The 72,089-nt window shown below is 36.4% G+C and overlaps 2 protein-coding genes across 3 annotated transcripts; both read left to right on the plus strand.

Annotated features, from left to right (window-relative positions):
* Window positions 1–1,048: 1,048 nt before the first annotated feature.
* On the plus strand, window positions 1,049–9,135 carry LOC149836877 (cinnamoyl-CoA reductase-like SNL6). The gene is made up of 5 exons (XM_090005637.1): window positions 1,049–1,380; window positions 1,686–1,858; window positions 5,743–5,937; window positions 7,585–7,738; window positions 8,762–9,135. Exons 1-5 carry the CDS (start codon window positions 1,146–1,148, stop codon window positions 9,061–9,063), a joined length of 1,059 nt encoding a protein of 352 aa, XP_089861763.1. The 5' UTR covers window positions 1,049–1,145; the 3' UTR covers window positions 9,064–9,135.
* Window positions 9,136–24,288: 15,153 nt separating this feature from the next.
* Window positions 24,289–40,304, plus strand: LOC149836878 (transportin MOS14-like). Of its 2 annotated transcripts, XR_016432070.1 has the most exons (11): window positions 24,289–24,499; window positions 24,734–24,811; window positions 24,912–24,974; window positions 25,656–25,703; window positions 25,800–25,946; window positions 28,254–28,385; window positions 28,895–28,935; window positions 29,434–29,525; window positions 38,140–38,282; window positions 38,438–38,640; window positions 40,285–40,304. XR_016432070.1 is itself a non-coding variant. In XM_090007170.1 (9 exons), the coding sequence occupies exons 1-9, from the start codon at window positions 24,359–24,361 to the stop codon at window positions 35,675–35,677; spliced, it is 810 nt and encodes a 269-aa protein (XP_089863296.1). In that variant the 5' UTR covers window positions 24,289–24,358; the 3' UTR covers window positions 35,678–35,689. The 2 variants fall into 2 exon arrangements, 1 of the variants encoding a protein (XP_089863296.1); XM_090007170.1 differs by lacking the exons at window positions 38,140–38,282; window positions 38,438–38,640; window positions 40,285–40,304 and adding an exon at window positions 35,610–35,689.
* The last annotated feature ends 31,785 nt before the right edge of the window (window positions 40,305–72,089 follow it).

Below are 72,089 nucleotides of genomic sequence, written 5' to 3' on the forward strand. Positions count from 1 at the left end.
CACGGCCGTTGCTATTAGTTATAATTAATTATGGTTTTACCATGGGGAAAATATTCACTGCCTCGTGGGTTCCAAACCCTCTAGTAGAAATTCATAGAGGAAGGTTGTTTTGACCTAACCTGACCCATTGATGTATTTATGATGGTAAAAAATAGTATGAATCAACCTTTGGTTCGTATTTTTTGACGTGAAAATATGATTTTATAAGGGTTGAAATTGGGTACATCCAAACACACCTGAAGGGCCAGATGTGAAAATTAAATTAATTAGAGATTTTCACTAACGAGTTTGTAACCCATGAATGTAGCAAACATTTTTTCTTTACCAACGCATGGCTATCACCATTTATGAATTCTTTATAATGGGGTAATGTTTGCTACCTTCGTGGGCAAGGAACCCCTAGTGAGAATTTGTATTTTTTTAACATGTCTGACTCTCCAATCATAATGTACCTATTTGGTTTAGCGTTTACATTATATGCAGCAACCTGCTTGATAGTCACTCATGTTGGCATTTAACAAGATGGGGTAGGTATCCATCTCAAGATTTTTTTAGATGGATGGTGATCAGCAGCAGAGCTGCGCCGCTGCATCTTTTGTTTAATAGAAACAGACTTAAATAATGTTTTTTTTTACATGTATGTAGGATTTTCTGAAAGTCAAAAAATCAACGGCCTACAATATACCAAATTTTTAACTCTTAAAGAATTATTTTTTAAGAGTTGATTCTTATTATTTTAACCGTGTTGAACGCGTCCATGAGGTCATATTTGGTCAAAACCACCTCCCCCTGTAGCCTATAGGTTCCTTATCCAGGGGGTGGCAAACACTTTCCCCTTTATAATTGTGGTGTTTCCCATGGAAGGCTGCCACTATTTATGAATTCTTCGGAAAACTGAATTTCTAGGAAAGTACAAGCCCGGTGCTATATATGTCGAGAATCTCTCTCTCGCAATACTTTTCTTTCTGGTGGAATTTTCATAGGGATGCAAAGGCTATAACGCCATTGCTGAAGAAGAAGCCATCTGCGTAACTCTTTCCATGGGACTGAGCAGCCTCTTTGTTTAACTCCTAGGCCATTGGCAGAAACTTATCGGCTGAGAAAGGTGGTAACAGAGCAAGTTGGTGTTAAGGAAGGAAGGAAGCATGGGGATCATCAGGAAAATGAAGAGCCTAAAGGCCGAGATGGAAGAGATCAAGCTCATGATGACGCGTAGCATCCAAAGGAAGCCTGCTGAACAAGATCTGATAGCTACTCAAGCCGTCGAGTCCAGGGAGAAGGTGGTGTGCGTAACAAGTGGCATCTCCTATTTGGGTCTATCGATTGCTGAAGAGCTTCTTCTGCAAGGCTACCACGTGCGTCTTGGTGTGGACAATGAAGGTATCATATCATCCCTTTAACAAAGTACTCGGGCCACACAAAACACAGAAAATCGCTAGTGTGTATCGATCTTCTGTGAAACAACACAAACACAGAAATCGGGCAGCGATTTTCTGTATTTTGTGTGGCCCGACGATCACTGGATCTGCTCTCGAGAATATGTTTACAAACATTGTTTAATTAGTTAGTTTAAGTTCTCTGTTGCTCCTAGAGCCTGTGTTCAAATTCATGCTTCTCTCTCTCTCTCTCTCTCTCTCTCTCTCTCTGTAACACTTAACACTCACTAATGATTGATTCTCATATAGAGCATCTGGAGAAACTTAGTGAAATGGAGGTGTTCGCTACGGCAAGGAACAGAGTGCAGATAGTGGTGGCAAAGGTGATGGAGGTAGAGAGCCTGTGTGAAGCCTTCGATGGATGTCATGGGGTCTTTCACACCTCTGCCTTTGTTGATGCAGCGGGCATCTCAGGATACACAGTATGTCTCTCTCTTTTTTCTCCTATGCTTTCAAGCTCAAGGATATAAAAGTTATGAGAAAGTGTTTCATGCATCCATCATTTGAAGGGTCCTTTCTTGCGAGAGTGATGATGGGCTGCTCTCTTGAGGCTTAGAGGCCAGATTTGCACAAAAGGAATGTGCCACTGCACCTGAGAGCCCTTCATCTGCTGTTGTACAGCCTATGGAAGGCGCACAGGTGCAGCGGCGTATTGATGGAGGGCACTCAGGAGCAGCGGCATATTGCTTTTGTACAATGTGATTGCACATGATCCGAACTCTCTCATGAGGCTCCCATATTAGAACTTGAACCAGTATTGTCTTTTTAGCCTTCTGACCACATGCTTGTATGGAAAACCACTAATGGCTAAGTTTTCCCACAAATAAGACCCAATGAGGCCGCTAAACCTGGGGAACATTTTTACAACCCCTCTGTGTATAAGGGAGCAGATCAGGTCATACATGTAAGTGATTCTTGGATATATACAGTCCATGTTTGCTTTGGTCACAGGTGGCAATGAATGATCACAGTTGAGAAAGTAAAAGATGTGATGGTTGGTTACCAACTTTTACAATATTGAAAGCAAAAACAATCACAGTTGACAATCACAATCATAACTTTATAATTTTCACATGTTTCAATAACTTTGAGAAAGTATTGTGGTTGCGATTTACAGTCTCAAGATCTTGAGAAAATCCAAGAAATTATAGTCCATGGTTGTGATTTACAATCACAAGATCTTGAGAAAATTCAAGAATCATAGGAAGGATGTGTGTGAACCCCTCCCTCATGGTTTTCAAGTGGGATGTGCAGTAAAGATTGAATATAGGCCACTTCACCATTGGTTGTAACTTATATAGAATATGACCCTATCTGTCCTTGCTATGACCAATGTCATTATTGTAGTTTTATGTAGAAAAGCAAGAGTTGACATCCAATGATCTTATGTCTTGATGACAGTCGCATGGTCCTGTTTTAAGTGAGGCCTGCATTCAATTGCCATAGTGCCATGAACTTAAAAAATACATGAGATTAGTCACAAGGAGCCAAGCTAGGGGACATGATATCATTTGATCCCATCTCCAAGAGTTGGTTAAGGCCGGCCCCAATATGCCCCCTCCCTAGCTACTCGACATACAGGGAGCAGGACACCGAGGGAATCGGATGCGCAATGTGATTGCACACCTTTAGTTTGTTGCACCTGATCACCCACTGTCTTTGGGGTACAGTGTGTCAGTTGTGGGGCTCAACGGCAGATGGTCCGTGATTGGGTGATGCACACCTAAGTGTGCACCTGATCTCAATTCCATCGAGTAAGTGGTCATTTTATCTTTGTGTGCAGCCTATCAAAAAAAAATCTACTATCCTCTTTTGGTCACATGACTTTTGTCATCTCTCATAAGGAATCTTTCATTGTCGTTGAAATAATTTTATTTAGAAACCCAATTTTTTCCCAATATTTCAAAAAGAGTCTCGTGTTTTGTGAAGAGATATTTCATAACCCATCTTTTCTGGTTTCTAAAACTAGTTTTCACACCAGCATAGGCTCTTTGGGGTGAGGGTCCTAGCCTCAGACTTTTACCTCCTCAAGAGCCAATCTAAGATCTACCTGCTACGGGCGCCTGGGTTTCTCCATATAATAAATAAATAAATAAAGGAGTTTTCACATCATGCTCATTATCTCAGGACCACCCAACCAACAATACTACCACCACATTATATGGATGGCTTAGAATTGACAGCTAGGACCACATTTACAGACGTGTGCAAGGTTGTTAAATGTGCTGAGGCAGCGAAGCGTTGAGCATGTTATGAAGTGAGGCGTTGGAGCGTAAGCTTCATGATCCCCGGGTTCAGATATATATTTCACAATATTATATTGCTAACAAAATCTAAATGTGCAGATATGAAAAAATGGATCTCAAATCCTAGCTGGTAATCAAACATATAATATTATATCACAGGTCGAGCTTTACTTTAAGACTCAAAGCCAGGACTATCTAAAAAGACAAATGCCAGTGGACTTTCATCAAATGGACATCTTTCCTCAAATTTGGAAAAGGTGCTCCAGGAAAAACCTTGATCTTGATCTGCCTAATGAATCCATGTGAAACATCACTGAATCATAGATCACCAAGGTAATTAAAGGATACCAAAATTTACTTGTTATGCATGATATCTCTTAATTGTAGCTAAAAAAACCTACTTCAGACTATTTTAATTTCCGTTAATGTATTGTCATCACTTAAAGAATAAGATACCTGTCAAAATCTATTTCAAAGCCACCACCCTAGGCATAAAAAAATCATAGAATCAGAGATACAGTACCAATCCCGAGAAGGAAGACTCCAGGCCGCACACAACTCTCTCTCTCTCTCTCTCTCTGTCTTCGGCACCGTCCGCTCCCTCGCCCAGTTCTGCCTCACCGGCTCCCAGAAGGACTTCGACTGCAGCAGCATCCTCGAGTACAACAAGAAGCGCAACGCCTTCGACAAGGTCCACCAGGAGACCTTTGGCAACTTCGGTTGCTGCCGAATCATCCCAGGTATGTTCCTCGCCGTCGACCCCAGGGGTCGCGCTGTCATGATCGGCGCCTGCGAGAAGCAGAAGCTCGTCTACGCCCTCAACCGCGACACTGCTGCCCGCCTCCCCATCTCCACCCCTCTCGAGGCTCACAAGTCCCACACCCTCGTCTAATCCATCGTTGTCGTCGACTGCAACAACTTCATCTTTGCCACCATCAAGCTCGACTACTCCGAAGCCAACCAGGACCCCTCCGGCCATGCTGCCATCGACGCTCAGAAGCATCTCACCTTCTACGAACTTGACATCGGCTCTCCCCCAAGTGGTTCGAGCCCATTGACAATGGCGTCAACCTGCTCGTCACTGTCTTCGGTGGCGGATTGTGGCAGGAAAGGGGCGGTTTGTAGGGACTACACAAATGCGTACGCTTTAGAAGCGAAGCGCATTTCGACTTGAGGCATGCGCTTCACATGAGTGAAGCGTGCGTTTCAAGCTTGAAACGCCTCAATACCTTGAGTGTGCGCTTCGCCTATGAGGCGTACGCTTCAGGTATTGAGGCGTACGCCTCTCACAACACTGGACGTGTGAGAATGTGATGGCCACAATGTTGTTAAAATCAGTTTACTAGGTGAATCGATTTTCTTTAAAAAAAATGAATTGAATTGATCTTGAATCAGCCCCTTTTTACCATCGGATTACATAGATGACACGTCATTACAAAATAAAAAATGCTTAAAATATTATAAATTTGAATTTGAATCGACCTTGAATCAGCCCCTTTTGAATAGTCTTTGGGCAGATCCAAGCCAATTTTGACAACAGGGGATGGCCAGGATGCATTCCGTTGGATGGCTAATATGGATAGGATCAATTTTCACGTTACTTTTTTCTATACTTTTGGCTAGGCCCATGGAATACACCCAACCAAATCACAGACTACACATTGGTAGTCCTCTATGGTCAATATGACCCTCGCACAAAGGAGTACTGGGGCAGAGCCCAAATGTGTGGTTTTCAGTTTACCATTGTATTGAGTCTGTTTTCCATATTTTGCCTAGAGAAACCGCATCCAAGACTGCAGACATTGTCGCCATCCTGACGGCATAAAACTTCAGGGCTAAGGCCCTCACTTCCAGGGCCTATGTTGAGCTTCGGTGTGTGCAAGGGGGTAGCACCCGAGGCATGCTCCAACTAAGCTAAACCCCTTTGGGGTTTACCTTTTTATTGTTTTTTTTTTATTATTATTATCAAGCTCGGAGAAAAGGCTCTTATCCTTGGTCCCACAGCAGATTAGTGTTAATTGCATTATTGTATTGAGTTGATTGTACAAAAATGAACGCAGAAACATTTGGCGGAGATGGAGGCGAAGGGTGCTGAGAACGTGATCGAGGCCTGCTCCAGGACGTCATCTGTGAGAAAATGCGTGTGTACGTCTTCATTGTTGGCCTGCATATGGAAGCCCACCACCGACCCAGACTTTGGACCCATCGTAGATGAGAGTTGTTGGAGCCAAGAAAGTCTATGCAGGCAAAAGAAGGTACGCTTTTACTTTTTTTTTTATTTACGGGTGAGCCAAGAACATGAAAACAATTCTTTTTGCCAAGGAAAGGAGTGCTTATTCTTTGGGAGGGAAATCACACACTTTTAGTGTGCCGCTGCACCTGATCATCCTGTCAGTTATGGGGCAAAGAAATTATGGAGGGTGCTCAGGTGCCACCAGAGGTACACGTTGCACCTGATCATTCCCTCCACTCATATTTTGCTACTCATTCCATTATCCAGCCTTATTGCTGTGGGTTTTAACTCTTGCAACTCACTGTTTGTCGCAATGAGCTAACTTCTACAAACCACCACCACCACCCTCCCCAAATTGTCCTTTTTGTGCCTCACATATGTATATGAATATCTATAGTAATAGATAACTCATCAGCAGTTTATGTTCTGAAAAACATAGTTGCACATGTTTATTGCTTATTCTTATTCATCATTGTTTATTCACTAAAACTATACTTTGGATCAGATTGGTTTGATGAGAAACTTTGATTTCTATTTCACCAGTGTTGGTACAATATGAGAGTTAATTTTTTCTCCCTCTAAATACACATGTAAACATGAAAATACTTAATATAATGCATGTTTTCTACTAAGCCAAAAAGTACATCTATAACTTTGGATTAATCAAGTACCCGAAATTTTATTCCTTTGATGACAATTTAGGAACTACTCGTGTATATATACAGGAGAATGAAAACCTCCCCAATGGAAATTGTTTGGTGTTTTTTTCAAAATTCTGATAGTACATCAGTGATTTACTATAAATCAACACTTGGATCATGAATTTTGGATAAAAAATGATATTTGAAGCCTAAAAATTTATAAAAATTATACACCCTTGACTTTGAAACTTATAAAAAACTATCATCGGAATCAAATGCTCCAAGAATTGGTTCCTATAAAAACAAGCATATAGATCACATATGTATGGTCAAATTTTTGAAAAAAACACCAAAAATCTAATAAAATGTCTATTGAAGAGGTTTGGGAGGGTTTTTCATTGAAGAGGTTTTCATTTTCCTATATATATATATATATATATATATATAAGCATTCTTACGGTCTTACCTCCTAAACTGTCTATGGCGGCTTCAAAGGGTGTTTCAGGTATGTTTGGATTAGGTACTTTTTATGTTCAGATATGTTTTTATAGCTATAAAAAATAACTTATATTGTGCTACAATTTAATGAAATAAAAAACAAAATTACTAATTAAATTGATTCAACACAAAGTAAGATTTTTCATCAATAGGCAATTATAAATATATCTGTGTTTGAATTAATCAAAGAAGCGTTTGTAACTTTGCTTTTTAGAAGTGTTCAGAATGTTGAGGACATAAACATTTAAGATCAATTAATGTATATGTGGCTGGAGATAATATTAAAGCACCTTCCATCTTAGCAGATCTGCTCTTCCATCATGATATTTCGAATTGTCAATTCAGTCTGATAAATTTTAGTGACAAATGCTTTCTTAACAGTGAATCCAAATCTTCCAATTCAAGCAATTTGCTAGCCAGTGAACTGTTCAAATAAATACCTTGGCACTTTAAGTTGGTGCTCAAATCAAGTCTTTCTTTTTTCTTTTTTAATCTTTTTGGTGCTTACATTATCATGATGAATGTGGCAGCTTTGGCTTGCACTAGGTAAGACCATGGCAGAGAAGAGTGCTTGGAGGAAAGCTCATGAAATGAATGTGAATCTAGTCACCATTTGCCCAGCACTTATTACAGGGCCAGGCTTTTATGACAGTAATTCCACCGGATCCATTGCATATCTCAAAGGTACTAACCCTATATTACCTTTTGTTCATTTTCATTTCATTTCCTGGAATATCTTGTTCATAGTGAAATATCCAATTGTTGGGCATTCTTAAGAATTGGTACATTTTTTTTTATGACGAGGAACTTGCTTAGGAATGGAGGTCACCCCTCTCCCTCCCCCTAGATAGTAAACCCCAAGTGAGTGCCCTAGCCCACAAAGGACACCCACAGGGCAAGCCACCCGTATGATCCCAAGGGCAAATGATTAGTGTCATTTTAAAGAGTTAGATGGACTTGCTAAAGTTATTTATTTAAACTTCACTACAATACAACTACCAAAAATGACATTCAGTCATTTGAGAAGAAGGAATGATAGAAATGTCACTTCAATAAGCCAACTGAGGGCAAATGATAAAAAAAATAGCCTACTGCAGTCATATGAGCAATATGATAAAAACGCAGGTTAAACATAATTTTGTCATCTCCCTTATATTTTTTACCAAAGCACATGGTAAAAAAAACTTTGGCAAAAGCAGAACATGGCAAGTTCATGAACTCACAAATTTTTACTCTCAGGATCGAATGACATAGCTGGATGGTAAGGACACGATCATAACCAAAGGGGTCTTGTGTTCAAACCGGGGTTATCCTCCATCTAGATTATGTCAGATATGGACTAAATGTATCATATCCACGTTTTTAATCAAAGCCAATTTTGTGTTTAGGCACCACATGAAGCATGGCCAAGTTTGGGCCTTGGTTCTAGTTCCCATAGTTGCTGTACCGTAACTAGACAAGAAAAATCTCACATATATGCCCATTTTATGACCTAAAATACAGCATAGTTTACCACACAAACCATGATCTGTTTGGCTACTGAACCAAATGCCATAATTGGACCAACAATTCCAAATTTGGCACCAATAACTCAAAAACTAGATAGCAAGAGAAACAGCATTGCCCTGGGCCACTAAGTATCTGCATTCAAACATGTCATAATTCATCTCAAGAGCATGCAAGCATCTGATCTCATGTCATATGCAGGTGCCCAAGAAATGTTCACATGTGGATTGTTGGCTACTGCTAGTGTTAGCAAAGTGGCGAAGGTGCAAGTCATTGTCTATGAGGACATGCATAGAGGTGCAGGAGGTCGTTATGTATGCTTTGACCATGTGATCAAGACAGTGGAAGATGCAATAGAACTCCAGGAAAAGATGAAAATGCCACACAGGATAACTCAATCCACACATGATCCCCTTCCCCTCTATGATCTGAGGAACACTAAGCTCTTAAGATTAATGTCAGCAAATGGACGATGCTTGAATACCATATACTTGGATTCATGATGTTGTTGACATAATGGCATCAATGTGTATGAAAGTAGTGATAGTTTTGTATAAATGAGCCATAATGAGCCATCAATATGCTTGTCCATGCATTTGTAGCCATCCCAAACATGTCTTTCTTTCCCCTTTTCTTTAATCACCTCTCTGCACACACACACACACACACACACACACACACACACACACACACACATATATATATATATATATATATATGTGTGTGTGTGTGTGTGTGTGTGTGTGAGAGAAGAGATTTTCCATGTTCTCCTTAAACCTGACCATACAGATGCATTCTACATGCTTGATTTTATAGGAATCGACTCTTGGATCATCTGATTCCGATAAGTAGATAGGTTTTTATAAGGTTTAAAAAATCAAGTCTAAGATTTTCCTAAATATTCAAGGCTTAAAAGATTATGTTTTTTCATATGAAAAACATGATCCAAGTGTCATTTCCCGGTTAACAGATAAAAAAGTTAGCAGCTACCACCTTTGAAAGCCTGGTTAGCTAGAAAAATGATCCCAGCTATATATATATAATGTGTGTGTGTGTGTGCTTCAAAATGAATAGAACAAAGTTATCTTTGTTGGCCTGAGAAATTCAACATTGAAAGGAACCAACATTAGTGATAGCATTGCCCAACTGAAGCAAAGGAAGATTGCAAATCACAAACATTTAAGTCCAAATGATGGAAGACAATTTGGAGATGTGTAGATGGTCCAACCAGGCCAGGTTTGGGCTGATCTTTTCAAGCTGAGCCAGATTGACTAAGCTTATGCATGTCTATTACAGACTTGGCCACTATAGATCCTATCCGAGTATGGCTCTTGTTCGGTTGTTCCCACCACTACCATAAACACCTTGTAATATTATAGAGTTCTACATAACTGAACCACACTGTGCATTGGTTTAATTGAATAAAAGAAAATGAATGGTTTTGAAGAAGAAAAAAATGAAAAGTGAGAATTTATCACTAAAAACATGAAAAAAACAAGCAAAAAGTGAGATCACTAAAAAAACATGGTAAAGATATTAATATATAGATGAAAAAAGCAAAATCCAAAAATTGCAAAAAAGGCATAAGGCATAAAAGATACAAAAACAAAGCCAGAACATTGGGAACAAACATATTGATCAGATTGTTGTTTATCTCTACTCAAAGAGCAGCCCAAACAAGCAGCTCTCATATGAGATGTGTTACAAGAAGCATTCATCTCATCATCTTCACCAAAATAGAGGTAAAGTATGTTAAAAAATGCTTTAAGAAATTAATGAAAACACCAAAGAATAGCTGACAATAAATACTCATGCAGTACAAATTGTTTCTGACCAATTAAGCAAGTCCTTTGAGCACTTGCTCTCCAATTCCTGGATGGGGCTGAACTAAAGATTGCTACCATATACTGTTCAATGCACCAGGAAGTTTCATGCAGTAATATTATTTTGAATAAAAGCTTCTTGTGGTTAAGTATACATTAAGTATTATTGTTGCATGGATAAAACCTCTTCAGATTGCTAATATACAACTAGAGCGTCCCAACCATTTAGCATTTTAAAAGCTAAATACACCATAGTTAGCATTTCTCCATTTTAAGCTAGTAAGCTACCTTTTTCAGCAGTCAGTTTTCTTAAAAGCAATTTAAACTATTTTCTTATCAATTTATTGGCAAGAGCTCAAGTTCATCAAAGTAAAAATATAAAACTCAACATACTCGTTTTTATAGACAAGGACTATTTATAAGTGTTTTCTTTCTTCGATCATTTATTTAAAGATTCAGATCATTCTTGGAACAGAGCTGGATTAATCAACCTGAAGAAGAATTATAATGAACCAGAATTTGAACTTTGGCTATTTTTTGGTCAAGCTAATTTCAAGCTGACTTTTGAAGACATTAGACCAAAATCTTGTTGATCTTTTGGGATTAGGTTTAAGCAATTCCTTTAGCCTGGGCTGATCATAACCAAAGAGCTCTTGGTTGAAAAGCTATGTCACATGGACACTACAGCTTACCCTAGTGTCGTGTCCGCTTCTATATTACCCTTCATGAAAAATGCACAAAATGATGTATCATGTGTCCTTTTTACCGTGTCCTTGTGACATAGTTAAAAAGTTGCAGATTCGCCACCATCTACCACTTCAAACCAAGCATTTGTTTTAGTTTTAAAGAACTACAGCTTTTGTTTGTCAGTGTTTCTCATGGTCTACTTTGCCCCCTTTTTCTCAATTAAAATCTTTTCAAACTCTTTTTTCTTTCAAATTTTTGTTGTGCTTGACTTACTATCTCTCTTGCAGGCTGAACCCCACGATAGAGCTTGTTCCCCCAAACATTAAGGGCACATTTGGTTGCATCTCATGTGATTTGGAATCACATGATATTTAGGAAGTGAATCTCATTTGAAAAGGACCCGCAAAACAACTAAACATACATTTTTTACACAGAACCTCAAATGCAAGCCTCATAAAAAGTAAATTAGAAGATTTAGAAAGCAAATCTCATTTGTGTTAGATTTACTTTCGCATGAGGTCTCATGTCGCATGAAATTTTGAAAGTGAATCTCTTTTGAACAGTATTTTCACTTCTTAAGGGTATGTTTAATTTTGTTTGGTTTTGTTTTTTAAAAGTGAAAATAATGTTCAAAAGATATTCACGATCAAAATTTCATGAGACCTCATGAGAAAGTGAATGTCACATAAATGAGATTAACTTTCTAAATCTCACTTTTGGGGTTTGTGCCAATATGAGACTTGTTTTTGGGGTTCTGTGCCAAAAAAGTTTTATGTTTAGTTGTTTTGGGGGTACTGTTTAAATGAGATTCAATTTCTAAAGTATATTAAGAAGTGAATCTCATGTGATAAAACCAAAAGTACCCTAAGGGCACATTTGGAAGAGAGAAATTCTCATAGGAAAAGAAAGTTTTTCGCTTGTTTGTCTAGCATGAGAAAAACAGAGTGGGAAAGTGTGAAAAAAATGAAAGAGAGGAGGATGAGGGTGGTGATGATGGTGGTGGTGATGGTGAGATGGTGGGTGGTGGTGGTAGTGGTGAGATGGGTGGTGGAGAGCGTAAAAATAAATTTTGTCTTGGTAGGGAGGAATGTTTTCTGTCAAAAAGTGTACTTTTTAGAAAAACGCTCTTAGAGAAAAAGTCTCCCGTTTAGAACGGTTGGAAATTCCGTACTTACTTTCCATTTTGCATCACTTTTCGTACATCTTTCTCGTTTTCAAACGTGCCTTAAAAGAGATAAAAGGAAAAGGAAAATTAAAATGAGCAGGAGGAGATATTACATCTTATACTAGTGGTGAATTCCAGGTTGAACTTAGGGAACAGGTTAAAACTTTGTACTCCAAACAAAACACAGTCTTTATTGCCTCAAAAATAAACTAATACGCAATTAATCTTATTACAAATGTTTGAGCAAAAATAAAAATTAATAAAAGCTAAAATAAATAATTGGCCTAATACCCCAAAAAAAAAATTTTAAATAGTCTGCTCGCGATCTAGCTTTTGTTGTCCTCTTATGTATAGCCTTGATATATCTACCACAGTCGCGTTTCACCTAAAATCAGTAAGCTCACGTCCCACCTGTAAAACTCAAAACCAACACAAAAACAAAGGCAAACTAGACTATTTATTCTAGTTAAGGTTAGTCCCACTAAAACAATAATTGAAATGAATCTAAATATAACAGATTGCTAGGACTACATTAAAACGTGTCAGAAGAAGCATTGATCATTATGGCCATTAAAAAAATGCAAAAGGAGACAAACTTAGAAAGATGTCACAAGAGAAGCAGGAAATCATGTGGGGGAGAAAAATAAACCAAAGAAAAATAGGAAATGGATCCGAAGTTGCTTATCTCTGCTCAATGGACGATTCATAGATTAGGTGCCAAAAGAAGCATTTCATCAACTAGTTGAGTGAAATACTAAGCAACTATTTGCATAACATATAATACACTAAAACAAAAGAAAGAGAGAGAGAAAAAACATTTGCAAAAAATACAATAAACAAAAACACAACCAATAAAAAATGGGATAATGGATTGAAGTCAAGCACATAACTAAGCTTACCACCATGAGCTACCAAAAGTGGCACCAAGAGATCTCAGTGTCGATTTTAGTGCACCAAACAACCAGAACTGAGGGTGGTTTTCTGGGGAGTGAGTGAGATACTTGGGCAATCCAACCAGTGTCGACTATGTTGAAAATAGACCATAAGAAGGTGGTGAAATTGGACGATTGGTCTGAAAAAGCAAACCATAAAGAAACTTCCTCACAAATGACCCATCTTTGAATCCCTTATCTCATAATCTGCAGCACCCAAGAAAATAAAGGAGCCAGATTGCTGATCCAACATGCTTGGTTGGTTCACTTTCAGCAGGCAATGATCTTTCGAACGAGCATTGGTCAACTTAACGATCTAAACGGGTTTGAAATACCTGATGGTGCCATAAAGGATCTCAGCCCACTCATCGCTTGATCTGTAAGCAGCGTGCCACTAAACGAAGATGTGCGTTTTATTGAAGCATTTCAACAAACGTTTGGAGAGCACCCAGGACGACGGCACTGGATTAAGCAGGGCAGACATCCTGATCTCTCTCGATTTCGGCAGACCCCGCTGCGGCCTTTTTTAAATGGACAAGAAACCCCAAATCCCTAATTGCATGACATGGTTTCAACCTTTGAGGTATGTCAGGGAGGATCCAAATGGGTAAGGTAGAACCGACCCAACCCAACCTGTGGTGGAGGGACCCGTAGATAATGTAGACAATACCAGATCCGACTAATCGGATGTTGGCTAAACGTATTCGAATTTGAATGGTGAAAAGTGCGTACCGCATCCGGGTTTTTTACATGGAATCATGTCCAGATATCCATCAGATTCAGTGGCAAAAAATGAAAACCGTACATGAATTAAATTATAATGGGACATGGCCTTGTTTTATGCCAACACTGAGAACCGGGTCACTTTACGTGCCCCAACCATGATAAAACAATGGCAGCCCTCATGCGTCAGCTTGATTTGATCCTAGGCCTGGAGCTTGACACATTGGTAACTACCACGGTGGTTAATAGGAGCTGCCACGTACATAGGCACACTCAAAGTGTGCCATGTGATGGCACCTGGCTCTAAGATATGGCTTTGGCTTAACAAATCCAACCAAATGGAATCAATTTTGGTCGGGTGTCCTATTAAAAATAATATATACTACTGTCTCAAAGGGTTGGATTTGTATTTGATATCCGATGATTCGAACCTAAATATTCAAGTATGGGCCTAAAAAGTGTCGACCTAAATGTTATTCTAAATCTTTATGATTAACAGCTTGAACCCGACCTAAACAACGTTCTAGTAGGGTTTTGGCTATGATTTTTGTCGGATATCAAACTTGTCCAGATGACCCGAGCGGTTTATTTATATTTTTCGAAGGAAATTTTTTCCCTAATTCCTAAAATGCATGAATTACACTTTTTTGAAATTTCACATACGCGTCATATTTTTCATGAAAATTATGGTTGGTAAATGAGCCGACCTGAACAGGCTATGTTTGGGCTCCAACTTATTTACTAGTGGATTGAGCTCATGACTTGGCTAGCATTTATGTTTAAACAATCCAATATCAAATTTGGCTCGTCCCATAATGAGATGAGTCCAACAAAAGTTGGCTAGTTGGAAAACATTTCATGTTATTTATACATGGAATATACAAACAACAACAACAACAACTATCCCTTTATCCCCAAACAATTGGGGTCGACGATATGAACCAACAAAGAAAATCATTCTGGGTCTTTCACATGAATCCTTCTCCTCCAATCTTTTTATCCAATGTCATGTCCTCGGTGAGGTTCAAAGCATTCATATCATTTCCTATCATCTTCATCCAAGTCTTCCTAGGCCTACCCTGACCTGTTTTAACTAATATATTTTTCCATTTCTGCATCTTTCTAACCGGAGCATCATTAGGCATTCACCGAATATGTCCAAACCACCGTAAATGATTCTCTCTCATCTTATTTTCAATGGGTGCAACGCCTACCTTCTTACGTATCTCCTCGTTCTGAAACTTATCTTTTATTGTATTTTCACACATCCATCTAAGCATACGCATCTCAGTTACATTCATTTTTTTAATATGATGTCTCTTGGCAGCCCAACATTCTGTACTATATAGTAAAGCGGGCCTAATAGTCGTCCTCTAAAACTTTTCCTTCAACCGCAATGGCATTCTACAATCGCACAACACTCCAGTTGCACTTTTTCATTTCATCCACCCAACCTTTATCCTATGATTTACATCTCCATCAATTTCTCCATACTTTTGAATGATAGATCCCAAATATTTGAAACAATCATCCACCGGTATTTCTTGCTCACCAAGCTTCACTACACTCCAATCACTACTTTGTTGCTTACTAAACCGACATTCCATATATTTTGTTTTACTCTTACTCAACTTAAAACCTCTTGCTTCCAATGTTTGTCTCCATAATTCTAACTTAGCATTAACCCCAACTCTAGACTCATCAATCAAAACAATATCATCAACAAACAACATACACCACGACACATTTTCTTGAATTAATATTGTAAGTTCATCCATCACTTTAGCAAATAGAAAAGGGCTTAAAGCAGATCCTTGATGTAACCCAACCATTATAGGAAAATTGGTTGTCACCACTCCACAAGTGCGGACATTGGTTACTACTCCTTCATACATATCCTTAAGTATACTAATGTACTTGAGAGAAACACCTTTCTTCATCATTGTCCACCAGAGAATGTTCCTAGGTACTCTATCATATGCCTTCTCCAAATCAATAAAAACCATATGCAAATCTTTGTTCATCTCTCTATTTCTCTCAATAAGTTATCTAAGAAGATGTATAGCTTACATAGTTGATCTTTCAGGCATAAAACCAAATTGATTCTCCCATATCATGACAATCTTTCTCAACCTAGACTCAATCACCCTCTTCCAAAGTTTCATAGTATGAATCATGAGTTTTATACCACGATAGTTTTTGTGCAATCTTGTATATCACCCTTATTCTTATATAGAGACACCAAAGTACTCTTCCTTCACTCATTAGGCATCTTATTTGTCTGCCAAATCTTGTTAAAAAGATTTGTCAACCACTCTAAACATTTCTCTCCCAAGCATTTCCAAGCCTCGATAGGTATACCATCTAGGCCAACTGCCCTTCTTGATTTCATTTTTTTCAAAGCCTCTACAATTTCTTTCTTTTAAATCTTGCGCATGAAGTCACGATTCATCTCATGAAAATGAATGGAGAAGTCTCCAAGATTCTGAGCATGACTTTCATTAAATAGCTTATCAAAATAATCCTTCCATCTCTCCTTAATCTCCTTATCTTTGACTAAAATCCTTTGTGTTTCATCTTTGATACATCTAACCATACCTAGATCCCTCGATTTCATATCTCTCATCTTTGCAAGCGTATAAATATCCTTCTCGCCCTCTTTGGTGTCCAACTTGTCATAAACCTCCTTATATACCTTATTTATCGCGTTTTGAACTATTTTTTTAGCTTCCTTCTTTGCTATCATATACTTCTCCAAATTCTCATTATCACGACTCTTACTTAGATTTCTATAACACTCTCTTTTAACCTTAATAGCTAATTTGACATCCTCATCCCACCATGATGTATCCTTACCTAGAGGTGCACCGCCTTTAGACTCACCCAATACCTCCTTAGCCACCTTTCTCATGCCACCCATTGTCTTATTCCTCATTGATTCTGAATCTTCCTCGAGACACCAATCAACTTCCTTAACTACCTGCTCTACAAGCATTCTCTATTTAGCTTCTTTCAATGCCCACCACTTAATTCTAGCATCTATCCTATGTTTATCCTTTTCGCGGCATTGTCTAATTCTAAGATGTAAAATTAAGACTCTATGTTGTGTAGCTAAACTTTCTCCCGGTATAACCTTACAATTGATGCAACAACCCCATCTCTGTTTTTAAGTAGGAAAAAATCTATCTGACTCGTATTAACCCCACTTTTAAAAGTTACTAAGTGAGACTCCCTCTTCTTAAACCAAGTGTTTGCTAAGATCATATTATAGGACAAACCAAAATCTAAAATCCTTTCTCCACTTTCGTTTCTTTCTCCTATACCATAACTTCCATGGATACTCTCAAATCCATCCCTACTAATGCCTACGTGCCTATTAAGGTTACCGCCGATGAAAAGCTTTTCTCCATAAGATATCCCTTATACTACTCCATCTAAATCTTCCCAATATTGACGCTTAACGGAATCATCTAAACCCACTTGAGGTGCATAAACACTAATAATATTAATAATATCCGTACCTAATACTAATTTAATAAGTAAAATTCTATCACCCTTCCTAGGGACCTCAATTACATTATCTATAAACTCATAACAATCCCTACTCCATTCCTATTCCTATTTATTCCTGTATACAAAATTTTATATCCCCAAGGTCCTATCACTTTTGCTTTCTCACCTACCCATTTTGTCTCTTGTAGACATAAAATTTCAATCTTTCTCCTACACATAACATCTACTAACTCTACCAACTTACTGGTTAAAGACCCTATGTTCCAAGTGGTTAACCTAATTTTATGGTCTTGGACTAACTTCTTTACCCCCACCCGTCCAACAAAGTGAGGGAACCCTTGCCTATTTGACACTACACCCGGGCGCCGGTGTGACGCGTCGCTTTTAGGCGACGACCTAGCAACCCTTTCCCATTTATCATTGTCTTTAGGCCTGTAGAGTACAATGCGTCGCTCAGTAGGGAACGCCCCAACGAAATTCTCATATTGGTTCATATTCATAGGGTATGACTAAGTTTTTATGCTGGCTGTCACTGGCCTACCGCAACCCTCCTCCTTTATCTGGGCTTGAGACCAGCAGTGTATAACTAAACAGTTATACAAATGGAATATATACAACAACAACAACTACAACTACAACTACGCCTTCATCCCAAAACAATTGGGGTCGGCGATATGAACCAACAAAGAAAATCATTATGGGTCTTCCACATGAATCCTTCTCCTCCATTCATTTCTATCCAATGTCATGTCCTCGGTGAGGTTCAAAGCATTCATATCCTTTCTTATCACCTTCATCCATGTCTTCCTAGGCCTACCCCGACCTCTTTTAACTAATATATTTTCACATTTCTCCATCCTTCTAACTAGAGCATCATTAGGCCTTCGTCGAATATGTCCAAACCACCGTAAATGATTCTCTCTCATCTTATTTTCAATGGGTGCAACGCCTACCTTCTTACATATCTCCTTGTTTCAAAAGTTATCTTTTATTGTATTTCCACACATCCATCTCAGCATACGCGTCTCAGCTACACTCATTTTTTGAATATGATGTTTCTTGACAGCCCAACATTCCGTACTATATAGTAAAGCGGGCCTAATAGTCGTCCTATAAAACTTTTTCTTCAACCGCAATGGCATTCTACGATCACACAACACTCCAGTTGCACTCGTCCATTTCATTCAGCCAACCTTTATCCTATGATTTACATCTCCATCAATTTCTCCATACTTTTGAATGATAGATCCCAAATATTTGAAAGAATCATCCACCGGTATTTCGTGCTCACCAAGTTTCACTACACTCCCATCACTACTTCGTTGCTTACTAAATCGACATTCCATGTATTCTGTCTTACTCTTACTCAACTTAAAACCTCTTGCTTCCAATGTCTGTCTCCATAATTCTAACTTAGCATTAACCCCAGCTCTAGACTCATCAATCAAAACAATATCATCAGCAAACAACATACACCACGACACATTTTCTTGAATTGATCTCGTAAGCTCATCCATCACTATAGCAAATAGGAAAGGGCTTAAAGCACATCCTTGATGTAACCCAACCGTTATAGGAAAATTGGTTGTCACCACTCCACAAGTGCGGACATTGGTTACTACTTCTTCATACATATCTTTAATTATACTAATGTACTTGAGAGAAACACCTTTCTTCATTATTGTCCACCAGAGAACGTCCCTAGGTACTCTATCGTAAGCCTTCTACAAATCAATAAAAAACATGTGCAAATCTTTGTTCCTCTCTCTATTTCTCTCAATAAGTTGTCTAAGAAGATGTATAGCTTCCATAGTTGATCTTCCAGGCATAAAACCAAATTGATTCTCCGATATCATGACAATCTTCCTCAACCTAGACTCAATCACCCTCTCCCAAAGTTTCATAGTATGACTCATGAGTTTTATACCACAATAGTTTGTGCAATCTTGTATATCACCCTTATTCTTATATAGAGGCACCAAATTACTCATCCTTCACTCATTAGGCATCTTATTTGTCCGCAAAATCTTGTTAAAAAGATTTGTCAACCATTCTAAACCTTTCTCTCCCAAGCATTTCCAAGCCTCGATAGGTATACCATCTGGGCCAACTGCCCTTCTTGATTTCATTTTCTTCAAAGCCTCTGCAATATATATATATATATATATATATATATATATATATATATATATATATATATATATATATATATATATATATATATATATATATATATAAGAAATGGTCGTATTGTCCTTGGAAAATTATGCAATTTTGAAAATGCCTCACAAATTGCCAAATTTCTCTTCATATCCAAATTTTTGATTGTTGTCTTTTTATGACATTTTTACCATTTGCACAAGTGAACCTCCTTATGTTTGTGATATATATATGTATATATATATATATATATGTGTGTGTGTGTGTGTGTGTGTCATGTAAAAGTCGCAACATCTCAATAACAAGGACATTCACATAAACATTTACTCAATCTGATAAAAATCTACATAAAAAATTTATGAACCTCCCTAAGTTGAATCCCAACAAAGGAGATTTGCATATTAAATATATGCATCTTTTGAGGTTCCATATGCGAACCTTCTAGAATTTAAAAGTTGTAGCTTAGCCAGTTTGCTTCATATATTTACAACAATCCTTACAATCATGAAGACATCATTTGAACTTCTTTTAACTAAAAACTCTTTTAAAGTCAAGACTTACGTACGCCCGCAAATGTAATGCCCCAAAAATTTAACCTGAAAATATAAAAAACAAATTATGCAAGGTTTTATCAATGCCATTGCTCTAACCGGTATATGCATTAAGGCCCAACTAGAACAAAGTTCGCGTAAGAGACATCCAAGAACGATAACCATTTATCAAAGAAAAATAAAATATGACATAAATGTTTATTTTTTTATTTTGGTTAAAAGTTTCCGGTGGGTTACAGGTATGATAATTCAACTTGAGACTTGATCCAATTCTCATATTGGACTTGAGTTTGGGTCTAACTCATGATTCGGTTATAACTCAGAAATCCGACATCTAATTAGTAATAAAGCAATAACATTCATGAATTTAATCAAATTATTTGATAAACATTATCAGATAAAATAACAAGTGTTGTCAATTTATATTTTATTTCTAAAACAATTACAAATCTATGAAAAGATTATTGGCACTATCCGCAATATCCTTCCATCGCTTTAGCTTCCTACTCATTACCTGAATATGGTAATATAGGGGTTAGACTCATCAAGTCTCAGTATAAACACAATAATAATGCATACATATACAAAACTAAGCATACATAGAATCAAACATCATCTAGAACATATATAATGCAATAAATAATTCACAAAGCATTCAACTGAACATGCATAATCAATACCTTTATGCGACATATCGCAGAACAATAAAAAATTCATAATTATGCATCTGAATTAATAAAACATAATCAAACCCATATCAACCTTATAAAATGGTAGGGTGTATAACCCAATTTAAGTAAGATTTTCATCACACATGATACATGAACCAATGCATAATGCATGAGGTATCTTTTATCTTCCATATTACCACTTACTTTTGAGTGCATAAACATGTTGTAATAAGTTTAATTTTTTTCTTAAATCTTCATGTGGTTACTATGACAAGTGAAATACCGAAGTATAGGGCAAAGCTAAGAGTATTTGCACCTACACACAATTTGTATTTTATTAATCTGGTATAAACCTGTTATTTGGGGCGACACGAGACATCCTCGCCCTATATGATCATTGCATGACATCAACAAACATCCTCACCCTATTTGATTATTGGTATCATCCGACATCTTCACCCTAACCAAGTCTTTTCATGACCAAGCGTCTTTACCCTATTCAATCATTGATATCATTAGGCATTCTCACCCTAACCAGGTCTTTGACATCCTCACTTTAGACAATTAAAGTCATTATAACCCAAGGGCATTGGCACCCTAATTTAAAACATACATACTACCATGAATCATTATTCAATTATAACATGCACATTATCATACATCATTGTATAGGACAATCACTATGCTCAAACACAATAATGTACTCATCACACGTCAATATGTGCAATTAAGCATTTACATTATAATAACCATTTAAATAGTGCAATTACATGGCTTTTACAAAATGTTGCACTAGTATGCAACCTCAATAGGCACATATGTTGCTCACTAACATGTCAAATGCCGTATCCGAACACATATGGCTTTACATTGGTTCCTTGAACCACAAGCTCATTCGTGAGCATCCACAAATGCATGTTTATATTACATGTCTTAAAGCACATAACAACAAGATACATCATCAAGTTGTATACCATGACATTATATTGCATATCATACCTCTATGTTGCATGTGGTATCATCATAATCATACAAGCATATTAATATAATATGCAACTATGTTAGCATTGTGACATGAAATTATAACATATGACTCAATACATGATCACAAATTAAGACACAACTATATATCTTCATTAAGCTCATACAATATACTTTAACAATGTGTGTATCCATCTGGTCCATTAACCCATTTATGTCCAACCCGTATGTTTTCAAAACTACATGTATACAAACAAGTGTTCCAAACTTGAAACTACATGGGTAAAATTTATAAGTTAGTATAAATTATGCCAAAACTTAAATGCAATGAATTTAAATATATGATTTTTATTGGATGCACACATGTGTTAGCTACCTGCATGCGAAAACCTATACTCAAACTATGTAAAACCCATTTTTTTATTTATAAAATTAAAAAAAAATTTATCAATCAATGTAAAGAATTTGATTTTTCTGACTTGTGAAGTTAGTACAGTGGTAATGGATGATAATTTTAAATTTTAATTAAATCAAATTATTAGTTATAAAATTGGAATTAAATTAGTTAAGTTGGCTAACGACACAGACAAAGTATAATCAATCATGGAGGTGATTTTTTATAACTAAATAAAAAAATACACATAAGAATAATTTATTGATTAACTTCTATTTTTTCAGGCTCATATTTAGACCCAATTGGATCTGGATCTAAGGAGACAATCGACCAAGAGTATATATATATATAAATATAAATATAAATATAAATTATGTTGGGACAAGTTTTTTTTGAACTAAACTACGGACTTGGAGTTGGTTCATAACCAAACTAACCCAATCCATTAGGTTGGTCGGTTTTCAAGAAGGTCCCTCCCCAATGCCATTTGCTCATGGGAGCGGAGAACACCTTGAAAATCGCATGACAGGCTCTTCATCTCATGCACCCTTTCTTGTGTGGGAGGGGGATCTTAGGAGTAGAATCCTAAGACTTGTCCATATTTGGTTAAGGACTTTTTACTAACAAAAAGGCATATTGCCATTTTTATGAAAATTAAAAAAAAAGCAATTTTTTTGTCATGCATGCACTTTCTTTTTTGAAAATTTCATAGCCTTTAAAAAATCTATTTTTAGAGGGAGTGGCTGGGTCTTATCTCATCCCTCCATTTTAATGATTTAATTATAACCACACATCACTAAAACTTTCGCAAAACCCTAATTAAAATCTATAAATGAAGTAAAAAAACTGAGAACCTCGTTTCTGAAATTCATTTCTCTCTCTTCCCTTACCCTCTCTCCTCTCTACCAGATTCTTTAAGTGTGCACTTGAGATTGAAGTTGTTCTTTTTTAGTAATCTCAAAAGTATAGAGTGAGGTACCAAGAGGGACTTCACCCTATACTATTCCAGCAATTTACAAGCCTTATGTACAAATTAATTTTGTTATTCTTTATAGTTGAAAAGCCCCAGTTAGTTTGCATACACCTTTTATCATTTTGAGTTCTTCAGTGGACTTTTATTAAGAATATGGTTATCAAGTTATTTTTTTAATATTCAATAGCATATTTCATTTTTTTTTGTTAAATGTCCTGAAAAATCGAGATTGAGTCTATATGTTTAGACTTCAACTTTATTAAATTAAATTAAAAAAACATGCTTTGTAGGCAAACAAGTTGGCTCAAACTTGGCTCTTTTAATTCAACTCGCCAAGAACTCGAGTTTGGCTCGCTTACCACAAGGAGCCAAGCTTGACCACCCTCTGTTTGGGTCATTTGGGTCTTTTACAAATGATACCTGAAGCTCAAACCCAAATTGAGTCAAATACCTGACCTGTTGATAGCCTTACATCATAATGTGGCATGCATAAGGTTTTGGTGCATTTTTAGAAGCACCCAACTTAATTTCATTTCCAACACATAACCAAACCCAATTTGTAACTCATGCATAGTAACCGGTGATGTTAACTTCTAAGGTACTGTTTGGATGATGCACAAAACTAGGTTTTGGGTGTAAACTAAATTTTGAGTCAAAAATCAGCTTTTGTTATTGTTCTGCTGACAGCACAGCTTAGTTTCATAACTAGGTTTTAAGTTTTTTATTTTTTTTGGTTTTTTTAGGAGAAACCACCCTCAGAATCAGAGACCTAACAGTGCTGGCTTTGCCTTTTGTACTTACAGTTGCTGTCTTGGCAGCATAAAACTGCGTTAGCTTACCCCCTTGCCTCGTAGGTTTTCGGTTGGATCTTATGCTCCACTGTGACGTACCGTACCAGTGTCATGCATGTGCGTACCGGCGTGTCCGTGTAAAAGAAATTAAAAGTTTGTGTGCCTACCTTCTTCCTGAACGACAAATATTTTTTTATACAATCCTTCACCTGACCTTCCCTTTCGAAATCTCTAAATCTCTGGTTTTTTCAAACGGCATCTGATGAGGGATTCTTTAGTGAAGAAGAGAGGGAAACGAACAAAAGAGAAAAAATAGTGCGCAAGTGATCACGAGCAGCGGCAAAGGTGTTGAGAAATCCAGAGCAGAGGGAAAATAATAGAAGAGGGTAAGGAAACCATTTTCCCAACGGAGAGACCTTTCGGGTGGGCGGGGAATGCCAGCCATGGCTTCCGCAGATGTGCAGAAGACGCTAGTGGAAGCCCTAACCGCACTGTACCACAACCCTGACTCCAGCGTTCGCCACCAAGCCAATCATTGGCTCCAGGAGTTCCAACACAACATCCTTGCTTGGGAGGTAAATCCTTCTCCCCCAGTATGTTTCATTTTCTTCTTTCTTTGTTCCCAATCTTGATTTACCCCGTTTTTTCTCGGGGTTTTAGCGTCTACGATCAGTCAAACTCACGGTTATTGTACATTGTGCTAATTGCTATTTTGGGTCGCAATCTTGTTGATCGAGTTTGTTGAGAAAACAGTTGTTTTGGGTACACGAAAACACAATGATTATTTTAATTGTGGTACCTGATTTCAGGTTTCTGATCGGTTGCTTCACGATGCGAATAGCAACCTAGAAACTCTCATCTTCTGTTCCCAGACTTTAAAAACAAAGGTATTTCGGCTCACTTATGTTTTTGAACTGTGTTAAGTTTTGATGTATTGGTTTAGTGTGGCCTAACTTTATTCCTTGATAATCTTCTGTATGTTGGCAGGTCCAACGGGACTTTGAGGAGCTTCCTGCTGCAGCCTTTTGCCCTTTACGTGACTCCTTATGTGTACGTAATACAATAGAAAGTAGATAACTTATCTGCTTAGAAGAATACAGTTGAGAATTCACGATGCTGGTTTTACTTGCATAGGCAGTAAAACTTGTTAATTGGGATGGTCATTTAAAATTTGATTTTTATCGATGTTTGTCATTTATGCTGCTGCATCATGGAAGACAACTATATTTGATTTGTTCTTGTATTGTTTCTTAATTATGTTTTGATTCCATTTAGGCGGTGTTTGGATGCAACCACTTATCAGGATGAATGGGAGAATGCGAGATATTCTATTACAGATGTTAAAGCGATTTTCCTGCTTATCCCCTTTTTTCTGGATAAGTGGGTGCACCCAAACACCACTTTAAGGGGTAACAGTAGTTTTATTTTTCATGATAAAAATATAGCCATAGAGTATTCTCTTCAACATATGTGTCTTGCTATGGTTGCGTCATAGGATGAATTATGCGTGAGTTTGTTAGGTTTTGGTTGTGCTTATCGAGAACTCAATAAGGGTGACAATGTATACTTTGGGCACATTTGCAACGGAGAAAAGTTTCAGCCTACGAAGATGGGCTGAACTTTCTTTGGCTGTTCACTTTTATATTCTTTGCAAAATATGCTTCGGGGAAGTTTTTCTTCACATTGTTGGTTGCATTCAGTTTTTACCAATAATTATTCTTTTTGATGCAGGCTTTACTTAAGCAATTCTCAAATGGGCCCTCAAAAGTACGAACACAGGTAGATTTTTATAGTGGTTGCTTTCACATATGTTTTGAAGACCAGAACCCCTTATCTTAACCAGCAATTTTTATCAGTCCACACTTTCCTTGACAGATTTGTGTAGCATTAGCTTCTCTGGCTGTTCATGTTCCGGCGGAAGACTGGGGTGGTGATGGGACTTTATACTGGCTAAGAGAAGAGATGAATTCCAGTCCAGACTATATACCAAGCTTCTTGGAGCTGCTTGCCATCTTACCACAAGTATGATTTACTTAAGCTATGACAGCTAAGCTGAAGAATTTCCAGTTTGCTTTGTACCCTTCTGGCATTTGCTGTCCTCTTTGATTTTTTTTTCACATTTTCCTATGTCATGCTCAGGCAGATTTTTTGCATGGGCTAGGTTTTGTTACACATAAGGGGGGTGGGGAGTCAACACATGTCAAAGAAAAAGCAAGGGGGTAACAGTTTTTTTTTTTGTTAACCCATCAAAACTAGAAAATATCATTCGACCTTTAAAATGTCCAGTCATTTTTTTTTTCTTATCTAACACATTTCTTCTTTAAATAAGAGGGTTATATTTATTTTTGGATCCTTTTAACTTATAAAGCTCTTGTATTACCCCAACTTCAAAAGTTGCTAAGGTATTCTCTTAGGAATATTGATTTCAAAAGCTGTTAGACATTGATTTATATCTATTTATGCATATGCTGACTGGTAAGGGGAAATACTTCAGCTCAATGTGATGACATGAAGTCAGTCAGCTACTTGTCAGTCAATGATGATGTCATCATGCTGTTATTAACTGATGTCCTCTGTGATGTCTGGAACTTACGCTGTATTGCTGTACTTCTGTTTGATCATTGTGTTTGTTATATATTTTGTTATGTTCTAATTCTTGTATACTTGGGGCTATCTTAGCAAATCAAGTTAAAGTGCTCTAGTGCTCTGCTTGTATTGTTACTCTCTCTCTCTCTCTCTAAGTGCAAGAGTCAATGACAGTGATACCAAAGAGAAAAATATGGCGCATGGATGTGGATGTGGGAATGGGACACGATGCAGATAAGCTTGGTATGATATGATAATTCTCAAAATTTAGGAAACGGGATGACCACACACACATAGATGTATGTATGTGTCTGTGTGTATAAAATAATAATTCTAAATCACTATAATTAGGAACATTGAATAATGAAACTTAGTTAAAAATTGAAATGCAATATAATTAATGACAAATTTTAAAAGAAAAGAACTCAAGTGAATACAAAATGTGTGTGTGAAACTGATTTGACTGTATCCATGAAGTTTCCAAGTGTCATGTCATGTCAACATGGGATACACATGCTACGTGAAGTGTCCTTGTGACAGAGACACAAAAGCCATAGAAGGTCAACTCTCTTCATGCAAACATATTTCAGCTTTTGTCATGCTTTCTTTTGTTCCTATTCCTTCTCTTTGCCTTGCTCATTCTGGCTGCCGTTGTAGCCGACATCAGCCTTGCAATTGTTGTGGTTTTACTCTTTCTTCTAGTTTTTGGCTGACATTAGACTTTGCTAGCTGATTCATTTGATTGGCTCCTTTCTCCATCTAATTGCTTTGAGTGAATTTTTTTTGTAGCTCCACACGAATCTTTGATCTAGTTTTTCTTCTTTTTTCCTCGAAAAAGAAAAAGGAAAATATCCTATAACCTGTAATCAAGACTTCAAGAGTACTAGTTTCTGAAGCCCATACAAAATTTCATTCTGTCTGCTATTTTCTATTTCCATTGAAAAATATTATTCTCAGCCACATTTTAAATTAGGATAAGTATTTCACTTTGCTGCTGACAGTCAAACACCAAGTACTCTTTAGCAGTTTAACTGTTCTTTGTTATTTTCTCATTTAAAACTGAATGTGAAGTGGGGATCTGGCATTATCTTAGGTCATGAACCTTAATGTAGGACAATTCCTTGTTTGGGTTGATTTGTAATTGGAATTATGTCCACACTCTTCTGGGATTCTAGGTTGTGTTTCACCTAGAAAACAGGAAGCTGATTTTACTTATTACCGCGGTGCTTTGTTTGCATTTTGGTTATAGGTTACGGGCATGTGTAGGAAAATATGTGATACTAATGGTACCATGCTACCTAACAAAAAATCATAGTTGTGAGCTTTTATCTGCTTCATCTAATAAGATGCATTCAACATGGCTCATTTATTTGGATACACACTCTGGATTGATTTGTTTCAAGTAAAAAGCCAGATTTTTTATCATGAATTTTTGGTGCATTGTGGCCATTGATTTTTGAGGCTCTTGAATCATATCCATAAGGCTTGATCTGCAAAAAATTCAAAATAATGTCGAAAAACTGGTGGCTCCACTAGATAATACAGTACTAGCAAGTAGCGTTATTTTCCATGTAACATGCAGTTTTCATATATCGTATAAATGCAAGATCTGAAACTGTATAACTGATGAGAAAAGTTCCAATTTATTTTGTGCATAATGGAGACACATGCAATGTGGTTATCCATGTTGGGCATTTTGCCTTTTTATGTTACTTGAGCTTGTGTTGTTTTTCCTTTGACTAGGAAGCTTTTAGCTACAAGATTGCAGCTCGTCCAGAGAGACGGCGTCAATTTCAAAATAAGCTTGTGTCATCCATTGAAGTTGCCCTTGATCTTTTGACGTATTGCCTGAATGATACTAAGTTTCAGGAGCAGGTAAATGGTCCTTGGCAACTTCATTTTATTCTAGAAAATGGTGACTGGAATAGCATTTGTAGGCTACCATGCCCTTTTATATGTGTGTGTGCAGTTCGGACATGTGTGTTTTTGTACTTTAATTTTGACCCTTAATTGGATTTTTTACATTGGCATTTGTGTGTGTGTGCATACATGTGCATTGAGATGAAAATGCTAAGAGTTGGTAGTGACAGTACACCGTACTGGCACATCATGCTTTATCTGCAAGCTTTTGGATTATTTATTGTCAACTCTTAAGGCGTATTGGGAATTTTGGTTTATTTCAAATTTCTGAAAGTGGGCTGTAGTTCTTGGCCCTGTATGGGTTTGAAACTGTTACCTCTGAAAAAAATTCTTTTTTTATGGCAGTTGAATTAGCAGTATATCTTTGTGCCTTTGGGGCTATTTTGTTAGTATGCATTTGTTCATTTTGTTGCTTGAGATGGTTATTCATCAAGAGTGTTAATGTTTATCCATTTGAATGGCAGGTCCTAGAAGCATTTGCATCTTGGCTAAGATTAAACCATGGGTAGGTTTTCAGGACTTGTGTTCTTGTAACTACATCATCTGTGTCCTTTTATTTATGCATGCTTTAGCAGGTTTATACATTGGGAGTGGCTACCTGTTTTGAAATGCTGATTTATATGCTTTTTCAGGTCTTGATCTTCTGGATCATGCCTCCAGGATTTTTAATAGTTTCCTTTTTTCCTCCCTTCCGTTTTCTGCTTTATTTCATGCATATGTTAACTACTTGTCGCTCATTTCACTCTTTTTTCGTTCTAAAATTTTGATGAATGTGTTTATGTAGAAGGATGATTTCTGTTCACTCTGATCTGTTGATGCATTAATGGTTAAATTTTTATGCATATAATGCCTGTGTTTGGATGTATCTGTTGTGTTATTTTAACTTCCAAATTACTTTATCATTTTTGCCATGGAAATATTCAAGGGAACCACTTGTCTCTGCAAGGATCTATTTCTATTCACATAATGCAAAACTGATTCAGAGGTACTTGGTTCTTTTCAGAATTTCAGCCTCTACACTTGCTACTCATCCCTTGGTTGTTTCTGCTCTATCTTGTCTGAGGTCCAACTCCTTATCAGATGCTGCTGTAAATGGTATGCTATATCATATTGCAACTCATAGTTTGAACATGTGCATGATATCCACTCTATATCCACTCTCTATCCACACACACACACACACACACACACACACACACACACATATATATATATATATATATATATATATATATATATATATATATATATATATATATATATATGGGATAATGTTTGCTACCCTCATGACTTCCAAAACCCTAGTTAAAAACTTTAATTTTTTTTAATTTTACTTTTTTTGCATACCTGACCTATGCCACATGGATACGGTTAAGGATATGGGGATACAGTACGGAACGGGAGGCGAAGTGGAGTATCCATGTGACATAGTATCTGACCCTCCAGATGTGATCTGCATGTTTGATTTAGTAGAAACTGCCCCTTGGATCACAATTCTTTGACGTGTATGTTGGATTTTCTAGGGTTTGAAAAATCAATGGCCATGAGTGATCCAAATTGTCAACCCTCGAAAAATCTTAATTTTATGTCGAGAAAATATGTTTCAAGGTTGATTCCTACTATTTTGACCCTGCTGAACCCATAGGCTCAGATTTGGTCAAAACGACCTCTCCCTATGAGTTTCCACTACTGGGGTTTGGAACCCACTAGGTTAGCCTATATATATATATATATATATATATATATAGAGAGAGAGAGAGAGAGAGAGAGAGAGAGAGAGAGAGTCATTAGAATATGCGAACTGTTAGATTTTGAAATAGCACCAGAACCAGTCAGCAAAGAAGAACAGGACACAGGATTTTGGGGCTGAATCTGTCAAGTCTTCTCTTAGATGATACGTGACCTATTTCCTTTCCTTTACATAAGAGATACAATAATTTTAATGGACATAATAGTCCTACAACATAAACAATGTTACAAGTATGCCCCAATAAACACGCCCACACAATATACATTCAATATACAGTTTGGATCTAGACCAAATCCAAACTGATCCAACCCATTATCACGATACTTTAATAGCCTCCCCCAAGTTGTGCATGGTCCTGTACCATGGACAACTTGCCCTTTAAAAACCAAAATCTGTTCTTCGTCAGCCCTTTTGTAAATAAATCTGCCACTTGATTTTCTGTAGAAAGGAAGTGAGGTTCAATCTCTTTGTCTTCAACTTTTTGCCGGATGAAGTGCCGATCTATCTCAATGTGCTTTGTCCTACTGTGATAAATAAGATTAAACGATATTTTGATGACACTCTGATTGTCACGTAGTAAAGTAGATTTTGAGATCGGTTCCCCCAACTCATTCAAAAAATGCCTTCTGCAAGTAACTTCAGCAGTTGTCGCAGCCATCGATCGATATTCAACTTTGGTACTTGATCTGGCCACTGCTTTCTGTTTCCTGTTTTCTACTACTCCAAGACACCAAATTTTCCCCAAGAGAGATGTAATATCCCGAAATGGACCTTCTTTCATTAGGATCTCCTGCCCAATCTGCATCACTGTAGGCAGTGATGTTATGCATATATTTACTTTTCCCATTTTTCTTATATAGAAGCCCATCTCCAACTGTACCTTTCAAATACCTCAATATTTTCTTGTTTGCATCCATGTGCCCTTTTCGTGGTTCATGCATGAACTATGACACTTGGTTGACTGAATAAACAATGTAAGGGTGAGTAAAGGTAGGATATTGAAGCTTGCCAACTATACTTCAATATCTTGGAGGATCCATGTAGAGCTCCATCCTGTGAACTGAGTTTTTAATGTAAAACACTTGGCATAGATAAAGGCTTGCAATCTTTTATGCCAGACTTTCTCAACAAATCTAATGTATACTTGTGGTGCGTTAGAGTCAAGTAATCATCCTTTCTGTCCACTTCAACTCTAAGGAAATATCGCAAATCCTCAAGATCTTTCATCTTAAACCTCTGACTTAAGAGTCTCTTTATTTCTTCAATATGATTCTTTGAGTTTCCTGCAACAATAATATCATCGACATATATCAACAACAAGGTAATTTTACCTTCACTTTTGAAGATGAATAGTGAATGATCCAAGAGAGATCGACAAAACCCATGTTTTTGTACTTCCAAGGAGAAACTTTCAAACCACGAGCGCGAGGCCTGCTTCAAACCATATATGGCTCTTCTTAGTCTGCATACATGTGTCCCTGGGTCTCCTTCAGCATATCCACGGGGCTATTCCATGTAGACTTCTTCCTTCAAATCTCCATGAAGGAATGCATTCTTGACATCCAATTGACTCAATGTCCACCCATGATCAAAAGCTAGAGATAATATAATTCTTATTGTCCCTATTTTTACCACAAGACTCAAGGTTTCATCATAATGCTGACCATATTTTTGAGTGGACCCTTTTGCAACAAGTCTCGCCCTGTAGCGTTCTTTGGTGCCATTAGGTTTGTACTTGATTTTGTAAACCTACTTCGAATCAACAACATTTTTATCAGTGGGTTTGGGAACAATTTCCCATGTTTGGCATTCATGTAGTGCTTCCATTTCTTTATTCATGGCTTCAATCCATTTATTTAATTGCACAACTTAGTAAAATGCCACGGGTTCATCAATCTGAGATAAAAATAGCTGAAAATTCATAAAAAAGTTTCATAACTAACCCACCTCTCAATAGGATGTCTGATTCTAGCCGACCTTCTCACGTTATCTTCAGTCACATGATCATCTTGTTCTACATTTTGAACAGGAGGAGAATCTTTTTCTTTTCTCACATAGATATACCCTTTGAATTTATCAATATGAGGGGGTTGCTGACCTGCACCTTCTTCAACATGTGAAGCTCCACCTTCTTGAGCGCCAAATGGAGATAAGCATACTTGACCTGAGTTGATGTCATCCTTATCAACAGATTGTGCCTCCTGAATACACTGTGATGAGCAATCACCATTGATATTCGCAAATAAATTTGCATTCAGCCATGAATGATAAAGTTCTGCTCTGGGAATTCGTTGGCAGAGATTGAAAAATACATCACCAAAATCATTCTCATCAAAAACAACATTTCTTGAAATTCTAATACATCTAGTCACATGATCATAACATTGATACCCTTTATAATCATCTGCATATCCCACAAACTTGCACTTGGAAGCCTTTGGCTGAAATCTATTTATGAAAGAATCATTAATATGGACATAACAAGTAATCAGGTTGAATTCCAAAAAGTGAGAAATATGGGGAATTATTTTGTAAAACTGTCATGGGCAGGCGATTTATAATGTGAACCTCCGAATGAAATGCTTTTGTTCACAAGCTAATAGGGAGATTGCTGCCATGCATCATACTTATAGCAGTCTCAACAATATGTCTATGTTTCTCTCAACAATCCCATTTTGTTGAAGCGTATGTGGACAAGACACTCTATGTTTTATTCCATTACTTTGGAGAAAATCAATAAAGTCCACTTTCATCACATTGAAAATGCAAGATATTGGTAGAAAAGTTGTTTTGAACAAAAGCATGAAAATTGTGGAATAGGTGAAAACTTCAGACTTGTGTTTCATAAAGAATATCTAAGTGTAATGAGAATAACTATCAATAAAATAACGTCTCAAGTGATAATCTGAACCGTCTCAAGGGCCTTTAGCCAGTGCTTGGCTTTATCTTTGAGGGAAAACAGAAACAACGTTAACCTTAATGCGCCATCTCCAAAGTTGTTGATTCGCACAATCGAGCAAATCTCGAGGAATTCATCAAGATGACGGTAAGGGTCTTCGTTGCTAAGGCCATAAAATGAAGGTAGCATCTAGATTACACTGGCCTTAATCTCAAAGTGGTTTGCTCCTACATCAGGTCTCGTGATGCAGAAGGCGGGAGTATAGGTGTTGGGCATGAAGTACTCCCTAAGAGGATGAATCATCTGCTGATCTTCAGCCATAGTTGTAGATCTCTGGGCTCTCCTAATCAGGGACTCTGGGTCGTCAATCGGCTCTACCAGCTCGGGGTCAAGCGAGCGTCGCCCTTGCATACACCTCAAAGTAGACCGGTGTAGCACATGTCCTAATTTCAGGTTTTCTACCTAACTAATGTACTAGCGGCCAAACCACACAAACCACAAAGCGCGTAAACAAAAATGAGAAATAAACAAACACCACGCAGTTGCATACAACAAGGATTATGCAAAAAATGAAATCTATGTGCACGGTACCAATCGTACATAGTCACCTCTAAGGGGATCCTAGTGGGTGGGCTGTGCAAAAAAGTAAGCTCATCTCTACGGTATGCACACGCGTGGTTCTAAGCCTAAATATGAAAAGCAAATACTAGGCAATAAAGTGAATACCTGTATATCGCCATTCTCCGATAATGACGCCAAAAATTTGATGTCCTTTTGAAGAAATTGTAGTTTTGAAAAGATTTTTAAGTGAAAGCAATGTGAAAACCAAGCATCAAATAATAAAAACCGGTTCTCACTAGTGGTAGAGATCGGGTCGAACTCAGGGAACAGGAATACTTCGTATTCAAACATACAACTAAACTACTCTTTCTTGCCAAAATGAAAAGTATGAGAAAAATTAAGCTACTTAGCTATTACAATGAATGAATACTCTACGCAGAGGGCTTAAAAAGACTTTATTACAAACCCAGAATTAAATTCCTAAATTCTAAAATAAAAGCAAAAATTCTTCTATGCTTGTGCTTCTGTGTCACTCGATCACTGTCGCTCCACTCCGTGCGATCCTGCACAATTCAAAAAAATAGGAGCAACACAAGAGAGAAATAAAAACTATACTAAACAAAGTATACTAATTAAATGTTGAACAATGAAATATAATATGAAAGAAATCTAAATGACCAGTAAGACTGTATTAAATGCTAATTGCTTCAAATCAGATAATGACAGAAAATGAAGGAATATTAGGAAAAACAGGAAAATGAATGTAAAAAATAGGAAATGAATGTATTGAAAAATAGGAAAATGAATGTAAAAAAATAGGAAATTAATGAAATGTAAAATAGGAAATCAAAAGATAAAAAAATAGGAAATTAAAAATGCGATTACTACAGACAATACTAAAAACAGATGCAGATTTATACTAAAAATCAAAACAGGAAATGAGGAAACTAAATCAGATGCGATGAAATTAAAACAAAAAATTAAAAATCAAAACAGGAAAAAAATAGGAAATGCAAGAAATCGAGAATAAGGAAACAAGAATTTTAATGAAGAAAACAGGAAATCACAAGAATGAAAAACAGGAAATGCGATGCTGTAAAAAAACAAATAGAAAATCAAATAAAGTAAACAAGAAATCAATGAATGCAAAACAGGAAGTGTGATGCTTAACAGGAAAATCAAGGAATAAAAAAAATAGGAAATCTGGGTGAGATTATCTAAGTGTTTCATAAAGAATATCTAGGTGAAAACTTTACTTGCCTCATTGTTTCACGATAAAGAAAATGTGACGTTTGAAGAAGCCATAAGAGATTCAAACTGGACCTCTGCCATGGAAAAGAAAATTGAGACATTGAAAAAAAATCACACCTGGATCTTAGTTTCTAGATCCAAGGAACATCATATTGTTGGATGCAAGTGAATCTATAAAATCAAAAGAAAGGCTGATGGAACCTTAGAATGACATAAGGCCAGGTTGTAAAGGGTTATAGTCAAAAGGAAGGAATTGACTATTTCGAAACTTTTAGTCCTATCGTGAAACCTCCTACTGACATGTGCTTTCTCTGGCCATTGATCAAGGTTGGTATATGCGGCAGCTTGATGTCCAGAATGCTTTTCTAAATGGGTATATCGAGGAATAAGTGTATATGATTCAACTTCAAGGTTTTGAAGACAACAAACATCCTGATTATATTTGCAAACTTCAAAGAGCTCTTTATGGTCTTAAACAAGCACTCCACACACATGGTTTTCTAGACTCAATACTTTTCTTCAACAACTTGGCTTTAAGGGGTAAAAACAAATAATTCATTATTTATTCTTAAAAATAATAAACATACTGTTTATGCACTCATTTATGTTGATGTTATTATAATAACTGGAAATTCGAAAGATTTTGTTCATCATCTCATATGCAGGCTTGGACAGGAGTTCTCTCTTAAAGATCTTAGAGATCTGTATTTTTTCTTAGGAATTGAAGTAAAAAAAACTCTCAAGGAATATCTTTATCTCAGAAAAGGTACATTGGAGAACTCTTAAACAAAGCAAAATTGTTAGAAGCCAAAACTGTGAATACTCCTATGGCCGTATCTCCTCCCTTATCAGCAAAGTCAGGCTCAAATTTTAAAGACCCAAGTCTCTACAGAAGCATTGTCGGAGCTCTACAATATGCCACTCTTAATAGACCAGATATATCTTTTGTTGTAAACAGGGTATGTCAATATATGCACGCCCCCACTGATAAGCATTGGAAGGTGATCAAAAGGATTCTCAGATATCTCAAGGGGACTATTGATCATGTATTTTCTATTAAGAAATCTCAAGATTACTCTATTAATGCCTATACAAATGCTAACTGAGCAGGGAACCCCAATGACAGGAAATCCACAAGCGGTTATGCTATATATGTTGGAACAAATTTGATATCATGGAGTTCCAAGAAGTAGTCAACATTTTCAAGATCTAGCACAGAATCCGAATACCGGGCTTTAGCAAATACTATTGCAAAAATCACTTGACTGAAGTTTCTATTAAAGGAAATTGAAATCACCAAATTCAGAACACCTCTGGTATGGTGTGATAATATTGGAGCTGCCTGTCTAGCATCACATTAGGTTTTTCATAATAAGAGCAAACACATAGAGATTGATCTTCATTTCATCAGAGATAAGCTTGCAAAGCGAGAATTGTGTATCAAGTACATTTCAACTCATGATCAAATTGCAGATATTCTCACGATTGCCAAGGATCGACGCAGTTTTCTAGCCATCAAGCTCAGCGTGATAAAAGAAACATTGAACTTGAGAGGGGGTGTTAGACGATATCATGAACCGGACCCGGACCCAAAGTCTAGATCGGCTACTACATTGACGTCTTCTACATATGGTAAAAGAAGAAAAGATAAGGATGACGCAAATGGAGAGTTTTAAAAATATAAAACTACTGAAGATAACTCTCATCATCGTGTAAATCTCTCCGTAACAAATCCCTTGAATAAAGGGATCAGAATTGCATTGTAGGCTATAAAATCAATGGAAACCCTCTCTCTTATTATCACATGAGAGAGAGAAAGAATAGTGGATGTAGGCTCTCATCTTGAGGCTGAACTACGTTAAAAGTGTCGTCCTATAGACTGCTCTTTCAGTATTAATTTCAGCTTTTCAGCTGCAGAAGTGGGAGTGGTAAATCCCTAGCTGAACCATTTTACTTATCTCAAACAAACTGGCAGTTTTCAAATTATCACCATTGCACATCACACTTGATGGAGGTGTCTTTTGGACCCACTCTCATATAACTCATGGTTCTCAAGTGAAGTTTACAGTGGGTAATATGATTGAGTGCATATTAGGTCAGAGTGGGCTCTGACAGATTAGCTCACCCTGATGCAACCAGAATGCCATGGATGAACCTATGTTCTCAGCAGTTCATTTTGCTGGCATCAATGACTCAAAAAAAAATGTGGGACCCATCTAAGAGATACAGACTCCATCAACGGCTCTAAATGGCGTGTCACTGTGACACAGATTACAAGTCACCTGAAACTTAAAGAGTGGATCTGCATAGCAAGAGCTCCATTGGTCAGTTTGTGCCAACCCACGGTGCACATGTCCAACCCATTGCTGGAGCTCAATTCTCGTCAGAACCTGCGTGGGGTGTTTGCTACCTCTGTAGAATAAGAGCAGATCAGGTCCAAAGCGCCTTGGACAGAAAATTGTTCAAAGCACCTGGATGTCGTTCATCATCCAAATTCTATTTAAAATATTAAAATATCAAAGAAGATTTTTTATTTATTTAAAAAAAATACTAAAACCTTGTGACCCACTTTTTGAGTATTTTTTTTCTAACTTGCAAGTTGAACCTGCATCACGTGTCCTCAAATCCCAAGTCCACGAATCTTTGTGATGTGGACTGTTGTTTGGAAACACCTCTCTCTCTCTCTCATGTCACACCCCTAGGGCTCGTAAATGAGCTCTATACGGTGAGCTTGAAGTGTTCAAGATTGGCTCATTCTTGTGACGCGCGAAGCTGAGTTCAAGCACATAATCAACCCAAGTTAAGTGAGCTGAGTTCGAGACAGCTTGTTCATATAAAAAATACAATATTTTTTAGTTGAAAGAAATAAAATTATAAAAAATACATATAAAATGTCTAAAATGTATTTCTTATGACCCAACGAGCTTATAGGAGTTGATCAGAGCCGAGTAGATAATGTTCATATTCATCTTGCCGAGCCTATTTTACGAATCTGAACACCAGGTGCATTAAAAGAAAGTTTCTTCTTATTTTATCTTTATGAAAATATTTCAATTATATAAAAGGAATCTGGTTGCAACGAATTGGTGCAGTATGAGGCAAAAATGGACGTCCATACTTCATAAAGATATAGTTTCTTGGTATGCAAGAAGGAAGTTTCCTCAACTACAAAGAACCGCATCTCATATCTCATCGTGTTAGGCTTTATATATTATATCAGTTGCCAAATATTCACCCTCATTGTTTAGGAAACAAATCCATGAGAGGCATTATATACCAGTCCTGCCAGTCTCCTCTCTCATCAACTCGCGTATGCATTCTTGGGTGGTAAAGATGAAGCCAACTTCTCTTTTTTTCCTCCTGATGGCCCTTGTGCTTCTCTCTTCACAAGGTAAGCAATCTCTCTCTCTCTCTCTTTACAGAAGGGGGTGAGGGTTAGTGACTTTGGTTGGTCCATTTTATAAGATCAGCATTCGTTTTTTGTGATAAACCAAACAAAAAAAAGAAAGAAAAATTCATCTTATTTGTTTGGTGATTGTTCTGCAGGTGGTTGGAGGTGCTTAGCTCAGCCACAGGGACCGTGCGAGATGCGTCAGCAGGTGGCTCCTCCATGCAGCGACTGGAAGTGCGCCCATGTCAACTGCCCTGCAATCTACATTGGAAGCACTGGCTACTGTGAGAGCAATGACTTTTGTGTCTGCCAGTTGCCTTGCAGCCCTCCAAAACCCCAGCACTGACCGCTGCTCTTGGTATTAGCTCTGTTATCGATTTGCCCCCAAAATAAATAATAATAACACCATCAATTCAAAGAGTGCAGTAATTTATTGATCATTTGATGGTGAATGAATTGGCCATTTGCTACAACTAGATAGGGCTGGACAATGTGTGTGCCGGGCCTGGTCAAGCCTCAACCGTTGTCAAACAGGGTTAGGCTTAGGCCTGGTTCGGGTTTGGTCCGGGTCTAATACAGAACCTACAGCCTGTCCGTTAGGCCCATTAACCTAATTTGGATCGTGTTGAACAGAGTTGCAGGCCATCGTATATTCACAACATTCCTCTTTCATTTTCTTGAAATCATAGGTTCTGTTAGAAAAAAAAATTTAAAATGCAAAAGAGTCGATTGGTGCTAAAATGGATCTATTTTTAGAATCACATGACTCGATTTCTCTCTCTCTCTCTATATATATATATATTTATATATATAATGGGTCTGTGCTAAACGCATTTGGTGCTAAACCGCAAGCTTAATGGGTTTTTCAGCTTCTCCGGTGCTTTTTATGTGGTTCCGGCCCTATAAATGTGTTGGGCATGGTTGATCTATTAAGAATCTACACTTGTTTCATGCGTTTTCGATGAAAAAAATGATGTTTGGAGGATTGAAAATTTAAAAAGATTTTTCATCGTTGATTTTTTGAACTTAATTTATAGAAACCCACCCATGTGATGGAATCAAATGCTTCAAGAGGTGATCCCTATAAAATAAAGTACATAGATCACGTCTGTACGGTCAGATTTTCAATATAAAATGAAAAAAGTCAGAAAAACCAATTTAGCACGCGATTTCGCACCGACCCATTACTCGTAAAATTTTTAGGCTCCAAACATTATTTTTTTTATCAAAAACACATCATTCAGTTGTGGATTCTTAATAAATCTTCCATGCCCGACACATTTAAAGGGCCGAAACCACATAAAAAAACATCGGAGAGGCTGAAAAACTAATTTAACCATGGACCCATATATATATATTCTCTTTGTAAGAACAACAAATTTTTAGCTTATTGGTATATATTATCATCGATGTCATGCTCGTAAAGACGGTGGTTCCAAAAAATTGATTGGACCCTCCATTTAAATGTGACAAGGTATTTAAAGGCGTGAGGCGTTTACATAGTATTGTGAATAAAGCATACATCCTCAAGGCATAGTGAGATCTAAGCAGCATACCCACTTCCTTCTTCTTGTCAAGATGGTAATAACAATAATAGTCTAAAAGATTTATAGAAGGGCTCTACTCATTTGGTAGGGTCGAGTTGTCGGCAAGTTGATGGGACGTGACAAGTTCAAAACCCACCGGTGGCATCTCTTGGCTCAAGGTCAAAGCAACCTCTAGGGTTTTACCTACCGGAGGCCAGCCAATGTGCGGTCAGTGACTTGGGGGTGATGTTTCCTTGGACTATAAAAAAAAAAGGAAAAGATTTAGAGTTGACAAACTTCATGAACACGCCGATTTAGACAGAAATCGTAGATATGATGTTACACGAGATGTGATGTGATGATGAGATCAAGAAAGCTGTTGGCGAATTGGTTGATTTTACGTAGCAATTACTGTTCTGTTGCGTATTATTACTGGCTGCAGTGTCGAAAATTGTTCACGCTATATATTGTTGCAGGTGCTCTGAGGAAATGCCGCTTCAAGGGTTGCAGGCAGCAAGAGAGCAGCAAACCATTCAGAATCTTAGTGACACTGTTTGAACTATTTTATGATCATAGTATGTATCACTTAATAAAGCGTAGTCCATCTTGTATTATTTTTTTCCTTTTATTATTATTGGTTGTATATATCGGCAGTGTCATAGCTCAAGCATTCTTCAATTTTCTTTTTAAATAAATAAGAAAAAATAGCCTCACCAGTTTCATTGGTGTAAAACCTAAAGTCCCCTTAGCCCACCGGAGAGTATACCTAGCTTGGGCACCCTGCCAAGAGATGCTGAAACTTGTGACATCTTGTCAACTTGGTGAAGTAAACCAGTTCCTGAGCAAAAACATTGAGGCCAAGTGTGCCTCACATTTCGTTAAAAATATTTCACAAATGATGACTGCCATCATATGTCCTTAACAATCGTTGGATGCAATCGACCTTTACCATCCATGGGATGTTACCCACAACCGTATGCAAGACAGACGTCTACGTGAGATGCCATTCAAACATTCAAAAGTAAGAAAAAAAAATAATACAAAATGGCATCCATCCTGCTTTCTACCCCTTCGTGCGCCTCAATATCCAAGCCCCGACCTGGTCTTCTCTTTTCCCGACCTTATTTCCTCCCTCTCCCTTGACCTTCCATCCTTACTCTCCTTTTTTTTTTGATATAAAAGTATTCAAGCACACAATTAACTATTCTTTATTGCCAAAAAAATAAAAATCAATTAATTAAGTAAATAGGGAAGAGAGTGCATCCCTCTGCGAAAGACATCAAACAAATGAATAAGGGCCTTATTACAAACCCAAATAAATTTAAATAAATGAAACCCTAATCTAAAAATAAGAGAAAAGTCGTCAGTGCTTCAAGTCTTTTATCTCCTTGATCTTCTTCTAGGTTGAACACTTTTGCATGGTTTGATTAAGGGCTCCCTGAGAGTACTTCTGAGGGCTTGAAGGGACCTCAGAGGACACTTTTGAGAGTACATTTGAGGGCTCACTGCACGTAAGAACTAAACAAGATCTAAGATTTAATTCATTAAAAATTCAGCAAGAACACATGTCTAAACTAAACAATACTAAACTACTAAAAGACAAAAGAGTGGAACAAACTGAATAACAAGAACTAACTCTTGTACAACAAGCTAACTAAGAAAATAAGGAAAGTCTAATCCAAAAATTAAGAATTAAAAATAATTATTCAGCTAGCAACCTCCAAAAATTAATAAGACACTAAACATTAACCTAATTGGCTACTAAGCTACCGAACTGGAGTTAAAACAAACTAATTAAAAATCAGTTTAAGAATTTATCTGAACTAACGCTATTAGTAAATTAAAATTAAGTAAATTCACTACAACTAAATGACATGAACTAGATCTAATGGACCGACTTAATAACTATTGAATTCATAAAGCAATGAAACCAATGACTTATAAAATAAAATGAAATACACAACTAATGTAGTCAACGACCCATGAAATAAAAACTAAAACAAACAAACGTCTGATGAAGAATCAATCCATAATGCAATAACAACTAAAAATGTTAATTGAATTTGCCTAAAAAGTTGATTGACTAAGCTATGTAAAAATCAAATAACCTAACCTATATAAAAATCTATTAATGTCAATTGCTTAAAATACTGGTTAATGAATAAACGACTAAAACATATAACTACTGAACTCAAAAGTCAAAGAACTAAAGCATATCGACTAAACTAACCACAAGTATGTTATTGAATTAAGAAAAATGTTGATGTTAATCTAAATCACGCTAAAAAAAATGTTGAACCTAAAGAATAAAAGACGTTGAACCTAAAGATTAAAAGATGTTGAACCTAAAGATAAAAAAAATGACTGAACCTAAAATAACATGCAATCTATGAACTAACAAAAAAAACAACACGCAGATCATAAAAGAATAAAACACGCAGATCATGAACTAACATATATATATATATATATATATATATATATATATATATATATATATATTTATTTTCTAAAAATAAGAAATCACGAATACTATGCTGAAAATAAAATCAACTCAAACATGAATCAATGCATGCCATGAAACTACACCCCGGAAAAAGGGGAAGAAGAAGATGATTTTTACCTTGCTACCCCCAAACGAACTTCAACTCTCTCTTCGGTAGATGGGATGTGAGAAACCGACGACGATAGGGTTTAGAAATCATAGTGAGAAGCATAAGAAGCAAGAAAGGAAGAGGTAGTCAACCGATCGATCAAAAAGGAGGGGGAAAGGAAGAAGGGGAGGCAGACAAGAGAGAGAGGGAAGGGCGCAGGATCCAACAAGAGAAAAAACACGTTCTCGCCCTCAAAGAAGACTATTTATACTATAAAAATTAGGTTAACATGTTATTTTTTCAGAAAAATCCAATATATTTTCAAAAAATTAAAAAGAGTACTTATGGAAAAATGTGTTTTATAAAACTACCTTTTCTAAACCAATTAAAATACTACTTAAACACTTCTAAGCTAATTAGAACACTAATTAAAAAGCTATAAACAAAACTAAATAGTGAAAAACGCAGGACAAGCTTTGAAATACACAATTTTTTGAGATTTTCAATTTCAATTTCAATGCGGTTTCTCAAAATTAACGATAAAAATAGGGTTTTAAAGAGATTTTATCATGGATCATGCATAAAATAATATGAATAAAATGCAAAATATATGCATGATCACTATGTTTTGCGAAGAATATCAATACACATCAAAATAAATTTTCCTCTCGCACCAGGCGTTGCTTATTTGTTGGATATCTAGTCGACCAAAAAGGTTATCAACTTTTTGATCTTTAGACAAAACAATTATTCATTAGTCGCGATGTAATATTTTATGAAAAAGTTTTTCCTCTCCAAGGTCACGTTGAAAAAGATGATATACCCATTACATGACACTGACGATCTGGATCCACCCACTATACCTTATGACCCAGCTCCCAATTCAAGAGCGAATCCACCACCGCCCACTCTTCTGGATCCAATCGATTCACAACCCATGTGGCACTCTCAACGAGTTCGATCTGCACCATCTTACCTTAAAGATGATGTCTATTCGGCCCTCACTCCGGAATCACGTAGTCTATCACCAACTTCGAGACCCACTTGTTTCAAGTGTTGATAACCCATTGACGTTTTTCAACCTTTTCACTCTCCATCCCATGTTGTTTTCCAATCATCTCTTCTTTCCAATGAAGAGCTTAGACATTTTGGTGAGGCTGGCAAACTTCTGCATTGGCGCGAGGCTATGTCAAATGAAATTCATGCTTTGGAAGATAATCACACATGGTCTATAGTTACATTATCGCCTGACAAACACCCTATTGGTTGTCGTTGGGTGTGCATAAAGTCAAAGACTGGGCCGATGGATCCATTGAGCGCTACAAAATGAGACTTGTCGCAAAAGGGTACATGCAAATTAAAGGATTCGACTATCATGACACATTTGCGCCAGTATCCAAACTCACTATTGTTCGTTGCTTACTTTCCTTAGCAACTATGAAAGGTTGGTCCCTCTATCAGCTTGATGTTAAGAATGCATTCTTACACGGTGATTAACATGAAGAGGTCTACCTATGATTTCCTTCTGATTTTTTAGTTAAAGGAGAAAATTAAGTGTGTCAACTTCATAAATCCCTTTGAGGATTGAAGCAATCCTCGAGAAACTGGTTTATGAAGCTTACCTCCACCCTTAAGGATGCTCAGTTCATTCACCATGGTTGTTACCCATGTGGTCAACGAGGTCCTGTGTCAAGCAAAAGACTCGGTATCAAATCTGGCTTGCACATGGCAGTTGTTGTTGCTTTAACACGGTTGGGGCACGTGGTTGTGTCCTAAATCTGGATTATTACCTCGCATAGAGTCGAGCCCATTAAGTGACCCTGTTATCGGTAAGAGTTTCTTCATAAAAAAACAATAAAATAAAAAATAAAAACATAAACTTTGTATTACCACATTAGTGATGTCTATTTTGAAAACATCACACTTTTGCTTTTGGGGCTTATATCTACTTCTAAAATTACACACATATGCGTGAGGAATGCACTCATTTTTTAATAACCTCATTTAGAACCCCTAAAATATCATTGTGTGTATATATATATATATATATATATATATATATATATATATATATATATATATATATATATATATATATATATATATATATATATATATATAGAGAGAGAGAGAGAGAGAGAGAGAGAGAGAGAGAGAGTTGTTAAAAAAAGTGTCATAACATAAAGCGTATACATATATAAAGATCACACATGCACCCCTATTCCAAAAAATTAAAAAGACGAATAAAAGGAAAAAAACAAACTTCAAGTAGTGAAAAGAATAAAATTATCACACCTTTGGACAAATATCCATCAAGCTTACTCGAGACATGTGTTCATATAGAAAAGCCTTTTCGTTTTCTTTGTTGCAGTAGCCGAGTAATAGTTTAATAACATGTGAGTGGTTGAGTTTAACTACGCATTGTATCTGCTTCAAACTAAAAGTAAAGGTGGCTTTCTCTTATTCATTTGGACTCGGTGACTGAAATTTTTTGGTTCACTCTCATGTTTATTATGACGTCGTGGACTGTAGAATAACGACCTTTGCCAAGTGTTTTTTCTTCATTAAAGTTATTTGTCATTCCTCTATTCTCTATTTTATACTTTTGAAGTTCTAATTCGAGATCATATCTTGATGAAGGTGTCCAAATTACCCATCTACTATTTTTTTTACACTTTATACTATGACCATTTTTTTTCTTAACAACCCTCTCCCACTCCCCTACAAAGAGAAATGAATCGTATAAAAACATTAAAAACTATGACAAATATAAGCATTGCATATAGGGCATGTAATTGATTTATTTTGACAATAAAATACTTTTATTTAAATGTGTCACTTTTACCCTTTATAAACCAATTTAAGTTTGTCATGTTTTACTTTATTGATATTAACATATTAATGATATTAATCATTAGACATTCCACAAGACGCAAAACGGAGTATGTGAAAAGAGTAATTAGGCGTGGCTAGGGCTGGACAACGGGCCGGGCGGCCTGCGGGTGGCCTGAACAGCTTGTGTCGGGCCTAGATTTTGAAAGGCCTAGAACAAATAAGGCTTAATTAAACCAGACCCTACAAAACCACGGATCAGGTCAGGACAGTATATATATATGGGTCCATTCTAAACCATGTGATAAATGGGTTTTTCAGCCTCTCCTATGTTTTTTATGTGATTTCGGCCCTATAAATGTGTCGGGCATGGAAGAATTATTAGGAATCCATACCTGAATCATGTGTTTTTTATGAAAAAAATGATGGCCGGAACCACATAAAAAGCACATGAGAAGCTGAAAAACCCATTAAGCTTGCGGTTTAGCACCAAATGGGTTTAGCACAGGCCCATTATATATATATATATATATATATATATATATATATATAGAGAGAGAGAGAGAGAGAGAGAGAGAGAGAGAGAGAGATGTGATTCTAAAAATAGATCCATTATAGCACCAATCGACTCTTTTGCATTTTAAATTTTTTTTTCTAACAGAACCTATGATTTCAAGAAAATGAAAGAGGAATGTTGTGAATATACGATGGCCTGCAACTCTGTTCAACACGATCCAAATTAGGTTAATGGGCCTAACGGACAGGCTGTAGGTTCTGTATTAGACCCGGACCAAACCCGAACCAGGCCTAAGCCTAACCCTGTTTGACAACGGTTGAGGCTTGACCAGGCCCGGCACACACATTGTCCAGCCCTATCTAGGTGTATCAAATGCCCAATTCATTCACCATCAAATGATTAATAAATTACTGCACTCTTTGAATTGATGGTGTTATTATTATTTATTTTGGGGGCAAATCGATAACAGAGCTAATTCCAAGAGCAGCGGTCAGTGCTGGGGTTTTGGAGGGCTGCAAGGTAACTGGCAGACACAAAAGTCATTGCTCTCACAGTAGCCAGTGCTTCCAATGTAGATTGCAGGGCAGTTGACATGGGCGCACTTCCAGTCGCTGCATGGAGGAGCCACCTGCTGACGCATCTCGCACGGTCCCTGTGGCTGAGCTAAGCACCTCCAACCACCTGCAGAACAATCACCAAACAAAGAAGATGAATTTTTCTTTCTTTTTTTTGTTTGGTTTATCACAAAAAACGAATGCTGATCTTATAAAATGGACCAACCAAAGTCACTAACCCTCACCCCCTTCTGTAAAGAGAGAGAGAGAGAGATTGCTTACCTTGTGAAGAGAGAAGCACAAGGGCCATCACAAGGAAAAAAAGAGAAGTTGGCTTCATCTTTACCACCCAAGAATGCATACGCGAGTTGATGAGAGAGGAGACTGGCAGGACTGGTATATAATGCCTCTCATGGATTTGTTTCCTAAACAATGAGGGTGAATATTTGGCAACTGATATAATATATAAAGCCTAACACGATGAGATATGAGATGTGGTTCTTTGTAGTTGAGGAAACTTCCTTTTTGCATACCAAGAAACTATATCTTTATGAATTATGGACATCCATTTTTGCCTCATACTGCACCAATTCGTTACAACAAGATTTCTTTTATATATAAATGAAATATTTTCATAAACATAAAATAAGAAACTTTCTTTTAATGCACCTGGTGTGTGTGAAATTCCTTCAGATTCATAAAATAGGCTCGGCAAGCTGAATATGAACATTATCTACTCGGCTCTGCTAGACTCGTATAAGCTCGTTGGGTCATAAGAAATATATTTTAGACATATTTTATATCTATTTTTTATAATCTTAGTTCTTCCAACTAAAAAATAGTGCATTTTTTATATGAACAAACTGTTTCGAACTCAGCTCACTTAACTTGTGTTGATTATGTGCTTGAACTCAGCTTCGCTCGCCACAAGAATGAGCCAAGCGTGAACACTTCAAGCTCACTTGGTAGGGCTCATTTACCAGCCCTAGGGGTGTGGCATGAGAGAGAGAGAGAGAGAGAGAGAGAGAGAGATTTAATTAGTTTTTGAGTTCAGTAGTTATATGTTTTAGCCATTTATTCATTAACGAGTGTTTTAAGCAATTGACGTTAAGAAATTTTTATATAGGTTAGATTATTTGATTTTTACATAGCTTAGTTAATCAACGTTTTAGGCAGATTCAATTAACGTTTTTAGTTTTTATGACATCAGAGATTGATTCTTCATCAGACGTCTGTTTGCTTGTTTTAGTTTTTATTGCATAGGTCGTTGACTGCATTAGTTGTGTATTTCATTTTATTTTATAAGTCATTGGTTTCATTACTTTATGAATTCAATAGTTGTTCAGTTGGTCCATTAGATCTAGTTCATGTCATTTAGTTGTAGTGAATTTTGCCAATTTTAATTTACTAATAGTGTTAGTTTAGATAAATTCTCAAACTGATTTTTAATTAGTTTTTTTAACTCCAGTTTGGTAGCTTAGTTGCCGATTAGGTTAATGTTTAGTGTCTTATTAATTTCTGGAGGTTGCTAGTTGAATAATTATTTTTAATTCTTAATTTTTTTATTAGACTCTCTCCTTATTTTCTTAGTTAGCTTGATGTACAAGAGTTAGTTCTTGTTATTCAGTTTGTTTCACTCTTTCGTCTTTTTGTAGTTTAGTATTATTTAGTTTAGACATGTGTTCTTGCTAAATTTTTAATGAATTAAATCTTAGATCGTGTTTAGTTCTTCATTGTTTTGCTTTGTTTCCATGTTTGATTTGTGCATGGAAGCGATCGGACGTGCAATGAACCCTCAAATATATCCCCAAAAGTGTCCTCTGATGTCCCTTCAGGCCCTCAGAAGTGCCCTTAATCAAACCATGCAAAAGTGCTCAACCTAAAAGAAGATCAAGGGGACAAAAGACTCGAAACACTGAAGACTTTTCTCTTATTTTAAGATTAGGATTTCATTTATTTAAATTTATTTGGGTTTGTAATAAGGCCATTATCCATTTGTTTAAAGTCCTCCACAGAGGGCTGCACTCTCTTTCTTATTTACTCAATTAATTGATTTTTATTTTTTTGGCAATAAAGAATAGTTAAATGTGTACTTGAATACAAAGTATTTCTCATTCTCTGAGTTTAACCCATACTCTACCACTCGTGCGAGTCAGTTTTTATTATTTGGTGTCTGACTTTCACTTAGTTTTTATTAAAAATATTGTCTTAAAAATTGGTTTCCAAAACTCACACCACATAGGCATCCAAATACACGTAATTGGTGGTACTGAGGTTTATTTCCAAAAAGTAATTCATAGGGTGTTTTATTGTTCAAAAGCAAAGAGGGAATGCGATTGATAAAGTAAGCGAAAGTGAGAATATATTCACCCCAAAAGGAGGTCGTAAGATGAGATTGAAAATGTGAAGCTCTGGCCACTTCGAAGAGGTGTCGATGCTTACGTTCAACTCGCCCATTTTGTTGAGGTGTCACGACACAAGATTTTTGATGATCTATACGATTTTGATGAAGAAAATTTTGGAAACTATGAGAAGTGAATTCAGTGCCATGATCACTACAGATGCGTTTAACAGGAAATTGCAAAAAAATGCTAACTAAAGCACAAAAGAGTTGAAAATAATAAAAGGTTTTAGATTTATATCGCATTAAAAAAAACAAGTGCAGCAAAAAAACTGTCGACAATAGTGTGGAAAAACCTAGCACCTGAATGAGAAGGCGTGTTATAGGGACCCCAAATGTCATAATGGACAAGATCAAAGGATTGGACATGTCGACTTAAGCTAGTTTGAAATGGATACCGTGTTTGCTTAGCATGATGACAAACATCACAAACATGGTTATGATAAAAAATAAAACCTGAGACAAATTTATCAATAAAGAGCCTCGGTCACGTGAATGATGACCTAATCACATATGCCATAGAATGCCTTTATTTGGTGTTGAAATTGTCAAAGCATGATCAGTGTTGGGAATGATAAGATGATAAAGGCCATCACATAGTTTACTCGCTCCAATCACTGTCTTATTCAAGGGGTCCTGAATGAGATAAAAAAAAGAAAAAAAAGTAGATATACAAGGAATAGAAGATGCTAGCTTAGGGATGGATAAAAGATTATAATAAAAATTAGGAACGTAAAAAACATCAACAAGATTAAAATCAGAATAAAGGTTGACATTTCCCATATGTGTAACGAGAATTTTGTCACCATTAGAGAGACTTACAGGACGTGGTTTAGATAAAACAGTAATATTAGAAAGAGGTAGAATATGGGGTGTCATGTGATGTGTAGCTCCTGTGTTAATGACCGAGGGAAAAAATGAATGAAAGGATGAATTAGCTACCAAGATGGTGGAAGCAGGTTTGGCATCAGCTTTAAGCCAAGAAGTAATTTGTCCAAGTTGATCCTCCGTAAGTTGTGAAAGAATTGAAGTAGTTTTGAATTCAGATGGATTGGGGAGTGTCAGACTCTTGTTGAGAGGCTGTATTAACCGATCCATGATATGCACCTTTAGTGTTGGAGTTTGCCATTGGATGATGCGAGTATTCTGAAGCGAATAATAACGACTCTTGATGTGACCTACTAGCCTACAATAATCACATTTTGGCTGGGGCTTATTGTTTTTGAAAAAATGATTGACCGTCGGGCGTGATGAATGATATTTAGCTGACAGTGTTAAATTATCATTAGTGCCTCCACTTAGTGGCATTAGAAGTCGTTGGGTTTCTTATTGAAGAATCATCTGTATGTCTCTGAAGAGTGTAAGTCATGACACGGCCAACCAGGATGACTGCGACAAAAGAAAATCGGCTAAATTAGGCTGACACAAATTGAAATGGTTGGTTCGCAACATAGACTATAGCATATGGTAATGGCTGTCCCTGATACCATGTGAAATGAGAGATAACTCAAAATTTCTTATCTATTATGTGATGAAATCTGAGGTATAAAAAAGGCCTATAAGATATCGTTACAATAGTTACAAGATATTGATAATATCAAAATACAACAAAAAGAGCTACAGAGAGAGAGGCCAGATAGCCCATGATATGCGGTAACTCATATGAATATACGATAATGCTGTTATGGCCAGATGGCTCGACCCATGATATGCGATAGTGGTTTTCAAGAAGATAGCAAACTGCCCATTTTAGGATATTCGGTAACCGATCCAGAGGTGAAGTGAGTGCTTCGACAACCTTCTCAGTGATCTTTCAGTATTAATTTCAGCTTTTCAGCTGCACAAGTGGGACTGGTAAATCCAACCATTTCACTTATCTCTAACAAACTGGTAGTTTTCAAATTATCACCACTGCACATCACACTTGATGGAGGTGTCTGTTAGGACCCACTCTCCTATATCTCATGGTTCTCAAGTGAAGTGTACAGTGGGTGATATGATTGAGTGCATATTAGGTCAGAGTGGGCTCTGACAGATTAGCTTACCCCGATGCAACCAGAATGCCATGGATGAACCTATGTTCTCAGCAGTTCATTTTGCTGGCATCAATGACTCAAAAAAAAAATGTGGGACCCATCTAAGAGATACAGACTCCATCAACGGCTCTAAATGACGTGTCACTGTGACACAGATTACAAGTCACCTAAAACTTAAAGAGTGGATCTGCCTAGAAAGAGCTCCATTGGTCAGTTTGTGCCAACCCATGGTGCACATGTCAAACCCATTGCTGGGGCTCAATTCTCGCTAGAACCTGCGTGGGGTCTTTGCTACCTCTGTAGAATAAGAGCAGATCAGGTTCAAGGAGCCTTGGACAGAAAATTGTTCAAAGTACCGGGATGCCGTTCATTATCCAAACCCCATTTAAAATATTAAAATATCAAAAAGAGTTTTTTATTTATTTAAAAATAAAAAAATACTGTGTCCTTGTGTCCCACTTTTTGATTTTTTTTTTAACTTGTGTCCTCAAGTCTCAAGTCCACGAATCTTTGTGATGTGGACTGTTATTTGGAAACACCTCTCTCTCTCTCTCTCATGCCACACCCCTAGGGCTGGTAAATGAGCTCTACCAGGTGAGCTTGAAGTGTTCACGCTTGGCTCATTTTTGTGGCGAGCGAAGCTGAGTTCAAGCACATAATCAACACAAGTTAAGCGAGCTGAGTTCGAGACAGTTTGTTCATATAAAAAATGCACTATTTTTTAGTTGGAAGAACTAAGATTATAAAAAATACATATAAAATATGTCTAAAATATATTTCTTATGACCCAACGAGCTTATACGAGTCTAGCAGAGCCGAGTAGATAATGTTCATATTCAGCTTGCCGAGCCTATTTTATGAATCTGAACGAATTTCACACACACCAGGTGCATTAAAAGAAAGTTTCTTCTTATTTTATCTTTATGAAAATATTTCAATTATATAAAAGGAATCTGGTTGCAACGAATTGGTGCAGTATGAGGCAAAAATGGACGTCCATACTTCATAAAGATATAGTTTCTTGGTATGCAAGAAGGAAGTTTCCTCAACTACAAAGAACCGCATCTCATATCTCATCGTGTTAGGCTTTATATATTATATCAGTTGCCAAATATTCACCCTCATTGTTTAGGAAACAAATCCATGAGAGGCATTATATACCAGTCCTGCCAGTCTCCTCTCTCATCAACTCGCGTATGCATTCTTGGGTGGTAAAGATGAAGCCAACTTCTCTTTTTTTCCTCCTGATGGCCCTTGTGCTTCTCTCTTCACAAGGTAAGCAATCTCTCTCTCTCTCTCTCTCTCTCTCTCTCTCTCTCTCTCTTTACAGAAGGGGGTGAGGGTTAGTGACTTTGGTTGGTCCATTTTATAAGATCAGCATTCGTTTTTTGTGATAAACCAAACAAAAAAAAGAAAGAAAAATTCATCTTATTTGTTTGGTGATTGTTCTGCAGGTGGTTGGAGGTGCTTAGCTCAGCCACAGGGACCGTGCGAGATGCGTCAGCAGGTGGCTCCTCCATGCAGCGACTGGAAGTGCGCCCATGTCAACTGCCCTGCAATCTACATTGGAAGCACTGGCTACTGTGAGAGCAATGACTTTTGTGTCTGCCAGTTGCCTTGCAGCCCTCCAAAACCCCAGCACTGACCGCTGCTCTTGGAATTAGCTCTGTTATCAATTTGCCCCCAAAATAAATAATAATAACACCATCAATTCAAAGAGTGCAGTAATTTATTAATTCGGACAAGCGTCTTAATCATGTCTTCTTATTTATCACTATAGCTGAACTCTACAGGGTTTGGTTCGGGTCGGGTCCGAGTGAACCAGGCCCGTTGTGCAATGAAATATCTAACAATTTCTCCTCAAAATTTTTAATATTTGGACGTGAAGATGGGTCGATAATATAAAGGCTGATTAAAATGGTTCTCTCTCTCTCTCTCTCTCTCTATATATATATATATATAATACCAAGATTTGTTGTCAATGCCAAAAGTTTCATAACAGGAGTTTACATCAGAAAATCAAGCTAGTAAACAAACCATGTGGTTAGATTAAATCCGGCAACTTGCACCTATGATTTTAGGTCATTAGTTTCTTACCATCATTAGTCACAAATATTTATATATATATATATATATATATATATATATATATATATATATATATATATATATATATATATATATATATATATATATATATATATATATATATAAAGAGGGAGGAACTTTAGTTTGGTGGTGGATTGTGACCCTCGTTCCTCCCTATCTCTCTCTCACGCTGCGTACTGCACCCGCGATCGCCAGAGGAAGATCGGCCGCCGTTCGAGAGACCACCCGAGCTGGCCTCACGGCCTCACCTTGTGTTACAACGGCTTGTAAGCGTTGACTACAGTAAGCACCGTATACTTCTGGCAGTAGGAATGCACAACCAATCGGCTCGGCTCGGCTCGGCTCGTACTCTTTCATGTTGTAAAAGAGTTAAGCTCTAACCATGGTCTAAAGCTCAAATGAGCAAACGAGCTGAGCTTGGTCGACCTGTGGAGCTGGATAAGGCTCGATGGGTTCAATAAAGCTCGGCTCGTTTGGTAATGGGTATTTTGGACCTGGCTCGCCCTGTCACTTCCCACCCCGCTTTTTAACCCTTTTGAACTAGGGTTTCAGTTTTGTCTTTCAGCGGTTCTCTTTCGATCTTCCCCTCCCGCTCCAGGCTCCCCTTCTTAGTCGCCTCTCCCCGACGCCGGCCTCATTCTTTTGACGACATCGCCCGTCGCCCACTGGCCACCACTACATCACTAGTCAACCACCATCAGACCATTGCCTTTGTTCATGGCGAACACTCCCCTGTGTGGTGGTGTCGCTCCCGCTCCTCCTCACCTCGTTCCGACGACCGACATCACCTCATCGGCTTTGTCGCCTGTCGCCAATCAGCCACCACCACACCACCGATCCAGACCATCACCTCTATTCCCGGTGGACTCCCCTCTCCTGTGCACTTGTGCCCCTCCTGGCTCCCCCTTGCCTCGATAGACGATGCCCCCTCGCCGGCTTCGTTCTTCCGACGTCGCTTGTCGCCCACCTGCCACCACCAGGCCATTGCCTTTGTTTTCGATGGAATCCTCTCTCCTGTGCTGTGGTGTCGAGCCATAAAGCCCAGTTGGTTTGTTGTGCTCTGGACGAGCTTAACAAACTGAGCTGAGCTCAGTTCAGGCTTTGCACAAACCGAACCTGAATACCAGTGGTTCAGGCTTGAGGCGAGCTTGAGCAAAGCCTTTACATCAAGTTAGTTGGCCGAGCCGTGTACAAGTTTTCTGTTTTGTGTTTCGGGTTTTTCTGTTTTTGTGTAAATGGTGATTTCATGTAGTGCTGTTGTATCTGTGCTTGCGGGACGCAACGACTTTGTTGAGTTTCACTTTTAAGTAATGTTGATCGTCTCTCTCTCTCTCTCTATATATATATAGGGTAAATATTAGCTACTAATGAAGGCATGAAACTAATGAGTAGAAATAATTTTTTTTTTAATTTTCAATTCTTTTGTAAATTAAATTTTACATATCCCATAATGTGCAAAAAATTTATAACTCAAAAGATTACATTTTTACATCATAAAAGCATGATTCAAGGCTTAACCCTTAGCATAAAAACCATGCTGAACACATCTACTTGGTTAGACGTATGACTTTTTGCTCATTAATTCTTTGCCTTCATAGGTAGCTAATATATTTTCACACACACACACACATATATATATACACACAGTGGCGTAGCTAGGATTCATGTGAGGGGCGGGGGGGGGCAAGCAGGGGTGTAGCAAAAAATTTTTTTTTTGTGATAGTCGGGGGTTCGGGATAAAAAATCAAACCATTTTGAGATAAAAAAATGGCTACAATTATTAATAAAAATCTATTTCATATGGACGAATCAAACTATTTGTTGCAGTCAGAGCTCAGCTAGAACTGGGCTGGGCTACAAAATTGGATACAAATCTATTTCATATGGAATCAGGGTTGGGCTAGGATTGGGCTTTAAAAAAAAAATTAACTGTTTCGTTAGCCCCCCCTCACCCCCCCCGCTACGCCTTTGTGTGTGTGTGTATATATATATATATATATATATATATATATATATATATATATATATATATATGTGTGTGTGTGTGTGTGTGTGTGTGTGTGTGTAAAGGTATGGAACTATTGGGTAAATATCACATCATTTTCATATTTATTGATTATTTGTTTTAAGCAGTGTTGTTAGAGGCGAACGCCTCAGAGGTGAAGCGCAAGCTCAAGGAACCGAGGTGTTGTAGGGAGGCGTTTGTAGGCTCAAAGTGCACGCTTTACATGGGTGAAGTTCACGCCTCACATCGAGGCACGCTTTGCTTCTAAGGCGTACACATTATGTTTTTGATTAAATTGCACGGGAATGTTATGCTTGGATTATCGAGTTCTATTATTGGCTTTGAATTAAAATATTCTTTTGTCGGTCTCTATTTTCTTGTTCTATTGTTGATAACTGTAGAACAACAAATGATTTACAACTGCTGGGTTGTCCGTTACTGCATGGTCGAAGCTGTGTGTACTCTTTGTTGATCCGGAGGGACCTCAAGGATTTACCAATCTGCGAATGTGCGGTCCATGATGGGGTGTTTCACTACAAGAAAAATGGTCATTAGCGATGGAAGTTTGCGACGATTTTTTTTCGTCGCAATTTTACGGCGGATTAACGAGAGAAACAAATCCGTTGCTAAAATCTATAATATTTACGAACATAGCGATGAAAAAACTTTCATCGCCAAATCCGTCACTAATTAGCGACAACTTAGCAACGTCAAGTTTTTGTCGCAATACCCGCGACATTTAGCGACAGATTTGGCGATGAAGGTTTTTCTGTCGCTACGTAGCGATGACGTTAGTGATGGAAATATTTCGTCGCTAACTAGTCATGTAAATTTGTGACGGAGTTGCGAAGAAAGTAGGCCGTCGCCAAATCTGTCGCTAAGTTTCCCGTAAATCCCTAATCAGAACCCTTCTTTCTCTTTTCTGTTTCGTCTCTCCCGCCTGATACACTCCCCCGGCCGTCGCCCTCTCCCACTCGACGTACTCCCCGGCCCACTGCCCGTCGTCCGTCTTTCCCCATTCTGCCGCCCGTCGCTCCGCTGACCCATCGCTCCCCATTCTGTCGCCCGACGTCTCCCAGGTAAGTGGGTCATTTTTTTTTTCGGCAGGGGGTCGCCCCCTTGCCTCGTTCTTTTTTTTTCGGCAAGGGGGGCACCTACCTCATTTTTTTTTCGGCAGGGGGTCGTCCCCTGCCTCATTTTTTATTTCCGGCAAGGGTGGTTGCCCTCTGCTTTTCCGGTAGGGGGTCGCCCCCTGCCTCATTTTTCATCGGGGGGGGGGGGGGGGAACTCCTGCCTCATTTTTTTTTCCGGCAGGGGGTCGCCCCCCTGCCTTTTTTTTTCCGGCAGGGGGTCGCCCCCCTGCCTCTTTTTTTTCGGCAGGGGTGGGGAAGGAGGGACCCCCTGCCTCTTTTTTTTCGGCAGGGGTGGGGGGGACCTTCTGCCTCTTTTTTTTCGGCAGGGGGGCGACCCCCTGCCTCATTTGTTATTTCCGGCAGGGGGTCGCCCCTCTGCCACTTTTTTTTTTCGGCAAGGGGGGCTGACCCCTGCCTCATTTTTTTTTTCGGCAGGGGGTTGCCCCCCTTGCCTCGTTTTTTTATTCGAGCAGGGGGTCGCCCCCCTGCCTCATTTTTTTTTTGATAGACAGGAGGGGGGGGTGGGATGACCTCCTGCCTCGTTTTTTTTTTCGGCAGGGGGTCACCCCCTTGCCTCATTTTTTTATTCGGGCAAGGGGTCGCCCCCCTGCCTCTTTTTTTTTCAGGCAGGGGGGCGACCTCCTGCCTATTTTCTTTTTCGGGCAGGGGTGTGTCCCTCTGCCTCATTTTTTTTTCGGCAGGGGGTCGCCCCTCCTGCCTTATTTTTTTTGGTAGGGGGGCGAAGGGCCGGGGGGAGCCCAGCAATCGTCGGGTTCCTGAACCACGATATCACCCCGTGCCTGTCGCTCCAGGGGACGATCACTGCCTCCGGAGGCCTCGTGTCGCTGTCGTACATCGCTGGCCTACTGACTGGCCGTCCGAGCTCGAAAACTTGTTCGACCGAACGAAGAGGTGATCGACACCTAAAAGGCATTCTGCCTCGCCGGAATCCCGTCCGACTTGGATATTTATTCTAAATTTTTTCCTTTCGACAGAGGGTGACTTCATTTTAACACAGTGTCTCTTGCAGATTTCTCAACGAATCCTGCTTGTGCCCCGCCACCCGTGGTAAGTAAGTGACAAAAACAATGCAAATTGGGTAAATACCCATGGTGAGTAAGTGATGCAAGCGCATCACATTCTATTTAATTTATTGGATGCAACACTTTACTGTTCACACACTCACTTAGTTGTTGATATCTAGGACTGCTTTGTTGGAGTTTATAGATCATGTTGAGCATAATTTTAATGTATGATATTAGAAATGTTCTTATTTTTGAAGTACGGATTCCATGGTAGGTATGATAGTAGTTAGCGAGATATTGGAGTGTGTTTGTTGTAGGTAAATGTTTGACATTTTTTTGATATGAATATTTTTGATGTATTTCAATGTTTGATGTGATTGTATACATGCTTGCATGTAGTTACTTTCAACTTGATTATGACTTACATGTGAAATTGTATAATGAAAGCATGCTTCAAATGAATGTATCATGTTATGAATAGTTTGCACATTAAAATATTAAGTTATCAATGTATGCATCATAATTCTTATGATTGTATGACATCATATATTGCATGATAAATTTGATATTTTCTTCATCATAACATTCTGGTGATTCTCGTTTAACTGGTTAGGATACTATTCATAACATCATACGACAAAATGACTGTAAACCGTGAATGGATGTACCGTAGGATAGTTGATAATGAGTTATCGCATGAATATATGGATGATGTTGAAAGTTTTATTGAATTTGCAACGGCAAGTGTCAGTACAGTGGATCCCACAGGTCGGATTAGGTGTCTCTGCAAGATTTGTAAGAATAATCGATTTGTAGAACCTCATGGCGTTAGACATCATCTATACATGAAGAGTTTTGTGAGCGATTATCAGAATTGAACGTTTCATGGTGAAGAATTTAGAAATAATTTTGATGCACGGGTGAATGTGGTGCAGGATAATTCGTATATGGATTTGATATTTGATGTCGCAGGAACAGAACTGTGTTCTGCTATGGGTCCTAGTGATGTAACAACTGCAGTAGATAAAGAATCACCAAACGATGCAGCTAGTAGATTTTATGATTTACTTAGAGATGTTGATGGGCTACTTTGGAATGGTTGCGAGAGTCATACTATCTTGTCTGCATTTCTTCAACTAATGAATTTGCTGAGTATAATTTGAGTCAATCATGTTTTGATCGTGTGTGCATGATTGTGAAGAGTATGTTGCCCAAAGATGAGAAATTATCATAAAATTTCTATCGTGCGAAGGTTATGGTCAACGCTCTAGGTATGGGGTATGAAAAGATAGATGTTTGTCCAAATCACTGCATGTTGTATTTCAAGGATCAGAAAAACAACATATCATACCCGTCATGTGGGCATCCTCGGTTCAAGCCAAAGACAACAGGCAATGGTAGCACAAGATCAAAAGAAAGTTCATACAAGTCACTCTGCTACTTTCCTATCACTCTAAGGACAGCTAAACACATGAGATGACATGTAAATAAAGTTTGACATAATGAAGTCAACATCACGCATCCTGTTGACGCAGAAGCTTGGAAGCACTTTAATCGTACTCATCAGAACTTCGCAATGGATGTGAGAACTGCAACAAGAGTTGACAAGGCCTCAGGCATTGTGGAGGTGAATCATAAATCAAGGTTTAGAACATATGGACCATTCATATTAGCCTCGCAAGTTCAACAAGTTTATTATACTTCATATCCGAGTACAAAAAAGTCAGATAGAAATGAATGGTGGGCAGTTTGCAAGGTGAAGTCCAAATTATACCCTGAGTATGATCAGTTACAGGAAGACAAGTTAATTGAAGAGAGTGATTACTATCAATCAGATGATATCTATGACTTCTCTTATGGTCACGATGTTGCGCATGATATGCATGTCATATCTCCATTGGTCGATGAAACATTCATAGAAGAATGTGATCCAAATGATATACCAAGTGGATGGGCAAACAATGAAGAAGAAGAAGAAGAAGAAGAAGAAGAAGAAGAAGAAGAATATGAAAGTCAAACACGTGATGAGGAAGAATTCTCGAGCTAGTGAGCAAAATCTTGTAATACAAACCTCTATTTGAATGTATTCCAATTTTTTAAATGTATTGCAATACTTGATGTGAATGATTTGAATTATTTGAATATATAGAAATGTGTGACAATGATTTGAATCTATTGCAATACTTGATGTAAATGATTTGAATTATTTGAATATATTGCAATACTTAATGTGAATGATTAGGTGCATTGCATATAATTTATTTCAGTATATTTTGTTTATCAATACTGACCTTTTATATAATATTTCAGTATAATATTTTTACTGCCTTAGAACACATATGAGCATGATAGAATCACATATACAGTTTTTTTACTACCTTTGAACACATATCAGCACGATAGAATCACACATATAATTTTTTTACTGCCTTAGAATACATATGAGCATGGTAGAATCACATATACAATTTTTTGACTGCCTTAGAGCACATATGAGCATGGTAGAATCACATATACAGTTTTTTTGACTGCCTTAGAGCACATATGAGCATGATATAATCACATATGCAGTTTTTTGCCTACCTTAGAACACATATGAGCATGATATAATCACATATACAACTTTTTGACTGCTTTAGAACACATATGAGCATGATATAATCACATATATAGTTTTTTGATTGCCTTAGAACACATATGAGCATGATAAAATCATATATATAGTTTTTTTATTGCCTTAGAGCATATATGAGCATGATAGAATCACATATACAGTTTTTTTGACTGCCTTAGAACACATATGAGGATGATATAATCACATATACAGTTTTTTGCCTGCCTTAGAACACATATGAGCATGATAGAATCACTTATAAAGTTTTTTTACTGCCTTAGAGCATATATGATCATGGTAGAATCACATATACAGTTTTTTTGACTGCCTTAGAATACATATGAGCATGATATAATCACATATATAGTTTTTTTCTGCCTTAGAACACATATGAGCATGATAGAATCACGTATAAAGTTTTTTGACTGCCTTAGAGCATATATGAGCATGATACAATCACATATACAGTTTTTTTGACTGCCTTAGAACACATATGAGCATGATATAATCACATATACAGTTTTTTTCCTGTCTTAGAACACATATGAGCATGATAGAATCACATATAAAGTTTTTTTACTGCCTTAGAAGACATATGAGCATGGTAGAATCACATATACAATTTTTTTACTGCCTTTAGAACACATATGAGCATGATTGAATCACATATAAAGTTTTTTAACTGCCTTATAACATATATGAGCATGATATAATCATATATACATATTTTTGCCTGCCTTAGAAAATATATGAGCATGATAGAATCACATATATAGTTTTTTTACTGCCTTAGAGCACATATATATGAGTATGATAGAATCACAAAAGCAATTTTTTACTGTCTTTATAACACATATGAGCATGATTGAATCACATATAAAGTTTTTTTTTTCTGTCTTAGAACACATATGAGCATGGTAGAATCACATATATATTTTTTTGACTGCCTTAGCATGATTGAATCACATATAAGTTTTTTTACTACCTTAAGAACACATATGAGCATGATAGAATCACATATACAGTTTTTTTACTGCCTTAGAACGCATATGAGCATGATAGAATCACATATATAGTTTTTTTACTGCCTTAGAACACACATGAGCATGATAGAATCACATATAGAGTATAATTTATTTCAGTATATTTTGTTTATCGATACCGACCTTTCTTTTCTCGTGTAGGTTGCTGACGATAATCAGCGTGGTGGAGCTAAAGGGACAAATCAAGACAATGAACAAGAGGACACACAAAATCTTGGCGATGATTAGATTTATGTGTTGAATTTGTTCTACCTTCTTTTTGTTTCAAAAATATAAATGTTGAATTGTAAATAATTAGAACTTGTGAATTTTATAGTGGATCGATTAATTGTTTTAGCTTCCTTTTATATGTATTTTGATGTGTACTTTGTTTTTTATTCACAGAAAATATAAATTGTACAGGAAATATAAATTGTATCACGAGAAATTTTTTCTCGATATTTAATTTTCAAATATTTTTTTTTTAATTTTTTCTCTTGTTTGCGATAGATTAACGACAGATATATCTATCACTAATTACTGTTAGCGTTGAATGTAGCGACGAATTAGCAACGACTATAAATCCGTCGCAACACCAAAATCGTCGTATGGTAACGACGACCTTGCGACAAATGTTGACATTTGTTATTTCATCGCAACTTAGCGACGAAACTGGCGACATATACATTCCGTTGCTACTTAGCAATGAAATGTGCGACATATATATTCTGTCGTTAATTAGCATCAAAAAATTCTTGATGGAAGCTATCCGTCTCTAATCCGACGCTAATCCATCGCTAAGTTGTTTAGTGACGAATTAGCGTCGGATTAGCGACGGATTTTGGTCGTCGCTAATCTATCTTTAAGTTGTTTAGTGACGAATTAGCGTCGGATTAGCGACGGATTTTGGTCGTCGCTAATCCACAAGTTTCTTGTAGTGTTTTTTCTTTGCGCTGTCCAAAAAAAAAATGAATTTACAAAATTTTACAGGGAGAAATTCTCCGTATAAAATTTTGTCAGGGAGAATTTGTTGAGAAACTATGTTTTGATGATATATGATAAATATGATATGCTTTCATGATGCATATATATGATACATGATAAATACATGATATGCTTTCATGAGATATGATAAATATGATATGCTTTCATATGTGAAACTGAATATGTTATATTATGACTGGATATGATGTGCTATGTATTTAACGAGTATTTGATGCAAGGTTATTTCACTTAAGAAGAGTGAAGACAACTTGATCAAGTGCAACTATTTGATGCAATCATACTACTTTGAAGAAAAAGCTTGATGGGCCATACACTCATAAAGATTATCCAAGAAGATCGGCTTCCTCAAGATGAAGACTTTTTTCTTCTTTAGAGTCATATGTAACAGAACCTTCAGAAGCATGCATATTTCATATTAGACTATATGCTTTGAAATCATACAAGCCATTTATTTACAAAAAGTTAAGCTTTCATAAAAGGATACGTTATGTATATTGTAGCATTTCAAAACCACCTTTTTGAAACAAATCATTGTACTTCCTACAAGCATTTATGAAAAAGACATTTTGACAAGATATAATAACTCATGATTTCAAAAGCATTAATTGTACTTTCTTACAAGCATTTATGAAAAAGACAACTTGAAAAGATATAAAAGTTAATGATTTCAAATATGAAAGAAAAAGACAAAATGAATTAATTCATAATACACATTTACGTAAGAAATTTTGGTTCATAATACATAAGCATTTATGAAGAAAAGACAAAATGTGAAAAGATGTATTGGTTCATAATACATAAGCATTTATGTAAGAAAAGACAAAATGCATTAGTTCATAATACACAAACATTTACGTAAGAAATTTTGGTTCATAATACATAAACATTTATGTAAGAAAAGATAAATTATGAAAAGATAATACACAAGCATTTATTTGAGAAATGACTATTTGTAATATAAGTATTACTCAAGCATTTAGTGTACTTCACAACCATTCATTTTAGAATTGACGATTTGAGAAAATAAATATTATTTTATTAAAATAAGAAATGACCATTTATTTCTTTAAGCATTAAATGCCACCTCAAAAGCATTTGAGAAATGTCTATTTATTTATAAATAAAACCCACACTCAAGAATGTCGACTTACTCATAAACATTAAATACAAATATAATATATGTTGAAAAGACTTTAGTTACTTTTTTACAAACCCATAGAATGTCGACTTACTCATAAACATTAAATACAAATATAATATATGTTGAAAAGACTTTAGTTACTTTTTTACAAACCCATAGAATGTCGACTTACTCATAAACATAAAATATAAATATAATATGTTTTGAAAAGACTCTAGTTACCTTTTTACAAAACCATAGAATGTCGACTTACTTGAAGTCATCATTCTCCTTGTACAAGCATTAAATACCTCCTGTAAGAAATCCTTGTTAATATCCTTCTCAAAGAATGTCGACTTTCTTGTAGTCCTCATTCTCTCTGAAGACTTTGAAAACCACAACATAAAGAAAACACTTAACATGACTATGTACAAATAAATATCTCAAAGCACTCATTGTACTTACACTCATTTAAAGTAAAGAAGTACTTATGTATCTCAAATCATTAATTAGAATAAAGACAAAACTACACTTCAACGTTCAAAAATACTACAGAACATTTATTATGAGAAAAGACCTAATACAAAGAATAACTCATTCTAAATACACCAACGAATAGTGTACTCCAAAAATGCTTCGTATGGAAAGAAGACTTTTTGAAAAAGCAATATAGTACACTTATCTTTTCACACTAAGTTGTTTTTGAAATGACCTGACTTCTCATATCCCAAAAGGACAATCATTTCAAAAAGACAACGACTAGTTTTCTAAAGACTATATATACAAACAGAATAGTGTGAAATTATAAGCAAGCTTTCAACGAGAAAAATTCCTGCTTGACACTCTGAGAAAAGAGCTTAGAAAAAGAAAGAGAAAAAGAAAGAGAAAAAGTCAAGAAAAGCTCTCAGAAAAATACAAGAGTGTGTAAGAAAAGAAAAAGATCATTCTGAGAATCTTCATACGTGCATTCATACTCTGCATATCATTCTGAAGGTTCTATAGGAAAGTATTGTAACTTTCTGATCTCTGTTGTATCCCTTCTCTGTTGAGAGAAGTAGACCTCTGTGAAAGAGGGTGTTTCCCTTCTCTGTTGAGAGAAGTAGACCTCTTGGGAAGAGGGTGTTTCCCTTCTCTGTTGAGAGAAGTAGACCTCTTGGGAAGAGGGTGTTTCCCTTCTCTGTTGAGAGAAGTAGACCTCTGAGGAAGAGGGTGTTGTACTATTTATCCGGTGACTCGGATGTTATAGTGGAAGGCTCAAGTGATTTACTTGGGGACTGGATGTAGGTCAGTAACTCGGCCGAACCAGTATAAATCCTGTGTTTATTGTGTTGTGCCTTATTGCCTTATTTTTTATTTTATCGATCTGCATCGTATTTCACTATTCACCCCCCCTCTAGTGGAATTTCATTTGGTATCAGAGCAGGTTCTGCTGGTTTCGACATAACAAGTCTTCCGGCACAAAAATGGCATCAACTTCTTATGCTCGTGATATTGAAGGTCAACACTCATCTCGCCCTCCTTTTTTTAATGGCATTAACTATGGCTACTGGAAATGTAGAATGACCATATTTCTTAAGTCTGTAGATTTTGCTGTATGAAAAATTGTAGAATGTCCATATTCTTCTCCTACATCAGACTACTCTTCATGGACTGATGAAGAAAGAAAAATGGCAAACTTAAATGCAAAAGCAATGAATGCTCTATATTGTGCCATAGACCAAAATGAATTTAACAGAATATCCATTTGTGATTCTGCTCATGATATTTGGCATTCTCTGGAAGTTATTCATGAGGGAACAAACAGAGTAAAAGAAGCTAAGATCTCATCATTGGTTCGAAAATACGAACTTTTCAAGATGATCAAAGATGAAACCATTACTGAAATGTTCACTAGATTCACCAATATCACCAATGATCTTAAATCTCTGGGAGAAACTCATTCTCAGACTGATAAAGTAAAAAAAATCTTGAGATCTCTCACAACTGATTGGGATAAAAAGACTACAGCTATAGAAGAAGCCCAAGATCTTTCCAAGCTTACTCTGGATGACTTAATAGGCAATCTTATGGCCTATGAAGTCTATATGAAAGAAAGAAGGGAAGAAGAACAACCTACACAGAAAAATCTTGCCTTCCCAACTCTCTCAGAGGATGATGATTCAGAAAAAGATTCTGAAAATGCTCTTCTTACCCGAAGATTCCAACGCTTCATGAGAAAGGACAGGTTTTCCAAAAAGGCTCTACATGCTCAATGGGATGATTCAGAACCATCCACCAGTGAAGAGTCAAGTGATGATGAAGCTGAAACTGCAAACATGTGCTTCATGGTAGAAGAAAGCTCTGTAAGTGAAACTTCTGACTTTTCTTTTGAAGAACTTCAAAATGCTTTTCAAGAACTTTTTGAAGAATCCAGAAAAATAATTCTCAAAAACAAAGTTTTAAAATCCGAGAATTTAGAGCTTTCCCAGAAAAATGAAAAATTCAGTATTGAAAATTCTGAGTTAAAAAAGAAAAATTTTATGCTTACTTCTGAAATCACTTCTACTAGCTTCAAGACTAAAAATCTTCAAGTAGAAATTTCAGAATTAAAAAGTAAAACTGAAAACCTTATGAAAACGGTTTTCAAGTTTACCAAAGGAAAAGAGAACCTGGACAAACTTCTTTCCTCTCAAAATTTCTCTTTTTACAAGAATGATATTAGTTACTCTCATTATAGTAAACCTTCTTGTACGAATCAAAATACCACTTTTGTCAAAGGTTCTATTGAACCTAAGCAAGAGTATTATAATTTCAATTCCATGCACTCCTCTAAGATTATAGATAAACCCAAATCAAAGTGGATATGGGTTCCAAAATCTAACAAAAAAGGACCCGATCGGGTACCAAAAAGAGTTTCTACTTGATCTATTGCAGGTATTGAAAAAGAAGAACAGATGGATATTAGATAGTGGATGTTCAAAACATATAATAGGACATCCAGATCTTTTTGCTGTTCTTCATCAAAAAGGAGGAACCGTCACCTTTGGAGATAACAACAAAGGTTTGATAATTGGTACTGGCAATATTGGTAATATCGATAAACCTCTTATCAAAGACGTTCTCCTTGTTAAAGGTTTAAAACATAATCTCTTAAGCATCAGTCAAATGTGTGACATAGGATATAATGTATGTTTTAAACATGATGCATGCCTCATAGTGGACACAAACGAAAATATTGTTTTAAAAGGTATAAAGAAAAATAATGTATATGAATAATATTATTGAACATTGTCTCATAAGCAAATAATGACTCTCAAAATTTATGGCATATGAGAATGGGACATGTTAACTTTAAATATATCTCTAAAATGGCTAAAAATAACTTGGTTCGTGGGTTACCTAAAATACCATTTAAAAGAGACTATTGTTTTGTGATGCTTGTCAAATTAGGAAAATTGTCAAAATCATCCTTCAAATCAAAGAATGTTGTGTCAAGTAAAAGACCTTTAGAGCTTTTCCACCTGGATCTTTTTTGTCCTTCTAGGGTAGCTTGTCTTAATCATAATAAATATGTTTTTGTCATTATTGATGATTACTCAAGATTCACTTGGGTAATATTTTTGAAAAACAAAAGTAATACGTTTTGTGAAATTGAAATTTTATGAAAAAATTACAATATGAAAAATCCTCTTCAATTGTTAAAATTCATAGTGACCATGGAGGAGAATTTGATAATGATATTTTTTGTAACTTGCATGGTATTTCACATAACTTTGCCTCTCCTAGAGCTGCACCTCAAAATGGTGTAGTAGAAAGAAAGAATAGAATCCCTCAAGAATCTGCCAGAACTATGCTTCAACATAACAATCTTGCTAAATATTTTTGGGCTGAAGCTGTTAATACTGCATGCTATATTTCAATAAGAGTACTAATACTATTGAAGAATCTATGCATGTTAGTTTTAATGAATCTATTGGTCAATCTGTTCATAATAAGACTAATGATGATGATCTTGAAAGTACAGATTTTCTTTTAGATAACACAGCTGAATCTAATAAAGATGATCATCAAAGAACATTTGCTGAAATCAGAGATCATCCTCAAAAGCAGATTTTGGGAGACCTGACCAAGGGGGTTCAAACAAAAGCTCAGTTGGAACATATTGCAAATATGGCCTTCATTTCTCAACTTGAACCTAAAAAGATTGATGAAGCCATCATAGACGAGTTCTGGATGCTAGCAATGACTGAAGAACTTAACCAGTTCCAACGAAATGATGTGTGAGATCTTGTACCAAAACCAAAAGATCATCAAATCATTGGGACAAGATGGATCTTCATAAATAAGCTGGATGAATCAGGTAATGTTGTAAGAAACAAGGCAAGGCTAGTGGCTCAAGGATACAATCAGGAGGAAGGTATTGACTTTGATAAAACATTTGCTCCTGTTGCTAGACTTGAATCTATAAGAATGTTTTTAGCATATGCAAGCTATATGGATTTTAAACTATATCAAATGAATGTTAAAAGTACTTTTCTAAATGGATGAACAAGTTTATATAAAACAACCTCCAGGTTTTAAAATGAACAATTTCCTGATCATGTTTTAAACTAAAATGTGCTTTATATGGATTAAAACAAGCACCTCGTGCGTGATACGAGACTTAAAACTTTTCTATTTTACACTCGAACTAAACACATTCAAATTAGACACCACTTTTTAAGAGAACAAGTCTTAAACAACATAATAAAACTCGAATTCATACCCACTAATCAACAGTTAGCAGACATCTTTACTAAACCATTAAAACATGAAGACTTTACACAAATTAGAAGAGATTTAGGAATATGCAAACTAAGTGACTTATAATTAATCTCACCTACTAAGACTAAAACATCTTATGAGTTCTATTAAATTTTATTTTAATCAGTTTCATTCTAATCGAGTTCTTATATATATATTTTTTACTATTCAAAGTCAAACTATGCTTCTATATTCACGTATACTCTAAATACTCATGAAAACACATTCATCATGACACATTCTTTATGTCTTTCAACTTGTCATCTTTCAAGTACACATCAATAATAACTCATTGTCCTATTTCCTTTTCACTCTTATCCATAAGAAAAATTAATATTAAGTAAAGCTATCATGACTCTGTTCACATCACTCATCTCATAACACCTTTTATCACTTTTGTCTTCTTGTGAAAACCTCTCTTACGATAAGCTATCCGAGATTCAACATGATATTGTGTTCCTCACTTATGTTATTTTTTCAAGTGATATATCCCTTTTCATGACTTCCTTTCCTCCTGTCAAGACACTTCACTAAACTTTATGTTAAATAAATCAAGTGTTTATCCTTCTTATTTTCTTCACCACCTTTTTCAAAATCAAGCTGTCATATTTCACGTAAAATCTTACTACATCATCTGTTATATCATATCCTCAGTACAATCTATTATCGTCCTTTCATCCTTCACACCTTTTATGAAAAATTATTCGAAAAACTTGTCCTTCATTTTTTTATTCTCATAAGTACTATTAGTACCACTTTTTTTCTCTCTCTATCTCATACGAAGTGAGACTCCATCTGTGATCTTTGACCTCTTACAATTTATCTTTTTCAAAAACTATGTCCTTCAAGCAAAACATCAATTCCTATCAATCATAACTTTACTTTATGTCATACATCAAGTGTTTGTTGTCCTTTATGACCACTCTTATCTCTCTACAAATTCGTATCACCCTTCTTTATGTCTACTTTTACTTCTTCCACGTATATCCATAAAAATACTTCTTATATAAGCAGTTATTACTCTTCACTCATGAATATCTTTTTGTCTCATCATCTCTCTTACCACTATTCAAAGTCAAAGTGTGTCTTCTCATATTTACGTATACTCACAAAAATTACAAATATGAAAATACATTAATCATGACACATTTTTTTTAAGTCATTCTTTTCTTTCAAAAATGTCATATCTTTCAAAGTACACATCACATGATCACCCTATGACCTATTTTCATAAAAACTATTTCTATATTAAATAAGCAATCATGACATTTCTTTATCTCTTTCATCTCATATCACTCATTAATTATTTTTGTCCCTATCCATGTCTTATTTGAAAATCCATGTCTGTCATTACTCTCTTCATACGCCCAACTTAAAATTGAGCTTGACCTTATCTCTATTCATCTCTCTCACATGAATTGAGCTCACTTCCTTCTTTACTCTGTCTCAAAACAATGGATCACCCCATGTATTATTTGAAATCCATTTCTTGACTTGTTGTCTTCAACTTACTTCAACCTGGTCTATAATATTAACTCTTCGACTCTGATCCCTCCTTTTTGTCAATGACAAAGGGGGAGAGAAAACTTACCTCTCCTATGTAGGAGAAAAACGTTTAACACTTTATCTCATACACATGAAGCATACACAAACTTTTTTATGTTAATTTTGGTATTTTTTATGATTACTATTTCTATGCATTTTTTATTTCTGATATCATATTTAAATCATCATAATATATATGGCTTAGTGACAGGGGGAGCATATATTGTCATCATCAAAAAGGGGGAGAATGTTGAGAAACTATGTTTTGATGATATATGATAAATATGATATGCTTTCATGATGCATATATATGATACATGATAAATACATGATATGCTTTCATGAGATATGATAAATATGATATGCTTTCATATGTGAAACTGAATATGTTATATTATGACTGGATATGATGTGCTATGTATTTAACGAGTATTTGATGCAAGGTTATTTCACTTAAGAAGAGTGAAGACAACTTGATCAAGTGCAACTATTTGATGCAATCATACTACTTTGAAGAAAAAGCTTGATGGGCCATACACTCATAAAGATTATCCAAGAAGATCGGCTTCCTCAAGATGAAGACTTTTTTCTTCTTTAGAGTCATATGTAACAGAACCTTCAGAAGCATGCATATTTCATATTAGACTATATGCTTTGAAATCATACAAGCCATTTATTTACAAAAAGTTAAGCTTTCATAAAAGGATACGTTATGTATATTGTAGCATTTCAAAACCACCTTTTTGAAACAAATCATTGTACTTCCTACAAGCATTTATGAAAAAGACATTTTGACAAGATATAATAACTCATGATTTCAAAAGCATTAATTGTACTTTCTTACAAGCATTTATGAAAAAGACAACTTGAAAAGATATAAAAGTTAATGATTTCAAATATGAAAGAAAAAGACAAAATGAATTAATTCATAATACACATTTACGTAAGAAATTTTGGTTCATAATACATAAGCATTTATGAAGAAAAGACAAAATGTGAAAAGATGTATTGGTTCATAATACATAAGCATTTATGTAAGAAAAGACAAAATGCATTAGTTCATAATACACAAACATTTACGTAAGAAATTTTGGTTCATAATACATAAACATTTATGTAAGAAAAGATAAATTATGAAAAGATAATACACAAGCATTTATTTGAGAAATGACTATTTGTAATATAAGTATTACTCAAGCATTTAGTGTACTTCACAACCATTCATTTTAGAATTGACGATTTGAGAAAATAAATATTATTTTATTAAAATAAGAAATGACCATTTATTTCTTTAAGCATTAAATGCCACCTCAAAAGCATTTGAGAAATGTCTATTTATTTATAAATAAAACCCACACTCAAGAATGTCGACTTACTCATAAACATTAAATACAAATATAATATATGTTGAAAAGACTTTAGTTACTTTTTTACAAACCCATAGAATGTCGACTTACTCATAAACATTAAATACAAATATAATATATGTTGAAAAGACTTTAGTTACTTTTTTACAAACCCATAGAATGTCGACTTACTCATAAACATAAAATATAAATATAATATGTTTTGAAAAGACTCTAGTTACCTTTTTACAAAACCATAGAATGTCGACTTACTTGAAGTCATCATTCTCCTTGTACAAGCATTAAATACCTCCTGTAAGAAATCCTTGTTAATATCCTTCTCAAAGAATGTCGACTTTCTTGTAGTCCTCATTCTCTCTGAAGACTTTGAAAACCACAACATAAAGAAAACACTTAACATGACTATGTACAAATAAATATCTCAAAGCACTCATTGTACTTACACTCATTTAAAGTAAAGAAGTACTTATGTATCTCAAATCATTAATTAGAATAAAGACAAAACTACACTTCAACGTTCAAAAATACTACAGAACATTTATTATGAGAAAAGACCTAATACAAAGAATAACTCATTCTAAATACACCAACGAATAGTGTACTCCAAAAATGCTTCGTATGGAAAGAAGACTTTTTGAAAAAGCAATATAGTACACTTATCTTTTCACACTAAGTTGTTTTTGAAATGACCTGACTTCTCATATCCCAAAAGGACAATCATTTCAAAAAGACAACGACTAGTTTTCTAAAGACTATATATACAAACAGAATAGTGTGAAATTATAAGCAAGCTTTCAACGAGAAAAATTCCTGCTTGACACTCTGAGAAAAGAGCTTAGAAAAAGAAAGAGAAAAAGAAAGAGAAAAAGTCAAGAAAAGCTCTCAGAAAAATACAAGAGTGTGTAAGAAAAGAAAAAGATCATTCTGAGAATCTTCATACGTGCATTCATACTCTGCATATCATTCTGAAGGTTCTATAGGAAAGTATTGTAACTTTCTGATCTCTGTTGTATCCCTTCTCTGTTGAGAGAAGTAGACCTCTGTGAAAGAGGGTGTTTCCCTTCTCTGTTGAGAGAAGTAGACCTCTTGGGAAGAGGGTGTTTCCCTTCTCTGTTGAGAGAAGTAGACCTCTTGGGAAGAGGGTGTTTCCCTTCTCTGTTGAGAGAAGTAGACCTCTGAGGAAGAGGGTGTTGTACTATTTATCCGGTGACTCGGATGTTATAGTGGAAGGCTCAAGTGATTTACTTGGGGACTGGATGTAGGTCAGTAACTCGGCCGAACCAGTATAAATCCTGTGTTTATTGTGTTGTGCCTTATTGCCTTATTTTTTATTTTATCGATCTGCATCGTATTTCACTATTCACCCCCCCTCTAGTGGAATTTCAGAATTGTATTCATGACCAAGATCTGAGTCACCAGTTTCTCCACCATTAAAATTGTTAGGAAACTATGAGAAAATTAGAGTGAATTTTAAAAGTTTAAAGTGTGCTAAAAACTGTTAAGAAAATGTTGTAAAATTTCAAAAATTTAAGAATATAAAAAATTATGTAAATAATTAAAAAAAATTAAGATTGGATCACTTGCCTTTATATATGCATGCGATTTAAACTACAAGTATTT

Source organism: Nuphar pumila, chromosome 5 (assembly GCF_984573655.1).
Source record: "Nuphar pumila chromosome 5, dmNupPumi1.hap1.1, whole genome shotgun sequence".
Lineage (NCBI taxonomy): Eukaryota > Viridiplantae > Streptophyta > Magnoliopsida > Nymphaeales > Nymphaeaceae > Nuphar > Nuphar pumila.

Bases quoted from the DNA above. Each gene is read 5' to 3' on its own strand.
- LOC149836877 (XM_090005637.1), top strand. From the start codon at position 1,146: ATGGGGATCATCAGGAAAATGAAGAGCCTAAAGGCCGAGATGGAAGAG. The intron at 1,381-1,685 runs GTATCATATCAT...ATTCTCATATAG, and splicing joins TCTTGGTGTGGACAATGAAG to AGCATCTGGAGAAACTTAGT. The intron at 7,739-8,761 runs GTACTAACCCTA...TGTCATATGCAG, and splicing joins ATCCATTGCATATCTCAAAG to GTGCCCAAGAAATGTTCACA.
- LOC149836878 (XM_090007170.1), top strand. From the start codon at position 24,359: ATGCCAGCCATGGCTTCCGCAGATGTGCAGAAGACGCTAGTGGAAGCC. The intron at 24,812-24,911 runs GTATTTCGGCTC...GTATGTTGGCAG, and splicing joins CCCAGACTTTAAAAACAAAG to GTCCAACGGGACTTTGAGGA. The intron at 28,386-28,894 runs GTAAATGGTCCT...TTTGAATGGCAG, and splicing joins ATACTAAGTTTCAGGAGCAG to GTCCTAGAAGCATTTGCATC.